The sequence below is a fragment of the Phragmites australis genome, chromosome 13, assembly GCF_958298935.1.
Source record: "Phragmites australis chromosome 13, lpPhrAust1.1, whole genome shotgun sequence".
Taxonomy (NCBI): domain Eukaryota; kingdom Viridiplantae; phylum Streptophyta; class Magnoliopsida; order Poales; family Poaceae; genus Phragmites; species Phragmites australis.
In genome coordinates this window covers 25,568,347-25,639,556 of record NC_084933.1, presented here as the reverse complement: position 1 = coordinate 25,639,556, position 71,210 = coordinate 25,568,347, and the positions used below count along the sequence as shown (strand labels likewise).

The 71,210-nt window shown below is 43.5% G+C and overlaps 4 protein-coding genes and 1 pseudogene across 4 annotated transcripts; 2 read left to right on the top strand and 3 right to left on the bottom strand.

The window, feature by feature from the left end:
• Positions 1-7,853: 7,853 nt before the first annotated feature.
• LOC133889566 (kinesin-like protein KIN-13B) lies at positions 7,854-10,527 on the bottom strand (annotated as a pseudogene).
• Positions 10,528-16,262: 5,735 nt separating this feature from the next.
• Positions 16,263-18,104, bottom strand: LOC133888942 (RHOMBOID-like protein 2). The gene is made up of 5 exons (XM_062329344.1): positions 17,628-18,104; positions 17,371-17,534; positions 17,106-17,269; positions 16,775-17,016; positions 16,263-16,669 (listed from the first exon to the last, which is right to left on the bottom strand). Exons 1-5 carry the CDS (start codon positions 17,954-17,956, stop codon positions 16,558-16,560), a joined length of 1,011 nt encoding a protein of 336 aa, XP_062185328.1. The 5' UTR covers positions 17,957-18,104; the 3' UTR covers positions 16,263-16,557.
• Positions 18,105-33,825: 15,721 nt separating this feature from the next.
• LOC133888757 (homeobox-leucine zipper protein ROC4-like) lies at positions 33,826-41,257 on the top strand. The gene is made up of 9 exons (XM_062329103.1): positions 33,826-33,974; positions 34,084-34,322; positions 34,396-34,513; positions 34,625-35,311; positions 35,394-35,495; positions 35,599-35,811; positions 38,706-38,883; positions 38,977-39,350; positions 40,476-41,257. Exons 1-9 carry the CDS (start codon positions 33,876-33,878, stop codon positions 40,827-40,829), a joined length of 2,364 nt encoding a protein of 787 aa, XP_062185087.1. The 5' UTR covers positions 33,826-33,875; the 3' UTR covers positions 40,830-41,257.
• A 7,409-nt stretch (positions 41,258-48,666) lies between these two features.
• On the bottom strand, positions 48,667-52,240 carry LOC133887724 (replication factor C subunit 4). The gene is made up of 7 exons (XM_062327691.1): positions 52,011-52,240; positions 51,819-51,925; positions 51,616-51,717; positions 51,061-51,256; positions 49,382-49,510; positions 49,105-49,299; positions 48,667-48,957 (listed from the first exon to the last, which is right to left on the bottom strand). Exons 1-7 carry the CDS (start codon positions 52,170-52,172, stop codon positions 48,847-48,849), a joined length of 1,002 nt encoding a protein of 333 aa, XP_062183675.1. The 5' UTR covers positions 52,173-52,240; the 3' UTR covers positions 48,667-48,846.
• Positions 52,241-61,929: 9,689 nt separating this feature from the next.
• Positions 61,930-66,928, top strand: LOC133888704 (E3 ubiquitin-protein ligase At1g12760-like). The gene is made up of 5 exons (XM_062329045.1): positions 61,930-62,555; positions 65,396-65,515; positions 65,610-65,742; positions 65,837-66,001; positions 66,562-66,928. The coding sequence occupies exons 1-5, from the start codon at positions 62,014-62,016 to the stop codon at positions 66,736-66,738; spliced, it is 1,137 nt and encodes a 378-aa protein (XP_062185029.1). The 5' UTR covers positions 61,930-62,013; the 3' UTR covers positions 66,739-66,928.
• Positions 66,929-71,210: the final 4,282 nt, after the last annotated feature.

The following is a 71,210-nucleotide window of genomic DNA, read 5'->3' as shown; positions in this document are numbered from 1 at the left end:
ACGACCATGCACAGTCATCTACTCTTTTTTAGTCTCAATACTGTAGTACAGCTAGTATATAAACATATATCTAAATACACACCACGTATGCTAAGACACACGGTAAACCTACAATCTATATACATATGATTACTAAAAAGATTTATGAAGCCTTTGCTTCCGTAAACAAAGGATCTGCATCCTCTAACTTTACTTCGGCAAAATCAGATGTACTATAGTAATTCGTGAGCGCATAAACAGTATAATGCGGTTGGTTATGGTAGCAAAACTGTTGCAAAGTTACTATGATAGTATTGTATCGTTGAAATCCTAACCATCTATTCGTGGTCTGACGAAGAAGAGAGAGCAAACTGTCGGTTACAGTAACACCTCTGTCTTTGCCGAAGCAAACCGTAAACGACATGTATGTCACGTTCTCATTATGATCCATAGAGATTGTTCAGAAGAATTCAATTTACGAGGAAGTCCCGGTAAGAGGCCGGGAGCTCCGGTCGTTTCGCCTGTTGGCGAACGACCCTAGCGCGTTCGTGCAGTCCTCTGCTCTTGGGAGAGAGAGGGATAGAGGTTTCTGTTAGCAACCGCAGGGGACCAGGGAAAGCCTGGCATCCATCGAATTTGTAATGCACTAATGCATGATGAAACCGCAACGAAGCTACGTGGCTCCAACCATGTCTCTCAATTGACGTTTTAGTTTAGGCCTTGCGAATGAAGGCAAATACTGTTTAGTCCTCGATGATGACCCGATCCTTTCTGTCCACCTTTCAATTCTGGTCCAATTGTTTTTGTGATTTTGTCCCAATAATCTTGTTACTCTACAAAATCGCAATGATGTGTGATCAGTGATCACCTTTGCCGATCATAGTGTTGGCGCGATCCAATGATCTATTCTCCAGTGCCGTTTACTTGCTGGGAGCGGCCAAATTTATAGGGACAATGTGTCCCAGCATATAATGCTTTGGTCGAAGCTACAATACGTTCTCCATGCTCATGGAATCATGGGCAAGTTTCCGCGCTGCCCGGCGATGACACTGGCGAGCTTCCGGTTCCGGAAGAAGCGTCAGGACACGATCGGCAGCAGGAACTGCATCGCCTCGTGTCACACGCGCCACATTTATTAACCTACCGCCGACCGACTCGCCTTTGCCAACACTGCGGAACACGTAGACCCAGGAACAGCAGCGTCAGACACGAGCACGGGTCTCCAGCGACGGCACGAGCGTGCCGCCGCACCCGTGCTCGCGACCAAGATCGTGGCACCGTGAGCACATGGCCTTGTCCGCGCCCGAGACCTGCCTCCACTAGACCACTACAGCTGAACCGATCGGGGCAACTCGGTGTGTACGCACGCAGGAGTGCCGGAAGCGCGAGCAGGCCGACGATTCTACCCGATCAACATTGCCCAGCAAGCGTACGCAACACCGCGGCCGCGGCCGCGCCATGCTTGACGTCCTTGCGCGCTGCCGTCGTATCCTTCTGCGCGCCGCCGTCAACCAACCTGTTGCTTCGACAAGCCTTACGCTGTGTCGTGGAAGGCCAGGCGGCCCAGGCCGGCAAGTGGCTGCAGAGGGGTAAAAGAAGCCACAAAATGCTCTGTTTGGCAAGGTGGTGCTTGTCCGAGGCCAGAGGCCAAGGACTGGCCGCCTCTCTCTGCTCTCTGCCTAAAGCGCCATGCATCTCGTTCCATGTGTCTGTCAGCGTCAGCCTGCGCGTATGTGCAGCGCACTGGGGTGGGGCGTTTTGGTTCTGTGGGGGCTCGGCTTTGAGCGCCGGTCTTGAGAAGGGGTGCCGGTAACTTGTGGTTGTCTGTTGCTCGTTTATTCATTCGTTAAGCTGGTTTAATTAGCGTCGGCACGGGTGGGTCATCCACACGGCACACGCGCTGGTTCCTCAACTTTGTCAGTCTCCTCTTGTCTTGTTTCTGCAATCGTGCAGCGGGTGCTGGTTCTGTGGTACGTACGTAAGTTGACGCTGATGTCCTCATACTAGTCGAAAATAATGCTCGCGCAAAGGTTTGTTGTGTTAGTTCGCACCCTAGCTCGATGAAGCTTGCTTCTGCCAGTGTTCACAAATTCACCGAAAACCATTTGAAAATTATTGTTTTCGACAAATTCCATCCACATGGCATTTTGAATGTGACTGTATTTTGATCCGATTAAAATTAATTTTTTTTTTAAAAAAAATCGAAAATCGAAATTTTGATATTATTCATCTGATTTCTACCGAACTTTACCCAATCCATACTGATATTATGAATTTCGAAGAATTCACCGACTACCGTATTACAGTGGCTTAACAAATTCGTGAACGCTTCTGCACGACCAATACAGCCGGCCGCAACTACCAGAGCCATTAATGCTGCACGAGCCCAAAACAACGGAGCCCGTGAGATCGCTGGCCCGTACGCGACGTCGTGAACCACAGTTAACACCGAAAATCACCAAGTGGAAAACGTACGAGCCGTAGACCCTGCCACGCACGGCGGCACGAGGCGATGGCCGTGCAACACCTGCAGCCGGAGAGGCGGAACAGGCCACGAAACGGACGAAGCCGCTCATCCGCGCGCGGCACGTAGACGCGACGTGCGAGGGGGAGGCCGCGCCAGCCGCCAGGTTGGTAGATATGAGATGTGACGAGGGGCCTTTTGGCTGGAGTAGGATGCGACGGCACACTTAAAGCCTATCCATCTACCTCCTGGCGCGGCAAGGCAAGAGCCGCAAGACAAGACAGGCGAGGTGGAATAGAGTAGATACGGACTAGTTGTCCAGTAACACACGTAAATAGACAAGGGTTGTTTTGAAAATCGACATGTTCATTAAGATACTTACTAGTAACTTTTGTTAATATTTTATAAAATATAATAAAAATATATTCTTATGAAAGTATTTTTAAATAATCTACTCATATTATTTTTAAATATTCAAACTTAATACATAAAAAATAATCTATAATCAAGATTTAAAACGATTGGCTGCACACAACTAAGATCTATACTTATTTGTAATTAGAAAATGAAAGAAATAAAGAAGATATAGTTAGGAATAGTCTAAAACGTATCAGGAAGCACCTCCGCCCCTTCCGTGTGCAATCAACGATCCATGGGGTACAGTGATACTCATCCAGACCTCTCCTTCCTCGATTGCAGACTGACGAGCCGTAGCCGCCGCCGCCGCCGTTGTGTCCGGACCGTCGGGAGCCGCTGCAGGAGCACCACCGAGCAAATCCGTAAAAATCTCACCACCTGTGGAACTCATCTACCTTCCTTTTTTCTGTTTTGGTGGTCTCCAACACCCCTCTAGCCGAACCTCGGCACCGGCAAGCTCCATGGATGGATGCGCATGCTGTTGTGTTGAGCCGTTGAGGAGCCCGTCCAGTGAAAACGTATTTGGTACCTTTTACGTTTTCTGTCTCACAAAGCCTCATTCTGATCCGTACGTTTTTCTCATGCATGTCCCAAACCAAACAACAAAACTGAAACGTGCCTTTCCGTTTCAGTTTTAATCTAAGATGCCTTTCCGGCATCATTTTTCCTAAGGCTTGGATGTCACTTGTCAGGGTGTGGCAACCAGCCAGCCCCATGGTAAACTCCTTATCTCACTCACCGGCTCGGACTCATGCTCCGTACGGCGTCGTATATAAATCCCAGGTTGTACTGTGCAGGAATCTTGATGGGACAGGCCTGACGGATCGACAGGCCACAACGGCCCGGCGTGAGAAGATGATAAAAAGATTCTGCAGCTGTTTCAGATCTTGGCAACAACGGCCTGATGAGGGTTAAAAGTGAAAACAAAATGCCGTCAGATTCTGATCTAGGCCATTTTTTGTCTTCGGAAAATTGCATTCATGGACAGGGGGATATACAGCAATGATTCATCACGATTCACGAAGAGTCCAGCCGAGGCGGCTGTGTGTTCGTCCGTCACGTTAACAGTGAACTCTGATGATCTTGCGCCATCACTATGCAGTAGACACTGCTGTGCATTCGACACATCCAAGCTTTCTCGTTTTCTGGCATAGGGAACAGAGGGTTGATTTGGCAATGGAGGACTTTTCCTACAGGAGCAGGGGACGACAGACAGCGGAGTAGGTGATTCTTTCTCCTCGTAGTTAAAACGGCCACTGCTTCAACGATTTCACATCAGTTCACGTGGTGCCCGTAGCCCAACTGAGCGCAGCGGAGAGCAAGGTCCACGGATTCACATTTTGTCCTTGGACTTGGTGGCAACGGTGGGGGAGGAAGGTGCAGTGCTGCTGCACAGTGCACAAAAGCATTTGCTGTTCTTTTAACAACGACGATAATCAGTGCAGGACCGCACGTTTCACGGCTTGTGTTCTGCAGAGAAAACATTTTCACGGAACAGATGTGCTGCGTTATCCAGGACAGTGGACAGAAAATGGTACTTCATGCTTTCATCAAGTAGCCTGATCCCCGGAGTCACCTGATCAAGGACTGAAGTTTTTGCAACGGAAATTTGCATAGTGGCTTACATACGGTCAGAGAGCGTGGCTTAAGCAGTCAACACAGGTGTGAAGGACTGGTAGTTGTCAGATGGCGAGTGACACTAGTCAGCTCAAAAGATTCTCTTGCCCTAGGATATTTCGTGGCAAATCCGGCTTAGTTGACCTTGCTTTGCTTGGTCAACCGGATGTACTTTCGCTTAAAAACTTCTTTATTTATCTTCTTTATTTTATTTTTTAGATAGTGGAAAGTTCATCCCAGCCTCCGTATTTTGAAAATGTACGCAACCTAGCCTTTGTTACAATTTTCTACAACAAGTTGTGTTAGAAGGTAAATGAATCGTTACACCAATGAGGAAATTAAACATGGCAAAGTCTATTATTGAATTTCCATCCATATTATAAGAAAAACTCCACAGCAATGATCTCCAATGACGAGCATGCCACGTGGGTCTCTCTCTTTGCCTCCTCGTGCTGCTACAGCGTCTAGGAGCGTGGCCAGTATGCTTATCTAAAAACAGACGACCCATATTGCCCAAAATAAAGCTGTTGCCCCCACTAAAACTCTTTTCCTTTGGTTTTTCTCTATACCTAACTGCCAATCCTAATCATATGAGAGATGTATCAAGGTTGAGGTAACTGGGTGAAAATTTAGACTACTCGTTAAATTGATCGAGCAAAATGATAGAAAATTAAGAGATGATGAATGGTTTCATCATTGTTGCAAAAACAACACTTCTGGCTACCGGTCTATTTTCTTTTTGCTAGTTTATCTTTAGTCAGGATGACACCAATTTTTTTATATCTTAAGTGGTAGCTGAAGCTTCCAAATAATCTTTATTTGTGAGGAACTTCTTTATTTGCCATTTTATCTTGGAGGCCGTCCGGCGACATCTGTACAAAAATGCTCGCTCGAATGCTCACTGCCTGTTCTTTGCCACCATTGCCATGTCGACGAATCTGAAATGAGTGTGTAGAAGAAGGCAAAGTTTAGATGGGCTTAAAGGCCCATAATAAATACGATACGCCAGCCCACAACCACGTTGAATGATCTTGAGCGCTGTAAAGGCCTTCAAGACGATAGCTTTATTGGGCTGGGCCGGAACGAAATGACAGCCTGCGTTGTCCCTCTCTGAGCAGCTCTTCGTCGAACAGCAAGCAGATCATGCGAATAGAATAGCGCGGCGCGAGGCCGAGGCGCAGCCGCGAGCCGGGGTCGAGGGGAGCGGGGCCTTGGTGCAGGGAGGGCTGGAGACAAGCCATGGCCTCGACCTCGCATCCCAGCCGGCCCAAGTGCGCCGCCGCGTCGCCGTCCAAATCTGTAAGACTGATGCCCACGCCGTCGTCCAAATCCAGCTGCAGACCCTCGACCGGGGGGGGGGGGGGGGCGTTCTAGGTCGCTGCGCTCGTCGGACTGTCGTTTTTTTTTTCTTTGCTTTTGGTTGCCCGAATCGTGAGTTGGCTGTGAGATTGTGGATGTTGAGGGTGCAATGCACAACGGTGAGGTTGCAGAAGCCGATATCGCCGAGAACGATGGCGGACGGGGAAGCTGCCATGCGCGGGGAACGGCGGTGAGGTCGTTTTCTTTTCCACCAATCGTCCCAATTTGTGACTAGTTTTATTGAACTTGAGCTAAAATCATGGTCTGCAGATGGTGTCTCGATTCGTGATTAAAGACTGTCAATTTGTGATTAAATTTTTTATTTGTGCTGTCAATTATGCTGTCAAAATTTACTATTCATGCTGTCAAAATGGATTACTCGTTCTGCCAAAATACGTCCAGATATGCAAATTCCATTCAATTATAGGGGCAATGGTGCAAGGGCATACAAATCTTTTGGGCGCTTACTCAACATCATTAAGTGCCCTAAGCAGAGTAGGGGCAAAGAGAATGTTCAGTTTGAAAAAAAAGGGCAAACGAGCAGTTAGAGATCAAAGTTGGGGCAAATATGCAATTGCCCTATCATGATTTGTGATCTCAAAAGAAAAGAAAAGAAAAAACAGATCATGATTTGTGCTCCAAAAAGGATAAGTAGACTATGATTTTGTCTTGAATGTTGATTTGTTTGGAGTTTGTTTTTGTTTGACCATAGTTTGACCCGAGACCGTGAAATTCATCTTCCCTTTAAAGAAACGTTTGCCATCAACAGTATAGGAAAAGGAGGGCAGCCGAACCTAGTGGTTCCTCAAGGCTGCTCTCAGGTGGGAGACCCGGGTTCGATCCCCGGCTCTCACTCCCGGAGACGCTGTGCAGCTCCTGTGCAGCTGCATAGTGTGGGTCTCCACTTTGAAAAAAAAAAAAGAAAAAAAAATCAACAGTATAGGAAAATTGCTAAAATTTGATGACAAGCTATGTTCCCAATCCGACAACACGGGAAACTGCCAGCCAAATTTGACGAGTGTGGCCTTCACGGTTTTGTTTTCCCTGCAGAAGTTACTTGAGAGTTCCTGAAAATTCCAATCGATTTTGCTCACCTTTTAAATTGCCATGGAGGTTTGTGGTTTGGAGAGGCTCTTCCTTGCTAATGCCACCGTATGCAACCACCTATGCGGGTTAAGGTTTAGGTTCAACCGATTCCCAAATATTAAAAGGACCATGAGGGAGGCACTCTGTGACGACAAGTTGTCAGAGATGGACGAAAGATGGTAAGGAAGTGTTTTTTTTAATCTAGACTAGCATTTTGCCCGTGCGTTGTAACGGGAGGCAAAAATTTGTAGAACTCCTGAACCATGTATCTGATATAGAGCTTTCTCAAAGAACAAATTTAGTTGCCGATACGAACACTGTTATGCAAAAGAGAGGACTGACCAAGCCATATCCGTAACTGAATGTTTTAACATAATACTTCATCTCTAGAGGAGCAACTACTATTATATATGATGTTTTGTGAATGTTGGTTAACAAATTAAGATAGAGGTACATATTTAGGGAATTGTTACCTCGACGGCTTTGTGATGAAGAAGGAAAGTCATAGCGATGATGACGCTACGTGTATTGATCAATCAAGGTTATATTTTAGCTCCTGTAACACATGAGAATAAGTTTTAGGATCAAGAGAAGTGTTAAAACAACAATCTCCACACTAAAATTCTAGTGCGAGGAAAACTACAGAATCTTTATATTAAATACCATTACCTTCTAAACAATGGTTTATGATTAAAGGTTGAACATTATCACTGTGAGTACCAAAATTTGTTTTTGAAACAAAGCAATGTGCTGTCGGATGAATCAAAATTGACCACTGATTCCTTTTACCACCTTTGGATGCAATAAACCTATACGAATTATGTGATCAAGAATATTATGCTAACATAGAAAACAGTACTGCCTAAAAATAAAATTTCAAAAAAATAACTATTCGCAAGCACGAGGTTAAAAAACTCTGGACCGTGTAATTTCAAGACCAAATTGGAAAAAATGAAAACAGGATGGTCTCTACTAAATTCACAAGTATCTGGTTAAAGGACTTGGATACTTTCAAAGGTAAAAGCAGTTCAGTTGGAGAGTTCCATTCAGAGAACGAAAATTGCGAAAGTGACCTTGTTTGCTTATTGTTGTCGGTTGTATCAGCACCATGCTCGCTGCCAGCAAGGTCAATAAATGATAACTTGCTGACCGGTTTAGGTGGTTTGGAGTCATTGCCATCAACACGTCTTTTAATAACAAGCTGAAGAATGGCATGAGAGCTTGAGGATTCTTCATTTGCACCAATTGTACCAGTACTTATGGTGGCACTGCCTTTTTTCAATCAACTCCTTGATAGTTTCAACATCAGACACTCTATACTCTAGTAAACCAACAATGCAAACCTTTTGTTTTCCATCCTCTCTCATGCAATGTTTACTGCATGAAGCAATGCACATTCAGAATGTGAGAAATAGTAGCCTCACTGATATACACTAATCCTGAAAATCACATATTTTAGGGTAACTCACCTCTTATCATTGAGATGGTCAAATAATTTACCACCATATATCTCAAAGAAGCTAACAAATAACTGAAATCCTTGGTTGCAGTATGTATGATGCATTAATCTCAGGATATCTTGGGAGGCCTTAAGAGGAAAGAGCCGCATGGTGTACGTCTTTCCACTACCTGAGTGAGAATATTAGTTGAAATGATATCAAGTATGCTGCAGATATACGATGTATCTAGAGAAGATCGGATGTATACCAGTTTATCCATAAACAAAACAAGCTGCCGTTGTTCGATTAAAAATTGCAGGAACCACAGGTTCTACTATTTCACGATAAACCTATAAATTGGATGAAGACAGGTGACTGAGAATGAATTTACAATACTTAAAAAACATTAATGAAAAGGGTATGGAATTTATACCTACCTCATCATTTGGAACATCTTCGTCTAACACAGTATCAAATACAAACTCGTGCTTTTCAACATATTCAGTAAGGTCGACCTGCGGAATGATGTGCTAGACATTGAGCATTGAGTGAAAACTGTCAGAAGCTTAGTATTCTCAGGAACATTGGCCATAAATACTACAAATAGAAGAAGACAAACAAACCTTAAGTTTAGTCTCATGGACAGTCAGAGAGTTTGATCTTTGTTCAATGTCTATGATATCTTCTTCTTTCTTTGATATTTCTTTTTTGTTAAGTGGTCTTTTGCACACCTGCATTTGACATATCCAATGGAAACTATTAGACTGGAAAGGTTATGGTAGTTTCCGCTAAGCCAATAAGGAATATTTATCATCAATTGTGGAGCAAAAATAAAGGAACATACCACCACTTTGATTTTAGCAACAAGCGCTGCCTTCACTTTCTCAGGGAAGGCCTTCAGGTAGTTTACTTTCAGCGAAAACGGTGGACTTGCTCATCTGGATATTTGCCGCAAAGCTCAGATCTGAATCATCAAAACCTCCTCCATAGCTAAACTTTTGGGCACCATCATACATCCCTAGTACTTGAAACTGTATAGATAAAATATGAACTTTAGCTCAAGTTATTATAGAACTGTCAATGTGGAAATGAGTAGATATCCTTTTTGGCAATACCAGGGCAGAGGTTAGGATTAAAATCAGATCGTTACATGACTAAATACATAGCATCATCTCCTCACAAAAAAAATGCATAGCATCATCTGAACTAATGAACCAAATTAACTTTTAACAATTCAACAGCTACAATCAACATACTGATGTGGTACCGCATCTCAACATCCAATCATGATTCTACCAAAAAAAATATTTGTTTAACATTCTAGCATCTGCACATGAAAAATGGTATGCCTAAAAGAGGACCAGAACACTATATTCGCTTTCCAAATCGCTGATCAATTCAAAAACTAAATAAAAGCGATAGTTCCACGATCCCATGACCCTCCATTCACATTCAGAATGTTAGATCCACCACATTGACAACTTTCTCAAACAGTATGATTAAACCCCAGCCACACGAGAACACCAAAACAGAAATAGCAACTAAAAAAAATAAAAGATACAGCTAATTAGTCTCACATCGGGGATTAGCTCGGTGTTGAATGCGTGGAGGTCGAGCAGCCTGGGGCTAAGCTGCTGCCTCTGCCCCGGCGAGTCCCTCGCCCTCACCGCCACCACCACGACATCCCCTCCCCGTAGCCGCCCCGGCGTCACCGGCTCCAGTGACACGAAGATCTCCCCGTCCCTGCACCACACCCCGCCGCGATGCACTCACAAAAACACTCGTGATGAGCTCAGCCAAAGAACTTGCACCTCCACGCAGATCTCTATGAGCCGTCGGGCCATACCTGTTGCGCCCATAGGCCGCGCTTGTTCCGGCATTCCACTGTAGCCCCTGGGCTCTGAACTCCCTCATGTGCCCGGCTGCTAGGGATGAAGGATTGGAGGCGAATGGATGACGGAACACGCGGTAGTCCATCGTCTCGGGCTGGCCCTGCTCCTTGGGACGGAGCTCGACGTCCCTGAGGAGCGCGGTGGTGGTGAGCGCCCAGCGCTGGAACTGCACAGCGGTGGGGAGGCAGTCGCAGCTTTGGAGGCCCAGGTCCGCGCCCGCCAGGAGAGTGAAGGGGGTCGCTGCCGTCACGGATGTTGTGGCAGCCGTCGTCATCCGTGCGGGCTGTGAGGGTCGTCGGGGTTGGTGGTGGTGGAAGAGGAGGCAGCGGCGGCGTCCACTGGACCGCCCCCGACCTCGGGGAAGCCGGATCTAGTGAGGGAGGGCAGAGGAGAAGATGGCGAGCGGAGCTGACGACTGCGGTTGGGGCGCTGTGCTGTGCGGTTGTTTCGGCGGTGGTGGCGGCGGGGAAATATCCATAGGCCCAAGACGGTTTGCCCGGGGAGGGGGTGGGGGCGCGGAAATAGGGAACGAACAACGCGAGCATGGCGGGGAATCAGGCATCGAGGGCACGGCCGTCCAGAACAACGACCGGAGGCGACGCTCGGCTGAGGAATCGCGATGGGAGGCAGAGGAATATTCGATGGTGGACGGATCACGCCTTATTCCTTTTTTAAGTAGGAGAGAAATGGAGGAAACAAACGGTATGGTGCAGGAAGGCGACAGTGGCCGCGTCAGGGACTGATAAGGGTCTTGGCAGCGGAGATGGCATGGGGAAAGGGTTGGGTGGAGCATAGGTTTTTTTTTTTTTTAAGGATGGTGGCGCATAGGATTGATGTACCTGGTGGTAGGCTTTCAAAGTAGCTGAGGTTATATGTGCGAATGTTTTTTTTTATCTCATATGTGTGAAGGGTCGGATAATCGACACTGAAAGGCATGTAGATCAAACGGTTACAAGATATTAGTGCTAAGAAGTTTTCAACGTAATTGCTACTTGTACGGTGTGTTCAGTTTGATTAATGAGGTGATGATGGATTATCCGATGTAACTCTGAACCTAATCCATATGTTTGCTCGAGTAAAGGGATGGGTTGGTAACGTTGGTTCATCATTCTCTCATGTCTTGCAAGCACATGGTTAATCTAATCACAAGGGATGATGTCATCCTACCAAAAGTCATGACATCCTGTCGAGGGTAAATCTCTCACAATGATTCTGGGTATGCTGCATAATAGGTGCGTGATCGTGTTCCGAGTGTGTCTGTGAAATGTGTGTGTTTATTGCTAAAAAATAATAGAGTTATTCAGGTTCAGACCCCCTATGAGATAATAACCCTACATCCTATGTATTCTTCTATATCCTACTTCTTTATAGAAGATATCCCCTTTATATTTCAAGGGTAGAAGTCTTACAGGTGGGTCCAACAAAAAGTTACATGCCTGCCTAGAGAAACGATATAAATAATCATTACAAGTATACATGCATTGTGCTTGCCCAGGATCCCTGCGACACCCGTCCAGACCATCGGTCGTACCCCCGTTTATCGCGCCCGGCCTGCCTTGCCCTGTCACAGGGTTCCCGCATGAGCCTGCTACGCCCTCTGTCACGTTTGCGAGCCCGTCTCGCAACAATTAATGTTTGCGGGACGAGATATGGGAACTCTGCGCCGACCATACTGTCTCAGCCAGAGTGAACTGCTTGGGGAAGAAAAACGGCATGAGTAGCGGCATTAAATGAGGTTTGACTAGCCTAGACGAATACCTGTCCCATGACCAGTAAGGACTGGTCGCGGGGAATCCTGTGAAGACCTTGGCCGTGTTCGCGCTGATGTCGACTGGTTGCGCGGGGGTCATGGGCCAAAGAACGAAAGTGGATACTGCCCAAAACTGACCGTTGCGGATCATCCCGGTGGGGGCTCCTATATTCTTTATATCGACAGTAGCCTCTAATCTCCCTCACGGATGTAATGATCTGAGCTGTTTTTTATAATGTTGCGATCAATCCTAGTTGTACCACTTAGACGCTGGGTGAACAAGAGCTTTGCCCCTAGAGTGATCGGCGACATGATCCACCACCGTGCTTTAATTGTTTTCAATGGTAAATGCAGTGTTCCAACTTCAGAATCTACAGAAGCTTGAGTTTGGGTTGCCAACCTACATCACATTTGAGTTTTTTTAATCTAGTTGCAGTTGACTTAACTGAACAATTAAAGCACAGAGAACTGAAGTACTTAGGTGGTTGCTCCTGTACTAATGTGTTGACATTCAACAACTCATAGTATTTATATATTATTCATAATACAATTAACGTCGGTCTTGTTAGATTCAATCATATATATGGTGCAAGAGTTTTACCATAACTTTACCTTTTTGAATTATGCGCCAGATACTAGATTAATCATTCAAAGAGCTCCGTATGACTTTCTTTTTCAGATGTGAGCCGTTATACGGGGGGCCCAGATGTGATAGACAAGGCAGCACAGGTGGCTCAGTCGAATCGGTGGAACTAGAAAACTGCCGCGCCTGTTGGCGCGCTTTGGGAGTAGCTGATAGAGATGACCAGCCTTACACACAAATTCTTATAGAGCATCAGTAAAGTACAGAAGATTATATAGTATTCTTAGTTTGGCAAATGTATTTCAAATAGTATTGCATTGATCAACCTTGCCTTATATCGCATTGAGTTTATGATTTTGGTTGTGCAGAATATTTATGTATCAGTGATTTTTTTTACCAAGTGAATGTCCCAAATTTGACGGCATATTATTTGCTCAGTTGCTTTAAACCAACAGTTTACATGACAATTGGTAAACATGACTGCTAGATTCGTAAACGCTGCAGCCCAGCTATAAGGTAATACAGATGAAGTACCATGAAGATAGTAAAATAATATAACTACTTGACATAAGAAAATTGCTAATATGTATGAAAGAAATATGCTGAGCAAGACATTGCAAAAGCATAACATAATAACCTAGGTTGTATACAAATGAACCAAAAGGTTGGCGAGTCAATCCTCTCTGTGTGAGCAGCCCAGCCGCTGCAGTATCCTCAATATCAGCCTCTGGCTTGACACATCAAGCTTATTGAGTAACAGGGATATCAACTGAAAGATAGATAAAGCAGTTGGTCGCGTCTGGTTAGTAGTTCAGCACACAAGCATATATAGTTGTACGTAATTTGCATATACAAGTGGGTACTTAAGTGCACACAAATAACAACAATGTCTTGCAGAATATATATGTGATTGTTAGCTATGTTAGATTTAGTTACAACCCTATGTTCATTGATATTCAAAGGCATTTTCATCCAACATCATCATATATTGTACGTGTTTTAATATCATTGGAGTGCCAATAAATAAGCATAAAATGCGATGTCCTGAGTTATTACAATGTGAATCAATAAAAAAACATATGCAAATTCCTATGATTGAGCCAAGATAAGAACAGTAAGCTGAACTCTTTGATGATACCTTGATTATTAGCACACCACTAATTGTCTCTTTTATGTATTAGAGTTCAAAATCAGCAATGCTCTTCTTTTTAAGACCTGCCATTACCTATTACTTTAAACTGACCATTGCAAAGTCAATTGCTGCGATCTCAACACTGCATGTAGCTCTACTTTTGTCTGGCAAGTTATTGTAGCATATGAAAAAACTTAGGAATGGAAAGCTAATAATAACCACTCAGGATGTACAAATGGACAACCATTCTTGAAGCAATTTCAGAGTCCATACACCATATATGTTGTTATATCTTTGTTGGAACCGATGTCCCAAACAAGAAAAACCTTCGCTTATAGGAACCGATGTCCCGAGCAAGAATACTGCGGATTACAACAGATCAATACGCATATGCGGCAAAGGGGGAAAGCATGGCCATAGCTCGACGGTCATCAGGCCAACACAAAGCGCACGGCACTTACAGAATACGCGCAGTTGGCGGCCAGCACCACAGCGACGACAGCCTGGAGCGCCAGCACGGCGGCTCAACGCACATCGGCGGCGACTTGATGGCGACGGCAACCGAAGACAACTCAACGCCAGCGGGTTCAACAGCAACACAAGTGCATCCGCACGATGGCGACACCAACCAAAGACAACTCAACGACGGCGCAGCCACTCAAAGCCAAGCACCCACGGCGGAGATCACCATAGATATCTAGCAACCCGACTAACACGACTCAACGCCGGCGCAGCCCACCACGGCCAAGCACCCACGGCGGAGTAACTCAACGGCGACGGCATAAAACTGGCCGGAGACACAAGTACGACGCCTCAGCGCTGGCGCGTCCAATCGACCATGCAACGGCGGAGAAGAATAACACCCGCCGGCGCGGAGATACACACGCGCACGGCAGCGACCAGCACACCTCGCCAGTGGACAAGCCACAGCACTACGGCGGCGCATAGCTCGACGGCACGACGGCCGGAGACACGCATAACACAGCTCAACGCCGGCGCGGCCAACAGACCATGCACCCACGGCGGAGGAAGAAATAGATCGACACGGCAGTACGAACCAGCGCAGGCTCAGGGGGCTGCGGCACGGCAACATACCTCGATTAGCGCAGCGGAACGGCGGATCACTGGCGCAGCCTTGAACAGCCGCATACCGATCAGAGCAGCGGCAAGCTCACCGGCTTGGGCGGCAGCAAGGGGCAGCGGTCTTCCTCATCATCGGCTGGTGGCGAGCGACAGTACAGCGGCCAGCACGGGCTTGGCACGGCCCTTTTCCTCTGTGCACGGTGGCCAGCAGCAGGGCTCCGCCCCTCTCCCATCTGCGCGCGCCATCAACGGCGGCGGCAGGGCCTCCGGCCGCCTCTGCTCCCATCTGCACCGCCATGGGCGGCGGCGGCGGGCAGCTAGGCTCCGCTGTGTTTTGGGAGGTAGAGGCTTGGGTGGTGCTGGTCGACGGTGCGGTGGCAGAGGTGACGGCTGGACTTGGTGAAGAAAGGGATGGCACGCCCAAATCCGGCTGGGAAACGGCTATATCCGCTCGGGGATCGGTCGGAGTGGCGGCTGGGCCTGGGCACGTCGGATTTTGGCCGGCGGCGCTCCGTGGTTCTGGACGAATCGCGAAGACGGCTCGCGCATCGGGTCTAGGCCAAGCGCTCGGCATCTGGCGGCAGTGTGGACGATAGGGCGGAGGCGGGGCATGGTCCGGCGGCTCGCTGTAGGGATCGAGACGGGGCATGCTCCGGTGGCTCGCGGTAGGGAAATCGAGCGCGGCGACGGTTCCAGGAGCACGGGGCAGTCGCGAAGACGAAAGGATGAGGGCCGCCGTGCTCTTTACGACCCGCGAACACACGTGACGATCCGACGGTGATGCTTCACTCCTGGCTTGATCCGATGGTTGATGTTTATCTGCTGACGTGGCTCAATGTCAGCACAGATATCTGTCGCGAATTAGATCGTAGAAATGTCAAGGTGCATGACAGTGAGCCAGAATCAGGTAGTACTGAGAAAATACTTGTGGCTACGAAAACATTTTGGAAGGTACCACTAACGTCACGATAGGGTAACTGTTCATGTTTTTAACCTATTAATTTCTTAAACTCCCCTGATTTTGTGTTCTTGGGGATGAGCTGGAGGGATATATACCAGGCTAACGCTGATTGCTGAAAGTTTAAGCAACGTGGTCATTCTTTTCTTCATTTTTTTTATTGTTCTATAGTGAAAAGGTGTAATTCTCTTTGTGGCTCCATCCCCTTTCCCACTTGACAGCATAATTCTGATTCATGCTGCAATAGCATATTAACATTTTTCTAGTGATTTGGTTTATCCCGTGGGTGGTTACGGTACCCAATGACCAGAAGACCAAACAATCTAGCTGTATCAGAGATTGCTTCAATCCTGATACAATTTGCCCACTAACTGTATCTGTTTCATGCGCTTACAAAAAGGCTGGTGCCATATTGAACGCACTGATCCATTCAACAACGTGAAAGAGATGATTCAGTTCTCAGGTGTAATCTTTCAGAGTTCGAACATTGCAGATACAGGAGATAAGAAAAATAAGGAATAAACGTATCAAACAGAACACAGGCAGAGCGATTTACAGAGTTTTTAACAAATACAAGAACTACTGACCAAATCGTCTTGGGCAAAGAATTCGAAAGGGACAAGATTGGAATTCTATACGATGTACCATTTAAAAGCCAAACTTGAAAGCAATATATTAACAGTGTCATCGAAGGTTGAGGAGCATGCATCTTGACATTGTCTTCGATGGTGGGGACGCACGTTCTCTCCTCTTCTGTGAGACGCGAGCACGCTAATGCGTCATCGGTCACTGTTCAATTCAATTGTCACACTTCCAGCTTGACGTCGGCACGCAGCTGAGATAGTGGCACCAGCTGCAGTGATCGTTGCCATTCTCTCCTCGGAACACCATGATCAATCCAACAGCAAACCTGTGGACAAGCATGACCTCAGATTAGGCTGCCCCTGTTCCCCGATCAGATTATATACACTTCTCTTTGATAATTTTGAGCTGTAGGACCAAGAATTATGCTTACCCAGCAATCAACAAGAGCAGAGCGACAACCAGGAGGATGATCTGATATGCGTTGTACTTGGACTTGGACTTGCTACCGAGGGGCTGCTCCAACCACCGGAACTGGGGCTGGATCAGCAGCACGAACCCGAGGAAGAAGCCGGTGGCGAACCCGCCGATGTGAGCGAAGTTGTCGACGTGGGGGAGTATCCCCAGAGCCAGGTTGACGGCGGTGATGATGATCAGATTCATCATAGCTGCAAACTGCAGCGAATTTGACGGATTGATGGTCAGCACGACGGCGAGGATGTTGCTTCAATAGCTGAAGGAAATGCACGAGAGGAGAGGCGTACTCTGTTGGTGTAGATGGTCCAGTTGGTGATGAGCTCCGACAGCATCGCTCCGAGGAGGCCCATGAGCGCGCCGGAGGCGCCGACGGAGACTCCCTTCCCGATGAAGAGCACCGAGAGCACGCTCCCGCCGAAGCCCGACACGAGGTACACCAGCCCGACCTTCCCTGCAGGAGGACGATGGCGATGAATGCCGGTCAAGAAACCGTGTTCATGTCGCAGGGGAACCTGTCCTTCTTGACGAGTCGTCAAGGGTTTGGGGGCTTACAGAATCCAAACTGCTGCTCGAGGCGGACGCCGATGAAGATGAGGCTGATCATGTTGGCGAGCAGGTGGATGAGGCCGGCGTGCAACCAGGTGCAGCTTTCGAGCCGCCACGCCTGGTTCCCGTGCACGACCTTCTGCCAGTCAAGGGCTCCATATTTGTTCAGCCTGCGGTGCGAGGATTTTGGATATTAGAAACAGAACGATCGTCGTGAACGGAACAGAAGGATCAAGATTGTTTACGCGGGAGATGCTTCTTACGTGGTGGCGGAGGGCCCGAGGAGCGGGTTCTCCCTGAGTGGCTGGAAGGAGAAGCGCCGGAGGAACCCGCGGCCGACGCAGTTGCCTCCGCTGCGCGGGCAGTCGTTGTAGAACATGACCACCAGGAACATGGCCACGTTGGCGAGCACCACCAGCGGCACCAGCCACGACCGGTGGTGCCGCTCGTGCGCGGCCGCGTGGTCGTAGTAGAACGGCGGCACGTACGGCCCGTTGCCGTTGCCGCTCGCGTTATGCGGTCCCGGCGGCGGCTTGATCCCCGTCGCCACCGCCCTCGCCGGGCCGCCCGCCTCCACGTCGGCGTTCGGCATTGCCTGGTCACTAGCTGAAGCGCTGCTTCTCGGCTGGCTGGTCTCCTCTCGGTGCAATGGTATTGTTCGGTTCTTGGGGTGGAGATGAGGAGGGGGGTGGACGCGGAGACGACGACCGGAGACTCGGTGTTCGAGGAGTTTTAATCGGTGGGCTTTTTACGCGTCTCTTGTTTGACCTGCTCTCTTAACAGATACTAAGAATTAATAGTATTGCTAGCTTCGTTATAGTATTTATAGTAGTTTTTGATTAATTATATTTTATATGAAGTTTTTATTTAAATATTTGATTTTTATAATAATTTGATTTTTAAGATTATATTTGATATGAATTTTTTATTCTAATTATTTTTAATTATTATTTATTGTATTTTATTTGGACTTTTTATTCAGATATTTTACCTTCCAAACCGTATGAAAATATAGCTACTAATTTTCAATAATATTTAATTCGAATTTAGCTACTTATTAATCATATTTTATATGGACTCTTTGATTTAATCTAGCTCGTTAGATTTTCAGAACAACGAGTGATCTAGATTTTTTTTATTAATATGGTAATTTTGTGACCTTAAGAGCGAATATAGTAGCTCCTTTTAATATTTAAATAATACTATAATATATTTTTTTGCAAGGTTTTGAAGGAATAGTTGATGCTTATGGTTGTTGGAGACATTAGGAGTTGGCAGGACATTTTCTATGGAGCTTCGTGGGTTCGAGGAGTCGCGTTGATGATGTAATTAGAAGTTGACCCCGCGGCTCTCGTTGATGGTACGGTATAGCTGTATTTTTTTACCTGTCTAATCATCAGCTTAAACCAAGGGCACAGTACTGTTACATCCAGGTCAACTATAACTTGAAGCTTTGCCTATTGCACAAGCGGTAACAATTTCTTTTTTCTTACGGTGCCCCAGATTATGCGATCATGTTCTATAATCTGAAACGAAGTTAACTATCCCTTATAAAGTGAGCTGCAGGCCTCTCATAAAATTTTTGAGACAGTATATGCTTTTATTTTATGCACCTTGGGTTTTAAACACGTTTCCTAGAATCACCAAACGTCTCATCTTTTGTACTCTTGAGTTTAGGTGAATTTTAGAAGGCGCTTCTCGGCTTATCGGAACTTTTTGGTGGCAACTAGCACGATGTTGATCCCAGCTTCGTGTAGAAACTTTTGCGGTTCAGCTAATTCAGCTTACTTAGTTTTCATCCACCTCATACTTGTTCTTTATTGCTATGTTTTTGCTTGGATCCTTCCTGGCATATATATAGAGAGAGAGACGGTTGAAAGCTCTTTTCGATGGCCAAGTGTGATTAGAGGGGCGCCAGTTCAACACTGCCATTCCAATGAATCATCCCACGCGTTTCTGCCAAGTAACTCATTTTCCTCCTTCCTGAAACGTATTCCCTTTTTTCTCTTTGTTTAGGGCGCATCTAAGCTTCCATAAATTGTCAACTTGCATCTATTATCGGTAGAAGGTTGAATCCGATGTTGATACATTCCCCCTTTGCGTCTTGGCTACTGGACGCAGTGCAAGAAACAGCCTGTACCTTATCATTTTTCTCTCTTTTCTGAAAGATGGTTATCATTCTCCTCTCAAAGGCTCCTTCCGTTTCTCCTTTTTTGGTTCTGCCGTCCTGTCATTTCTTTTCCCGTTTCGCCAGATGTGTTGTTTTTCTAAAAAACCAGGGTACCAGTCCGACTTAAAGCCAGTGTCTTAGACATCTCTAATCATATTCTCTTTATTTCGTTCCCTTCTCGATTTTCTTCTCTGTTCATATTCCCTTTATTTTCTCTTATCTCTAACAGCTTTCTTTCGAGAGGAATCACGAAGGGAAAAGAGAGATAATCTCGTTCTAAAGGGAATGATCTGAAAATCTCGTCATGAAAAGAACCGTTAAGGAAAACCATTAGAGCGTTGAAAGGAAAAAAAAATACTTTCACGACGAAAATATCACTGAAAGAAAACTGTTAAGGCTAGTCTTACCGAAAGAGTGAGAAGGGAGCGGCCGAAGATAACGACAACAACATTACAAGACCAGCACACCACCAGGGGTCAACGCCCCCCTAACAACAACCAGAAAAGACTAAAAACACCCACTCCTCGCAACCGCTGCTAAACTAAAGCAACAACCTGCTGGGAACACCAACATCAGCAGAGAGATACCCCCATCACATGTACGAGGAGAGCTGAAAGCAGCACCGGAAAGCAAAAGACCAAAAACACTCTCACACCGTTCTTCCCAGCAACAGACGACATAGTTGGTAGAGGGGGCCAGGCTCAGCCCTCTACACTTGCCTGAGACGCCGGGCCACCATGAGCCTCCCAATACCAAGCTCCGCCTTAAAACCTTCCTGAGCATCAAACAAGATCTTCCACTGTTGTTCAGTTGCATGCTCGCATCATGCTATTGCTGGATAGTACTACAGTTGGCTCTCTCCATAAGAATCCCCTCGGCTTCTAAACGAAAGGCAAATGCAACGATGTGTTGTCCTCTGTACCCAGTTTGTCACAAAATGCAAACAGGGGATCTGAAATGATAATCCGCCTAACTCTGAACTGGAAGCATTTCTCTCAATGAATATTGAAAGCGTGGGCTGGACCACAAATATTTTCTTGATTGAGTATTCATTTGTGTCCGTGTCATCAAATGCCGAATATAGGCTACAGTATTATATTCGGCTCCTACTATGATAGCTCAAGATGACGATGAGAATGATAATTTCATACCACAACGACCCCTCCTTCCGAGATTTCTATCTCCGGAGGACACTGATGATCGTGAAGATGATGATGAATTTGCTTATACACATCCTCACAACTTTCAATCATCACCTCGTAGATGACAACCATCTTACCTGATAGTCTTGACTGACACAACTGGTATTCTTCCACTAATTTACGTGATCACTTTCCACTGTCATCTTAAGATGATCAATGATACAAAAGAGAATATTGTCACTACTACATTTAAATTATGCATGTTCAAACATAACTAAGTGTTAAGGTTACCCACTACCTTAGAAACTATATGTATGGTGAATTAGAAATTTTGAAATGTACATTTAAAATAGCAAATAATTACAAATTTTGTTGAAAGTTGACAATTACATAAAATCACAACACGCCGGCATCATATTCGGCACACCATGTGCCGAATATGCATTCTGTGTGCCGAATACGCTTGATGTGTGCCGAATATGAGCTACAGTGTTATATTCGGCACACTGTGTGCTGAATATGACCGGATCCGTGTATTTTTTGGTATGGTGTACCGAAAATCATTTTCCGGTAAAGATATGTCGCATATGGATTCTAAAATTATAAATACGCAGACATATTATCTATTGTAACAATTACATTCATACATGTTGTCTATTTTTTTATTTTTCCCCATTTCTCTGCCAGTGTTCGTATATAATCCATCCTCCAACCGCTAATCGTTGTTGTTGATGCCCGTAAACGATTATTAGATCACGCAAGACTCAAGATCATGTATTTGATATTCTGCTGCGGTTTGATATACGGCCATACAGCCGCTCAAACCGACCCAGTCATGCTAACTGCAATAGAGAATAATACTGTATATACAATGCCAGAGTCAGCACTGTCGATCACATTATTCTGTGTGCAAGCTGATAATCGTAGCAAGGTAAATTGTCGCCGTCTGCCAACGAACCTGCAGGCAGAATGTCCCCTGCATGCGGACGTACGGGAGGGTGCGGTGTGTGTTAGAAATTGTATGCGTTTGTGTACAGGTGTTAGCCATGTGCGTGGGCATGTAGTGGTGACTGCATCATCACGCGCGTGGTGACTGCGTCTAGTTGGTTAGGCTGTTGCCGGTCATACAGATGCGATCCTACTATTTCAGATCATAGATCCGTTGTATTGATGTGTCACCGAGAATATGTGTGATTGGCAAAATCTTCTCCTCTCCACAAACCTTTTCATGATATCCAGAGCCGCGATTCATCTCTAAGATCTCGCTATGGTTGCCACTCCCTGATCCAGCGTTACAGCCAACTCACCTTCCTCCTCTTCTCTTCACGGTGATCATTAAGTTGTATTCATCACTTACACATTATAAGAGAAGCAAATATGTATCTCCAACACCATTTAACTTTATCCCCAATTAGTCAAAATCAAAATTCACTGTTGAAAGACATATCATGTAGAAATCATAAACACCGGATGATCTGATGTCACCCTCAGTACAAGCAGCGAATCATCCGATATGTATATCTCTTCTCAGTAAACCTTCTAGAAAATGCTTCATTAAAGCGTCTATTGCTCATCCTACTCATCACCGGAATATCCGGTGAGTACAATCTCATTAGAAACTGTTTTGCAACCTCTGTGAAACAAATGCTCCGGTGAAACATCTGTTGCTCACAAATCTAATTACTGGACCATTCGGTGTGTACATTCTTACCATACACATTTTGCAACATCTTTGAAAAAATTAGCTCAGCGTGTCTAGCTTTCTATTGCCGGGTCATCCTGTGTACACTATAAATCTTGCTTTTATACTGAAATACTCTGGTGTAAAACCTTCTGAGCATTAGATCATTCAACGAGTTCACTTTTCTAAATATCGGATCATTCGATGAGCCAATTTTTTTTAATTTAGAGATAAAACTATCAACTCCGTTTTCTCCACAACTTTAATTGATTATAATCATAATTACAATATATAAACATGCTCATATAATTTTAAAATCGTTAAACTAAATTATCAATTTTATCCATCATTTATTATATTAATTTAAACACATTTTAGCTTGATTTTTCAGCTCCTTTTGGCGCAGCCGCCCGCGCCGATAGGATCTGCGTGACCGAGAGGGGGCTGCGAGACCGCACGGCTGCGAACCGGCGGAAACGGCCAGGAATCTGTGAGGGGAACGGCAGCTTCGCGCGGGATCAGGAGTTCCTCGCGCAATTTGCCGTGCGAGTCGGAATACGGGCAAGTGGCTGTCACGACGCGGGGTCGGCTGGGAAACTTTCGAGGGGCGACCTGCTCGCACGTCAGGGCCGCAGAAGAGTATACGAGGACTTCGAGCCGGCCGCCCGGGACGCGTTACACCCGTTTCGACTTGTTGCCCGGTCTTCACTCACCAGAGTGATCAAGAGATCGTAGGTCGTGTGAACTGAATATTGGTTTTCAGTAAACTCTAAAAATCTTGGTGTTCAGGAATCAGGACCGGTAGCTATTTCAGTTTTTCCCTAGCACAACCTTGTGCAGAGTAAACACTGAAACACCTCTTCCCTGTGCGCTAACAAGGCATCAGCCATTATAGATCACGGTAAATCTGCACGACCATTCCATTCTTTCGTGACCATTTGACATTTTAGCCCCTTACTTTTTAAATGCATTTTAGCCCGTTTATAGTGGGTCAAAGATCTTAAGATTTCGAAAGAGCTTTTTTTTTCCTAGAGGTCGAAAGAGCTTAACAAATACAGTTTTTCTTTTAAAAAAATACATGGGTTACGATCATCCGGTCCTGCTGGTTAAGAAATTTGGGCCCGGCCTCATAATAAACTTCCAGTTAGTCTTGGGCCTTTTCATTCTAAGGAGAAGGTTGTGCTCAGGCCTTTTTAGCCTAGATAACCGGTAGGCCGTATCAAGCGAAGCTTATCTTATCGGGCCTACAAAATTTACTCTCTCTCGGGACCAAAAAAAAAACGAAATTCACTTAGCATATTTTTGTTTCATTTTCAGCACGAAAATTTACAAGCGTACCTGGCCGTCCACCGTTCCACAGACGCTACAGTGCTCCATCCGCCCAATCCTGACAGTCGGCCCACCGTGACACCGTTCGTTCTCCGACTCGTCCACCCTGCTCCCGCATCTCTCCGAATCAACGAGCTTGCCAAACTCCCGGCGTGCACAGCACACACATGCGCATCCGACCCGATCCCGTGCCGTGCTGCGAGCATCACGACGGGCGCAACACGCGTGCCGGCGATGACGAGTCGCCGACTGTCGGGACTCGGGATGGGAATGGTCTCGCTGAACGCCCAGGCGTCGAGCTGGTCGTGCAAGCTACTGGCGCCACAGCCCCGCGCGCGGGGTGGGAACTGGGAAGATATTCATGGGTGACCACGGCAGCCTGCCAGGTAGATCGCTCACGCGTCACTTCCGCCGCTGCCCGCCGGACCCTTCACGTACTGTAGCTAGCTAGCCTACCCGGCGCGGTTGCTCACGACTGGATCCTGATGCCGAATTGCCAACAGCCTGCGGCCGGCACTCCAACGTTCTCGCGTCGTCGTCCCTACTCCCGCGCGCATGGCCTGCCGCCTGCGTGCCGGCCGACCGGCCGGGGCAGTACACCTTGACTTGGAATATATATATAATGTTTTAAGATTATATGTCTATTTAAAAAATAATGAGGTATATCCTATCATCATCCATTCAACAGACAAGAAACAGCTGTCAGCAAATATAATAACCAAAGAGAGTAAGTTCTCGCGTATTCAGCGGACGAGAATTTGATTTCATCTGTTGAACGGGCGATATATTTGTATCGGTTACCTCCCGGACGGCATATTCGATTTAATTCAACTATATATATATATATATATATATATATATATATATATATATATATATATATATATAATTAGTTTTGTAATATAGATTTGGTATTCGATATATTAAAAGATATTGCATATTCATTCGGCGAAAAATAATAGTTATGTTTACAGTTATCCAAACGATTTATTCTTTCCTTAATTTTAGTTGGATGTCATTTTATCGATATTTCTTTATTAGTTAGTGTAAAAGTGTGTGGAATTTTTTTTAAGTGACCTTGTGAGAATACAAAATAATTTGTTGAATAATATTAGTTATGAAGCACAAATATCATATAACCCGGCACAGAGTTTACATACGCTGATAAACAGTACATGGGACATGAGATTTTTCATCGCTGCGCGAATAGACCTTAACCATAAAGACATGATAACAAAAATTGACATGTACAGTACACCTAAAAAATAACCTAACGACATGCCGTTGCTAAACCTAACATGTTTTTTAGGAATAAAAATAGATCGGATGTAATAGATGCTCTCTACTAAGTGCACCTAGGATATTTGCCCTTTCTCAGAGCATCGGGGTCCTCCACCTTAGCACGACGAGCTCTCTTCCATATAATGTTTATCAACGTATGTAAACTCCGTGCCAGATTATATGATATTTGTGCTTCATAACTACTATTGTTCGACAAATTAGATTTTGTATTCTCACAAAATCACTTCATAAAAAAATCTACACACTTTTGCACCAACTAAATAAAAAAATATCGATAAAATAACATCCAACTAAAATTAAGTATAGAATGAACCGTTTTGATAATTGTATACATAACTATCATTTTTTGCCGAATGAATATGCAATATTTTTCAATTTACCGAATACAAAATCTATATTTTAAAAACTAATTCTACATATATTTTCGTAATTGAATTAAATCGAATATGTTGTCCAAGAGTTGGACGATATAAATATGTCATTCGTTGTACGGATAAAATAAAGGTATCACCCCTTTAACGGGCTAGATCAAGTTTTCACTCGCTTAACGGACAAGAACTTTCTATCTCTGTTTTATTAAATTTGCTGGTATTCGAGGTTCATAAAGTCTCACCCGTTAAACATACGAGATATTGTTCTCGCTCGTTGAACTAACGGTAATAGGATAGATCGTATTATTTTTCAAAGGGATATATAATTTGAAATATTTGAATATATATATAAAAGAATTCCCTTGAATTGTGTGCTTCTTCTTCTGGAATCCCGGCAGCACAACCCAGTCTGTGACTTGCGCGCACAAACGACACCAGAAACAGTTGTCCCGACTTTTAGGAATGACATCTCACTATCTCAGTCCAAAGGAAGCGTTTCACTATCCATGTGTGGCTTCGACTCTCATCCCCTGCTTATAGAATCTCTACTCCCACACTTTCCCTTGATTTGACAAATTTGTCAATGTTTGGAACTACGCACACCTAAACCATTGCTCGACGAAGCATTGGTCCTAAGCGGTCACTTCGCACAATTGGACTCGCTGAGCACATCACACGCCGTGTACACATTGGGTCCATGATTGGACAGTCGCACATAGACTTCTTGTTGCTTTATGACATTTTTTTACCCAATTATGTTTACAAGTAAAATAATCTTTATAATAATTGACAGTCACATATATTAAAGATATAGAGGTTGGAATATGAATGAGAACACCCTTGATCTAAAAAAAGACTTTCTTGTTGCTTACAAAATCAACACTGTTTGAACGCTTCCGCGTAGCCCATCTAGATGACACTCTTTCTAGTATGCCAGTGCCGATCGAACCAGATCTGCGTCCGTAACAGGCGTGTGGCGGGCCCGGTTTCACGTTGACAGACCGGCCGAAAGGTCGCCGTCGTCGAGCGGTTGTGACTTCTGAGCACAAGGGCCGAGTAGAAACTGACGTCTGTGAAAAGGGCAAAAGGGCGCAGTTCTTGTCAAGCCCGGTCTCGCAGCCTGCGCAGTTGGGCGCGTTCAGAAACTGACAAGTGACAAGACAGGCTGCTATGCTGGTTCTACGTGGACGCATATACATTACCGGGCAATAGCATGTTTCCATTTCTCTGCAGGCTCGACCGGGGAAATTAAACTGAACCAACGATGACGATTATCTCGCGTGGTTAACCAGAACAAGGGAAACAGGCTGCCAAATTAAGGCCAAATCAAACAAGTAAACAGTTAGTCCCATCCCCATGATGAGTATATTTGTAGAAGCACCAACGATGAGTATATTTGTAGAAGCACCAGCGCTGGTACGGTTGCACTGCTAGTTCGTGCCTATTGGTGCTCTCTCCTTTATGGGAAATCTAGGATTTGGCGAGGAAATGCACAAATTCACGTGTTGAGTTACATTTCCTGTTATTGAGACTCGTGGTGAACTGTTGCGGTAGCTAACTTTATACTTGGAGTGTATGATACCAAAAATGTAACGTACACCTACCATTCATAGGATTCACTTCTTCCAAAGTAATATAACAAAGTCTATGTCCCTACAGATCGTGGCTGGGATATTTTTATATTTCATTATAAAAAAAGTCCCTATAAATTACTTTACATTCTTACATTTCAAATATCACATTAGAAAATTTTGACCAACCTAGTGTAGTGCTGGGTTATAGTTATGTTTCACGTGAAAGGCAGCCCGGCTCGATGGTTGGCATGGGAAAGGTGGTCCTTCAGACGCCTATCTCGATGGCGACATTGACGATGAAAGGCAGCTCAGGAGCCTTGCAATTGCGGCGTTGGCACGTGACGACAACATAGTTAGTCTCATCCCTATGACCTTGCGGCGGTTGTGGGATGTTGTGGCTTCCCTGGCACGAGGCGTTGTATTGCCCCTCCCCCCAATGATCAGGCTCCTCCCCTTGTTGGTTCTGCTTCCCCTCGGAGCTGGTCCGTGAGGAGCCTGATCGGCCTGTGGGGGTTTGTCGAGGTGGTGCGCACTCACGACATCAGAGGCCATGACGGATGCGGCGAGATTTCAGTTGACCGATCGTCACGGTGGGTGGGTGGGGGAGCACAGGGCGAAAGCCTAGCCTGATTGGTCAGTGATGACGATGGCGATGCCCTTGGGCGTCGTTCCCTTCCATTGAGGTGTTGTTGTTGTGGCTCCCCTTCTAACCGGAGGGGCTCTTCGGGGTGAAAACCCAATCTAGCTATGGACCGGCGATGGTGGTGTCTTTGGTGTCATGTCCTCCTTGGAGGCATCATATTGGAGGTTTCCTCACCGTGATGCAATGGTTGTCGACCAAGGTGCGATTCACTCCCGGGCTCGGTAGGGGCATGCTATGACAGATTCCCTGTTTCTTTGGAGCTTGTGTCTTCGGCTCATGGCGGTCAGCTGTCACACGAGTGTTGAAGCTGAGGTGGAGTTGGAGTTGCTGCGTTGTGTTGTATGACGAGTTTAGCAACGATGACACGAAGCATTGCTCTCTCTCTCTCTCTCTCACACACACACACACACACACATTTTCAGTGGGGGTCATGGGCGAAGTCGCGACCTCGAGGCAGGGGTTGGGGCCCTCACAAGAAGTCGGAGCTACTACGACGTTAGTGTGGTGAGCTTGGCAATGATGATTCACGTCAGTCTCCGTTGTCCATGTTGGGTTGGTGTGTTGTGACGAGCCGTTTTTCTAGCTTTTGTCAGTCGTGGTGTCCCTGTAGTTGGGATTTTTGCCGATTCCCCTTAATTAATGGTGAGATTATATAGTTTTTAGGTTCGGTTTCTCTCGTAAACTAAATCAATTCTCCTCCCCTGTGAAAAAAAATAGCAAAGATCGTATCGTCCGTTCGAAAAAATAGTTATGTCTTAGTCATACTAATTTTTTAGGTAGCTAGTCCCCCACGCGTCATAGACACATGGGTTTTATGCAAAAAAAAATATAAAAGGTGTTGAGATACTTCACATGAAAAAAATTGAGGAAATTATTGAGGTAGATATTCATGAGCAAGAGAGATAAATGAGGCAGAAAAAAGGAGATGCATTTGGAAAACTCAAAGTAATTGAAAATGATTTTAGACCTCGTGCTAGAGTTATTTCATTATATGGTGGATCATGTGATATGGCAACACTTGGACCGTAACTTCCTCCACCGCCATGACATTTCTTCGACATCCACCTGCCCCTTCTGTCTCTCAGTCGTGGAAACCATTGATCACTTGTTCGTCCAATGCCCACCAGTTCAAGAAATGTGGTTGCGATTTGTGCCTAGCATTGTCACGCCTTGCAACATTTGCTCACTGGAAGCTCTAAAACCAAAACACCGCCCTGCTGCTTGTTTGGATTACCTGGAAACAGCGTATCCGCAAGGTCTTTGACAACTTGGATATGCTGCTGGTCGGGACAACATGGATGATACACGATCATCTGCACCTTTGGACAGTCCGTGCCAAAGTGTTCTACCCTCAACGGATGATATCATGAACTGATGCTCGCAAGTAATTGACGAAGTTAGTTAAAAAAAACTCATTTCTATCTCTATGTTGTTATATCCAGTCCCACCTTGAGGTGTGAACATTTGTAAAATTTTATCAAATTAATGAGAAATTTAGGTGCTTCACCCCACCGTAGGTGTAAACAAAAGTTCCTTATCAAGGATCCGACAACCGTACACCATGCATTCTGTGCATTAGATCTTATCCATCCAAATTTAAAAGAGGTAAATGGTGGCTAAACTTATGTTTATATATTTTGTTTTTTTCTTCTAGCTTATTTTCCTTATCTAGGATTGCATATGCTTAGTTCATTTTATTGCAATGCTTAGTGTAGGTTTTTATATGGTATGTTGTTTGTATTTATCTCTAACCTATGAGCAACCTATATGATTTATTACGTGTAGGTTCATTTTATGGCACTATTTTTTATAATTGATATCTTTCATGTGCCATAACTTAATCTATAGGATAAATTCCTATTGTTATCTATAACAAGTGCATATATATCTCACATGTATTCAACATTTATATGCACATATTTAGTGGGAGCATATCCTATAGGTTATAATTTTGAGACTAACATGTGTTTCTAGTGATATATTTTGTAGTCTCATGAAGCAATCAACATATCCCCGAGATATACTATGCTTAGATATTTCAATTGGTATTATTATCAAATCTTTTATTTATTTATCATCGATTTTCTTCTGTGGTGATCCTTGTAGGCTTCGCGAGTCTCAGAACATCTCATACATCTAAGGTTTATGCTTCTTCATGTGTGCCAACTACCAGTACGACAAGCCTCAATATGGACCGTACAAGTACCCACCGGTATAGCGATATATATCACTCATGTGACACTTTTCGTACGATTTCATACACTGTCTTACTAATCTTCCATCTTGTTTAATTCATCCAGTCTTCTCCACCTATCTGTGACTTCATAGAATCGTTGGATATGAAGCAAAATGAGCACAAAAAATAGTGTGTCGATATGAGCATGTGGTGGAGGAGAAAAGCGTACGAACGCCGTGAGAATGAGCAACCGCAGGAGGAACTATGGCTCAAGCGTCAAGATAAGGAGCGAATAGGGAAGACAAAGAAGGAGCGCGTTGCGGCTGAAGCACACGAAGCAAAGAGGGAAAGAAAGCGGGAGATGATCCGTCGCGTTAAAGCGGAGGGCCCCGATGCACTACGAAAGGGCAAATATCCTAGTGCACTTAGTAGAAAGCATCTATTGTAATTCGGTTTATTTTAATTCCCTAAAGCATGTTTAGTTTAGCAGCAACACGCTATTACATTTGTCTCTAGACGTATCTTATATGCCAATGTTTGTTATCGTCATCTCTTTATGCTTAGTTTCCATTCGCACAATGACGAAAAATTTTATATCCCATATAATGTTTATCAGTGTATGTAACATTTATGTCGGATTATATGATAATTGTACTTCACAACTATTATTGTTCGACAAATTAGAATTTGTATCATCCTAATGTTACTTCATTAAAAAGTTATCTACATAAATACATTAAATTAATATTAAAATATTTACAAAATTATGTTGAAATAAATTTACACACTTACTCATCCAGTTTCTTTCTTTCTTTATTCGCTCGCGCTATGATAAAACAAATTTATGCTACTACACTCTATTAAGCCCTATTATCACTAGTAGGTACTTCACTCTATGCAGAGAGATGACACGAAATGACACACTCACTCATCAAGTTTCTTTCTTATTTATTCGCTCAAAGTTATGCTACTATACTTTATTCAGCCTAATTATCACCCATAGGTACTGCACTTTATGCAGAGAGATGACACAAAATAACACACAATAAGACGCGACGTGAGCGACAAAAGTAGTGTGGCCGGGCCGATCTATTTTCAAAACCTGAGGTGGCAAATACAATGTGTTTTTGACATCTGAGGTATCAAATACGGTATATATTGCCGTATTTGTCACCTAGGTTCCGAAAACAGGCCAACTTTACGGTGTCTCACATTTCGAAATCGGGTTTTAAATGTTTGAGATGTCGAATACAAATACTAAATTTACAAATATGCTAATATATTATCTACTTATTATGATGTTTGAAGTATTTTAATAAATACAATAATATTTGTTGCTTATTTTTTTTATTTTTACCCAGTAGCTTGGTTCACATAGAAGAAAAAAGAGAGACAGTGGCAGCCAAGAAGGGACACTCCCATCCCATGCCATCGCGGCCTGTCCTGCCAGGACGTTTTGACGTTCCATTTGGCTTGGAGATGCGTGCGAGGGCGTACGTTTCGCACACCTCACCGATGGACGTCACCGGCCCAGTCCCGTCACCCAGCTCCCTCTCACCTGCCGTCTGCCACCCACGCACGCCTCGGCTACTTGCAGACCCGCTCCCCTCCTACCTGCCGTCTACACGCACTGAAACTCCGACCAACTTTTAACTGACAAATGGGTTCCACTGAGTTTCAGGACCCGGCTGCAGTCTGGCAAACCATTTGTTCCGCCGGTGCTCATCCGTTTCCCCGAGCAAAATCCTTCAATTCCCCCAACGACATTAGCATCCGTCGGATCCTGATCACACGGCTAACGCCGCTCCTAGGGCCTGTTCGATAAGGTTCGCTAAGTGTACTTGCTAAAAAAAATTTAGTTACAAATATAGTAAAATTAGTAAAAAAATTAATATATAACGTGTGAATAAAAAATTAATAAAATATAATTTATCATAATTATAATAGCTAACTAAATATTTATCTAAAAATCTATAACATACCTAACTAATTTTAGATGTGGCAAAACTAGCTACGAATAAACGGCCACTTATTCCCCACTGGTGCGTGACCCCACACACGGGTGGTCATGCTCGCTCTAACCGTTAGTCTGTCACTGAGGCACGGCACAGCAGGGCCCAGAGCCCCAGACCAACCTGCACCACCGCTACCTTTTCGTGATTGACTCCACCATGTCCCCTTCAAGCGGAAACAAACTACTCCTTCCGTTTCGTAATATTTATCTATGATTTTGGTGTATCTGTCTCAAATTGTTTGTCCATTACGATAACTAATGGTGCTTTATGGTCCATTTTTCTGTTATGCCTTTGAGTGTATGCATGTATTTACTCCAACGCTGGTGAGTTATTTGCTCTCATATTTGCATTGATTAGGGGTAGCATGGTCATCTCTATACATTTTTTCACTCGATTTCAGTATTCTTTGATTTGTACGTAATGATGGGCGTGGATAAACATTGCGAAACGGAGGGAGTAGGACGTTGAGCTCTAACTTTAAGATCATATTAGATCTAGTTTATAAGATAAAATAAAATAATCTAAAATATTTATTTTTAATTTAAAATAAAAATAAGATGATTAAATCAAATATTTTTAATCTTCTTACAGCTTTAATTTTAAAATGGTTAGAGCTACAGACAAACGTACCTAGAACCGAACCGCGCCGCGCGGGGAGCGAGCGAGAGAACGGCAGAAGGGCAGGCGGCAGGGGCGGACGGCCGGAATACGCAACAAGCGGCCGAGGGCAGGCGGCAGGGGGCGGACGGCCAGAATACGCAACAAAAGCACGAAGCCGCGGGACGGGACGGGATCGCGTCCGCCGCGCGGGGGCCAGCAGACGTGCCAAAAACGCGAGAGCGAAACCCCGCAAAGCGAGCAAACCGTGCCCCGTCCGTGCGTCCACGCCGCTCCACATTCTTCTCCTGGATTGGACTTGTTTGCTTTGACTCCCTTGCCGCCCGGCACAACGCCTGGCAGCTTAGATGGTGCTTAACTTAAGCTGCAGATCCGTCACATCGTCCCTTGACTATGTTTTTCTACACGGTGGTACTACGCACTTAGGGTTTTGATCAGTGTAGTCCTACCAGAGAGAGAGACTGGAAGTCGGTTTTGCTGGGCCACCAGTGCCGTGACTTTGATGTGTACAGGAAGACTTGAGAGGATCCAGGCATGATAGCCCTTTTCGGGATTAGACCATGCCCAAGGGAATCCCTTCACGGGCAGATTCCCGTTGTGAAGGGATTCCCGTTCCCTTCAGCGCTCCCAACGGATTCCTTTCACGGTTCCCTTCACGACGGGATTCTCAGAGTCATTCCCTTCAGGACGGGATTCTCTCTCCGTTCCCTTCGTGATTCCCCTCGAAGGGAAGCTGTTGGAGATGAGAGAAAATAAAGGGAATGAGAACGAGGAAGGGAATCGGGAAGGGAACGAAATGAAAAAAATATGGTTGAGAATAGTCTTAGAAAAGGAGCTATCGAGGTTAGTTATGATCTGTTTGGTTAGACGGAGATTTTTGTCCATTGATTTTTTTAGCTTTTTGGTTTTTAGTTTTTGATATTTTGTTATTATTTGTTTAATAAATTTAGCTTTTCAGCACATAAAAATTAGAAAAAATTCATTTTAATTAGTTGTTCAGTTTTTAGTTTATTTTTAAAAAACTATTTTTTTTAACTTTCTAAAAAACTAACTCGCAAATAAAAGGTTGAATTTAGCTTCTGACTTTTGAGAAAAATAAAATCAAATCAAACAGACCTTAGAGCGACACAGCCAAGAGAGGAGTGCTGCCACTGTTATGGTTACAAATATCGTCAGTAACCGTTTGTTTATCATGATTACCGGACGATTCGATCTGCACCGTTTTTATAAACCGAACGGTTACATACCAAACTTAAATTTAAAATTAAAAAAATAAAAATTTAATAAAATTCGATTGGTTTCTACTAAATTCCACCAAATTACTGTAATTACTACAGTAACTGTAGTTACCATCGGGACCCGTTTACAAAACTGTAACTAAAATCCTGGCCACTGCTGCTACATGCCCGCTTGGTTGGCTGGCTCTTCCTACCTCTCCCAACGCAAAGTTAAGAGGAGAAAGGGCGAGGAGCTAGGAGTAGGAGGAGGGCATGAGCTTCGGGGATCTCTTCGACGGCGGCGGGGCCGCTGCTGGCATGCAGTACCCGTACGGCGCCTTCGCGTCATCGCCGGCTCTCTCCCTCGCGATGGTACGTACGCGCCCGCGGCGTCCGCTTGTTGCCAATGTGTTGTGCGGTGGGGCTCTTTGGTGCGGTCGAGTGATTCGGAAACGTGTGCATTTTTTACTCTCGATTACAGTCGGACGCCGGACGCCACGGAGATCGCAGCGGTGGGCGGATGGGTTCGGTGTCCCATGGCGGCGGCGGGAACGCGATGGATGCGTCGGAGCTGGCGAACAAGAGCCTGTCGGTGAGCGAGCACATCGGTGTCGTCTCTGGCGGCGGCGAGGACGACGAGGACGCCGAGGCTGGGAACCCGCGCAAGCGCAAGAAGCGGCACCACCGCCACACGCCGCAGCAGATCCAACAGCTCGAAGCGTAAGCACCCCGCATCGATTCGTCGCATTCTCTCGCGCCTGCGTGCCCTGCTCATGCATGGATGGTTGTGCAGGGTGTTCAAGGAATTCCCGCACCCAGACGAGAAGCAGCGCGCAGAGCTGAGCAAGCAGCTGGGCCTGGAGCCGCGGCAGATCAAGTTCTGGTTCCAGAACCGGCGGACGCAGATGAAGGTAAGCAAGCGGACACACCCAGCTATGTACGGTATGTGCTTAGTTCGCGCCATTGGTGCAGCTCTTGACACGGGCACACGGCTCTCTTTGCATGGTGATGAACTTGAATAGAATCAACTGGAGCGGCACGAGAACGCGGTGCTGAAGCAGGAGAACGACAAGCTGCGCGCCGAGAACTTGTCCATCCGGGAGGTAATGAGGGACCCGGTGTGCGTCGGCTGTGGCGGCCCAGCGACGCTTGGGGAGCTGTCCCTGAATGAGCACCATCTGCGCGTTGAGAACGCGAGGCTCAGGGACGAGCTCACCCGAGTCTGCGCCCTCACAGCCAAGATCATCGGCAAGCCCATTTTTCTCATGGCGCCGCTGCACATGCATCAGACGCGTCCTATGCCAGGCTCGTCACTGGAGCTTGTAGTCGCTGGTGCTGGATCAATGCCATCGAGCACAATGCCCGTCTCAACGATCTCTGAGTTTGCTGGCAGTGTGTCAAGCCCAATAGGCACGGTGATCGCGCCCATGTCGATGGTTGGCATTGATAAGTCCATATTCTTGGAGCTTGCAACGAGTGCAATGGATGAGCTTGTCAAGATGGCGCGGATGAATGAGCCGTTGTGGATTCCAAGTGTTTCCTCACCTGGCTCGTCCGCCAAGGAGACACTAAACTTCAAAGAGTACTTGAGGACCTTCTCACCATGCATTGGGGTGAAACCCGCTGGGTTTGTGTCTGAGGCTTCTAGGGAGTCTGGCATTGTCATCATTGACAGTAGCGCTGCTCTTGTCGAGGCCTTCATGGATGAGGTTTTACTTGTGCACTATGTCCCTTCATTTTGCCATTGCCTGTATGCTTGAACTTACACAGTTATTTGAACTATTGCCACAGGGACGGTGGTCCGACATGTTCTCGTGCATGGTTGCCAAGGCATCAACCGTTGAGGAGATCTCAACTGGCGTTGCAGGGAGCAGAAATGGTGCATTGCTGCTTGTGAGTGTTACATGGTCTCTAGTGTTCAATCGTTCATAACATGTATATCATGTTTCTGTGGTTAAGCATGGCATCTGCATGTTTTCTGTGATATTTGCAACAGATGCAAGCGGAGCTACAGGTGCTTTCGCCTCTTCTCCCTAAAAGGGAGGTGACTTTTCTTAGGTTCTGCAAACAGCTGGCCGAGGGTGCATGGGCTGTAGTGGATGTTTCCATTGATGAATTCTTGAAGAAGCAATACCAAGCTGCAAACGTGAATTGCCGGAGGCTGCCTTCAGGTTGCGTGGTGCAAGACACCCCCAATGGTTGGTGCAAGGTACATCAATAGCAATTCTCTTTACATCTTGTTCTCGAAAGATTTCAGGTAGGTTTTATGTTTAATTGTTTGCCAAATCATAGCAATATTACCATGTTATCATTGGTTCTGAAATTGAAAGTCTACAACTTCCACTGTTACGGTCCAGTATATCAATATGAATTTACGCTTGAGATGGCTCTGGTGGCCACGTTCCGACCCCTCCAAGCAAGGGCTGCCCTCCCCTGCCCAATGAGCGCGAAGTTGTTGCCCTCTTCGATGCTTCAGTCAGGTTCGAAGTCGGAGATGGAAATTCCACTCTTTTCTGGACGGACGCTTGGATTGATGGCCGCACCATCTGTTTCGTGGCACGGGACCTCATATATTGCATTGCCCCTTTGTGTTTGAACACTAGATCTGTCAAGGAGGCCCTGCTTAATCACTGTTGGGTTTGTGACATCTTCGACCCTCTCTCCGCCACTGCTATCTCCCAGTATCTACACCTTTGGTCGGTACTCGAACACACCCATTCGAATGGCGGACAAGACCGCACGGTTTGGCTATGGAGCTTCTCTGGTCTCTACTCGGCTAGGTCCGCATACTTGATGTTGTTCCAAGGATCCATCCGCTTTGCCGGTGCCGCTATGCTTTGGAAAGCTTGGGCACCTCCCAAAGTTAAATCTTTCGCCTAGCTTGGGCTTCACGACCGTTTGTGGACTGCCGACTGGAGGAGGAGATATGGTCTCCAAGAGGACGGCTCTTAGCAACCGGAGACCATTGCTCATCTTCTTGTGCACTGCATCCTAGCTCGCAAGATATGGTGCCAAGCGCTGGGCACCGATGTTCATTCGGAGGAGCTCTCCTTCCTCGATTGGTGGACACACCTTCACGAGCGTGTGACAAGAGATCTTCGCAAAGGATTGGACTCTCTAATCCTCCTCACCTCTTGGCGGATTTGGTTGTCACATAACAATATCATCTTCAATGGATGCCAAACCTCGACCGACAACCTGGTGGCTCTTATCAGGGAGGAGTCCACTCGTTGGTGCGACGCGGGGGCTAAGAACCTATCTACTCTCCAGGACTGGTTGCGTTCGCATGGCTCGGTTTTCTAATTAGCGTCTCTACTTTGCTTTCTCGGTTGCAAACTTCATGTAATAGTTCATTCTTTAGCCCTCGCGTTCAACCGTTTCACGGTTGTTGCTAAATTTTCTTCCACTTAATATAAAGATACGCAGCTCTCCTGTGTATTCGAGAAAAAAAAAGTATATCAATATGACTTCACCACTCTTTAAAAAACAATCATGTTAGTATCTGAGATTTTCTACCCCATTCTCACAGTAATCATAAGGTGCTTCATTAGTTCCAGTTCTCCATTACCAGCATGAAACTATTGAACAGAATACTTGGTATTGTTTCGTAGTGTTTCAAGTGGTTTGGTTAGTTTATTTTGTTGTCTGCCGATAGTCATGAATATAGTGTTCGCAAGTCGTTGGGGTAGGCTCATGTCCTCAATAAATTATTTGTTGTTACGAGCGCACCAAACAAAATTAATGGATTGGTCAGCGGGGAGGGGTTTAAACAATTGATTTCAGAATAATAAAATGATTTTCTAGATCCAACACTTCTCCCCAAGCATGCTCCCTAGCTCTTGTTTAATCAGGGGCTCCAGTTCTCCAAGGGAATCAGATAGTTCTCTACTCCTGGGGCTGGGGTTGAGCCCCTTGGGTAACTTCTTGTCCACAGTAAAACCGATGTGTCTCCTCGTAGAAATCCTGGCCAGTTCTTCTATTGTTTAGCCCAATGAAGAAAAGTCATTTTCTCCTTGGGTTTTGCACCTGAGTTTTGTCTAATTATGATCTGAAATGCTTATTGGGTTCATAGATGAGTGGTTCTTTGTCAATTTTCTGAACTTGAAAAATGGTAAGGGAGAACTGAATCTAGTCCACTCCTGACAGAAATGCCAGTTTCGACAAGTTCTTGATTTCGACAAGTTCTTGATTCGACAAGTTAATTTATTTTAATCCTTCATAACAGGTAGTAGTTCCTTATTTTAAGGGTTTCATGAGGAATATGCTTTTGCACTAATTTTATGCCATTCTTTCAGCATATCATTAGGCAATGTGTTAATAATTAAGATACCATAATCAGAATGATGTCAGAACTTGTGGCCAGACCATGTGCAGAAAGATCACCTGTTCCTAGATCAAATTAGAGATGCTGTCACCTCAAAAAAGATACTCCATCAAGTTTCCTTATGTCGACTTATTCATTTATGTTGTTTGGGTTCTGCTCCTGTTACTTATTACAATGTGAGCATTCAGTACTGTACTAGTTACGCTGGGGGCACGATGATAGGTTAGCATTTCAAGGTAGCCTTTATAGTCAAACACATCCCTTGTCTCCTTTTTAGGCCGTGTTTGTTTGAGCTTCTGCTTTTGAGCTTCTCTGAAAAGCAGTACTTTTGGCTTTTCTGAAAAGCTGCTTTTGAAAATAGGTTGTTGGCTTCTACAATAAATTTTTGATTTCTCAGCACATAGCTTCTCAGAGAAGCACATCTCAGCGAGCTTCTCAGCTTTAGTTCATTTTCCTCAGAAACAGGCTTCTGACTTCTCCAGAAGCCACTTCTCCAGAACCTCGTTTGTTCTGGCTTCTGGCTTCTGACTTCTGCCAGTAGCAGAAACAGTTTCAGAAGCAGCAAACAAACACAGCCTTAGTATCCCAAACACTGGCTAGAGCATTGTACCGAGCCATAAAAACCTGGTTTATTTGGCACTGTTTACCTAGTACCTACAGTGTTGTGCTCTGTTGTAGAATTGCAGTGCAAACCTCATCTTTTAGTGTATTGCATCTCAAGACATTTGCATGTGAGCATGCTTGATGTGCTAACGGATGTTGTTGCATGGACACTATAGGTCACATGGGTTGAGCATGCAGAATATGATGAGGCATCCGTGCACCAGCTCTACCGGCCTCTTCTCCGGTCCGGCCTCGCCCTTGGTGCAGAGCGGTGGCTCGCAACACTACAACGCCAGTGCGAGTGCTTTGCCATTCTCATGTCATCAGTTGCAGTGCTCGAGCATGACTCGGCAGGTACAGAAATTTGATAAGTGCAAGATCTGTGTAGCATGCCCTACATGGGATGCATCCTTAAAATAAAATGATAATGTGCCACATTTGCTACAGGTGTTTCACCGGAAGGGAAACGGAGCTTGTTGAAGTTGGCACAGAGGATGACGGAGAACTTCTGCGCAGGGGTGAGCGCATCATCTGCTCGTGAATGGAGCGAACTGAATGGCTTGAAGGGCAGCATTGGGGAAGATGTGCGTGTCATGGTACGGAAGAGTGTCAATGAACCTGGTGTGCCGCCAGGTGTGGTGCTCAGTGCAGCGACATCAGTGTGGATGCCTGTGACACCTGAACGGCTCTTCAACTTCCTGCGCAATGAAGGGCTGCGTGCTGAATGGGACATCCTCAGCAACGGTGGCCCTATGCAGGAGATGACACGCATTGCCAAGGGGCAACTGGATGGAAACTCCGTTACTCTGCTGAGAGCCGACGTGAGTATGAGCTGTCACTGTAACTTCCTAATTGCTCTTTGTATTTGGGTGAGAATGTGCTAGTAGCACGGTGGTAAGTCACTTAGTAGTTGGTGCTACTAACCAGGGCTTGAACCTAGTTCTAAAAACAAAGCGTCTCGCTGTGCATCATTTTCAGCGTGGTCCTAGGGGCCATATAGGTTTTCATTGATCCTGGCCGGCCTTCAATGCCTTTTCTCGAACTTTAAATGCGATGTCATGGTAGGTTGTCTTTCTCCATAGATAGGGTTTTTTTTTCTCTTTGTCTTTGGGTGTCTATTTTTTCTTATTGCAAAGCTACCTAGTTCCTCCTAAGTTGATCTAGTTTTTTAAATTGCTCCTTGTATGCTTGTCATGATTGTTCACAAACTAATTCAATAGGACAGAACTAGAACTGTAGATATGGGCAAGTGTAGAAATGCCAAATGCCGAGTATGATGAAACTTAGGGACTTCATGCATTTAACTAAAATTACTGGAGAGATTGACACAAAAATGTTTTTACGTTTTCAAATAGAACAGTGCCTCTTCTGAATCCTTTCTAAAAGTTACATTCTGAGCTGTTGACACTAGAGGAGAGCACAAAGATTCCGTCAGAGGGAGGGAGGGAGAACAAGTAAACCCCATCAAATTCAAATGTTCACTGAAGTCAAGGGAAGATGAAAAGATGATAATGCATGGCTGAATAATTCAAGGAAAGACTAGACTGGTTACTAGAACCAAACATTACATTATATCTGTGAAAAGGTAAGGTAGTGCCAAGCAAAGAAGTACAGATCTGCTCAAAGCCGTAATAGTAGTAGGCTAGTAGCTAACAACTTTGCCACAACCCTTAAAAATTGATAGCATCCAGACAGACCCATCACACACAGTAAAGGTCTAAAATCTTTGTTGAACTTTCTCTAGTCTTAGTCAAATTGACTGTGATTTGTGCATTTGCCGACCTTCCTTAATCATCAGCAGAAGCAATAGAAGAAAATCTCAAATCATTTTCTGTTATTCTGAGCTGTGGATATCCTCTTAAGTATGATATAACGTTATATGTTCTTCTGGTTCCCCTTATGTTTTCTCCTCATTCAACCTTAACTTCTTGTATTTACATTTACAGCCTACAAACACCAACCAGGACAGCATGCTGATTCTTCAAGAGACGTGCATCGACAAATCCGGTGCAATGGTTGTGTACGCCCCAGTGGACATCCCAGCAATGGAGCTTGTCATGGGTGGAGGGGACTCGACGTATGTGGCACTCTTGCCATCCGGTTTTGCCATTCTGCCTGGCGGGCCTAGCATCAGCGGCGGTGGGCACAAGACAAGCGGATCACTGCTCACAGTTGCGTTCCAGATACTTGTCAACAGCCAGCCCACTGCAAAGCTCACCGTGGAGTCAGTAGACACCGTCAACAACCTTATCTCCTGCACCATCAAGAAGATCAAGGTGGCGCTGCATTGCAACGTCTAGACATGGAAATGGAAGATTTTTGGCCTAGTGTGGGCAACCGGTGATTAGTCTGAGTCAAGAACGAACCGTGAAATAGAATTAGACCTTTGCTAGGTGGTACGGATCGATGGAGCAGGTCCGTAGCACAGAGCAATGGTGGTGGTTCGGGCATTGACTCGGCACCAATGGTGACTGGTGAAGTAATCTGCATTTTGGACACCACTGTAGTTGGTCATCCATATATATGCTTTTGTGGGGTTCTAGGGACTAGGGGGTCTGGAGTCGTCATTTTTTTGTTGGCTGGCTGTGGCTCAGGTTTTGGTATCTCTGTTTCTTTTAGTTACAGCAAATGTAATGCTTTCTGTAGGAGCTCCGATTTGTCGTTATGATTGGTGTAACTCTGATACTCTACCTGTCAATGTCTGGCAAAAGCAGCATTGTATGGTGAAACTCGGATCAATCTGAAGCTACTCTCTTTTTTTGCGAGTAATCTGAAGTTACTTTTAGAATAGTATCGGAGTTTAAGAGAAGCGTCAGGTTATAATGGACGCCGCTGTATAAAGAACAGAGCTTCCGGCGTTTGCTAGCTTAGGTGAGGGAGGAGATGGTGCGGATCTCACCCTACCTCTCGCCGGCAAACGGGCCTCCGGCGACCTCTCCCCGGGATAGCCCCAGTGCGGCGGTGTCTCTCGGCCGTCTGCGACACGACTCTGATCTGAAGCGGGACCCGGAGGTCAGCCCTTGGCCGCCACCGATAGCGGGTCCAGGCGGACGGAAAACGCCTCAGGTTGTATCCCAGATCTCAGGGCTGCCTCCAGAGGCTCTACATCTTTCCTTCCCAACCCCTACCTCCTCTTTCTCTCCGCACATCCCATCCATTTCGCCTCCTCCTCTCCCCTCGCCTCCTCCCCCCCCCAGCACCTAGATCGGACTGGGACCTAAAACTTCAACACCTCTGGCGGCGTAGCGCGCAGGTTGGCGTGTGCGAGAAAGTGTTTGCCCATAGATCGGGAGCCCTCTCCCCTTCGGCAGGACCCCTTCGTGGTTCCGGGCAGAGATCTGGGTGGTCCACATTGGGGGGAGACTGCAGATCCTTCGCGCAAGTGGTTAGGGAGGCTCCGCACGCGAGATCCATGTCAGGCCGTGAGCGGTTTGCCCCCCGCCGTGGGGGCTTCGGCCCTTCGCGCTTTGCCCGTGGTTGGGGCCGTTCTGGTGCCCGAGCTGGTTTCGGAAGAGGCAGAAACGGGAGTCACCTAGGTCGCCCTCTGCACGACCAAGAGCAATGGGGACAGTGGAACACAGAGGAAAGACAACAAGAATCCATCGAACACCTCGGGGAGCCCCAGACCCATCAAGGTGAAAGCTCCAAGGGGAAGGAGGTTAGACAGGAACAGCAAGAAGCCATGGGAGGAACTGTTAATGAAGGGGGCGAGGACTTAATCAGCCAAGGGGGGCTTGATAATACTGGAGCCACTATGGCAACTCGGGATTTCCCTCTGCGCAATCCTTGGGATTTGGTTACCCCTTATTGTGGATCGGCTGCCCCTGACATGGGCTTCTACTTGATCCCTGCTGGATCAAATGTTAAGAAAGCCAGGGACATGGCCAGCTGTGCCCTAATCACAGTTAAGGAGGGGACTGTCTCTGCTAGACAAATAGAGGCTGAATTCAGAACCCTAGCTGGAACCAATTCCACTTGGAGGTGGTATGCCAAAAAACTGAATGACAACCAGTTCCAGCTAAGGTTTCCCACTGAAAAGAAAGTTGAGGAATTATCTCACTTTTTAGAGATGAGAATGAGGACAGTTCCTACTGCTATCATCAAAGTCAGTCAGTGGTCCTCCTCTGTGGGATCAAAAGGGGCGCTGGAGGTCGCCTGGTTTAGAGTCAAAGGCATCCCTTTTGCCATCAGAGATGAAATTACAGCCAGTTATGTTGCCTCCCTAGTTGGGTTAGCTGTGGAGGTCGACAAAGAAAACCTGGGAAAGTTTGACTATGTGAGAATCAAAATCGCTTGCAGATCTGTAATCAAAGTGCCAGCTATTGTTGAGGGGGTGCTAGACCTCCATTTTTATGATTTCACCTTCCAGAGAGAAGTTTCCCAGGAGGGAGCTACAAATGCAGCTGGAAATAAATGGGTCAGGGTGGACAAGGATCCTGAACACCCTTCACCTAAAAAACCCAAGTCTGCCGGTCAATGGGAGGACAAGTGCAAAAATGATACTTCTGCCCAGTTGGGGGGGAAAGGCAGTGCACCAGCTAAGAAACTAATGGCTGATGCTCAAAAAGTATATAGCTCAATGTGTCCCTCACCCACTCTTGGGGCTGTTGTTGATAAAGGTAAAGCTCCGGAGAACATCCCTAGTGAGGATGAAGAAGCTGATGAGGGGCTCATACTGGGTGATATCATTGCCCCAGGAGGGCAATCTTTGGTGTTTGCTCATCAGAACCCCCAAAATGTCTGTGAAGAAAATAGGAGACTTTGGGTTGTCCAAATCCCAGTCATAGGGAGTACTGTCATTAATGAATACGGTTCTAATTGGACTAGGTCCTCGTTTGATCCCCTAGCAGCCATAGAAGCAAAATTTGCTATCACAAGTGGAGTAAAGGAGGTCCAGGGAATCCTACCCATACAAGACCCTGTTGCTGAAACCAAAGAAATGGTGGAACCAGCCATACCCAGGGTCAGTGAGCTTGAAACAAATAAAGAAACAACCTTCTCCTTGAGTTTCGGTGATGAGCAGGAAAGACCCCCTCTAGAGCTGAGCCAGGAAGAAGTGGAACCTCAGGAAAAGGCCTCTTACCAACCCAAAATATAAATAATGATAAGCATCATTTGGAACTGTAGGGGGGTCTCTAAAAAAGGTATGGGGACTTTCTTGAGGGAGTTAATCCTTGATCACCAGGCTGACTTCATTGGTTTACAGGAAACCATGAGGAAGTCCTTTAGCAACCAGTTTTTTAGGAAGATAGATGCTAGGAATTCCTATGCTTGGCACTGGCTGCCCTCTTCCGGCAGATCAGGAGGAATCCTGTGTGGAGTAAACCTGGATAGGTATGATGTGGACTCCTTCTCTTCGGGGAGATACCACATCCTGGCCAATGTGATCGAAAAAAAAACATGAAATGGGCTATGGCCACTGTTTATGGCCCCGCACATGAGGAAGAGAAAGATCAGTTCCTCCTTGATCTATCTAACCTGTGCTATGCTAATAAACGCCCCATGCTCATTGGGGGTGACTTCAACATACTCAGATTTAGCACTGAAAAGAATAAACATTTTCACGGAAATAGAATCACTGATATGTTCAATGCTATCATAAACTCTTTTGAGCTTAGAGAACTGGCCATATCTGGTGGTAAATATACCTGGAGTAACAATAGAACTAATCCAACCTTGAAAAAATTGGACAAGATTCTTATGACTAAAGATTGGGAGCAATTGTTTCCCCTATCCACACTAAAAAAAATCCCAAGGTATACCTCTGACCACAATCCCCTTGTTCTGAACACGGGGGATGAGACTGCCAGACCTCCAAAACCTTTTTGTTTTGAGTTGTCCTGGCTCTCTCGACCGGAATTCAGACAAAACATCTCTAAGATATGGGGTAAACCTGTGTCAGCTAAATCTAACTTAGAAGGTTGGTTAATAAAAGGAAAGAGGGTGAAAAAATGGTTAAAAGGATGGGGCAACAATGTTAAAGGTCAGAATAGGAAAAAGAAGAAAGACCTGAGCGAAGAATTACTTGCTCTTGAGAATTTGGAGGAAGTAGATATGCTAAATGATACGCAACTGCGAAGGAAGAATGAAATCCAGCTTGAGCTGCTTCATATGCTGGAAGAAGAAGAGATCTACTGGAATAAAAGATCCAATGCTAAATGGTTGCTTAAGGGAGACAATAACACTGAATTCGTCCACAGAGTTGCTAATGGCAGAAAAAGAAAAAACACCATATTCTGCCTTCAGCAAGATGATAGAGTGATTGAAGGGGATGACAACCTCCTACTTCATGCAACATATTTTTATAAGCAGCTCTTTGGCCCTGATGAAAGTCCTTTGTTCCATATGGCTGAAAGTTGCTGGAGCAATGAGGAAAAAATTAATAACCATGAGAATATTGCCCTAACTCGGCCTTTCACAACAGAAGAAGTGAAAAGTGCTGTCTTTTCTATGGAAACTAATACTGCTCCAGGTCCTGATCACTTACCCATTGAATTCTATCAGAAATGCTGGGATATTATAGGGTGCGATCTCATGCAGTTGTTTCAGGATTTCCATGATCTTAAACTTCACATATGGAGACTGAACTATGGGGTTATTATCCTGCTTCCTAAGCTGAAAGAGGCAAATAAAATCCAACAATATAGGCCTATCTGCCTCTTAAATGTTAGTTACAAGATTTTTACGAAGGTGCTGACTCTAAGGCTGGAAAAATGCATACATAGACTTATAGACAAATGCCAGAATGCGTTTATAAAAGATAGAAATATCATAGAAGGAGTGATGTGTCTTCATGAAGTCTTACATGACACCAGAATAAAAAAAAGAAGAAAGGTGTAGTGCTTAAACTTGACTTTGAAAAAGCTTATGACAAGGTCAATTGGGAGTTTCTCTTCAATTGCCTTCACCAAAGGGGGTTCAATAACAAGTGGTGTGATTGGATGAAAGCTGTGGTCACCCAGGGTACCCTAAATGTCAAGATGAATGGAAAATTGGGCCCCTATTTTCAAAGCAAAAAGGGGGTCAGGCAAGGAGATCCTTTGTCTCCCTTTCTCTTCAACATAGCTGCTGATACCCTGGCTAAAATGATTAATATGGCCAAGCAGAACCAACTCGTTAAAGGTTTAGTACCGGAATATATTGATAATGGAGTTACCATTCTGCAGTATGCTGATGACACAATTGTTTTGCTGGATGACAATGAGGAAATGGCTATCAACTTAAAACTGTTGTTATATAACTATGAAGCTATGTCTGGACTTAAAATAAACTTTCAAAAAAGTGAAGTCCTCATGATTGATCAAGAGGGAGACAAGAAACACAGATATGCCGAGATGTTCAACTGTGCTACTGGAGATTGGCCTACCAAGTATCTTGGTGTTCCTGTTTCAAGTACCAGGTTGCTTGCGACGCATTGGTTACATCTGGACGAGAAGCTAGTTAAGAGACTAGATGGGTGGCAAGGTAGCTCTCTTTCCCTTGGTGGAAGGACTACTTTAGTTAACTCCAGTCTGAGTAGTGTTCCCATATATCATATATCCATGTATCTGTTACCCAAAACTATTCATGCCAAATTGGACAAAACCAGGAAAAGGTTCTTTTGGCAGGGGGGCAGAAAAAAAAAAGATATCACCTTGTCAAATGGACTAAAGTATGCAGTCCCAAGAGTAAAGGTGGGCTGGGAATCCAGGACCTTAGGAAATTAAACATAAGCCTGTTGTGCAAATGGTGGTGGAAATTGGAAAATGAGATTGGCTTATGGCAGCAGATTGTTGTCAAAAAATATATCAAGTTGAAAAGCATTGCCCAACTTAAAAGTAACCCTAATCAATCCCCTGTGTGGAATGACCTTTTGAAGGTGAAAGACCTTTACCTGGCTGGCAGAAAAATGAGAATTGGCAATGGAAAAAAAAAAACAGATTTTTGGAGAGACGCTTGGTGTGGTGAAGTTTCTTTCATGGACAAATTTAAAGAACTCTTTGAGGTTTGCAAGGATCAGAATATGACTGTTGACATAGCCGCTTCTAAACATTGGTGTTTCTCGTACAGAAGGTGGCTCAACGAGAATATGCAAAATCAGCTAAGAAGACTGAAAGATATCCTTTTGACATGTGCTCTGTCCAATGAAAAAGATAAGCCTATCTGGCGTTGGGAAAATTCGGGGAAGTTTATTGTAAAATCAATGTATAAACATCTGTGCAGAGATCACAATGGTTTGACCTATAATGAGGTCTGGAAAGCCAGGATTCCCCTAAAAATTAAAATCTTCTTGTGGTTGCTGCTACAAAACGCGATTCTTACTAAAGATAATCTTATTAGAAGAAATTGGACGGGTGACCCCAGATGTGTCTTCTGCTCTGACCACGAATCCATTTCGCATCTGTTCTTTGATTGCCCCATGGCCAAATACGGCTGGAGCCTAATCGGGTGGGTTATTGGTGCTAAGTGCCGGCCATCAAACATTGAGCAGTATAGTATTTGGGTCAGGCACCATCTTCCAGGTGGTGGAAAATTTCATATGATGGGATTAGCTGTAGTTGTTTGGGCAATATGGACATTGAGAAATAGGGTGATCTTTGATAAAAAGTTTGTGCGCTCTCCAACTGAGTTTATCTGCCTTGCTTGTTCCTTTATGCGCTATTGGGCAGGTCTCCAAACTGATCAGTGCCAGGATATGCTGCGGAAGGGCATACACATCCTTCAAGAGACGGCCCTCCAGCTCCATTCCAAGAAACACAAGAACGATGCTGAGATGATCGCGAAGATTCAAGATGAAGCTGGTGAATCCGATGCAGCCATTGTCAAACTCTCCTAGGAAAGAATTCAAGGCTGTGCTGCTTCTTGCAAACCGGCCTTCTGATCCGTCTCTGTGCTGTATGTCGTGCCGTTGGCTTTTGCTTTCTTTTGCTCCTAGCACCGTGGTTGATGCTGGTAGTTCACGCTGTCTCCTCTCTGTACATATCTGGGCAGCTGTGTGGGCGTTTGTTTGAGACTGCCCTCGGTGCTGCGTTGGTGGTTTCTACAGCTGTGTATTCCTTTTAGCTTTCAGTCTTTGTTTTGCTCCGTCGGAGAAAACTATGTGTAATTTCGTTGCTTCCTGGTAATGAAATTCGGGGAGGCCCCGTTCTGGAAAAAAGATCACAGCTTCCCTAATTTGTGACTAAATTCTGAGTTCTGCAGAAAGAAATCGATCTGTTTGGGACAAAGGTGTATGATCCCAACTGTTCCAGAACGCGCGGTGCGCGACTTCCTTTCGGCGGCTCGGCGCTGGGCAATCACCATTCATAGCGAAGCACAGTCGCCAGTTGCAGAACAGATAACCGGAAGGACGACCACATTTGTAACGTACCCTGAATGTAAGGGTCCAATTTGTTCGCACTATACTGATTGTTCAGCACAGATGCAACTTGTGATGGCGATGTAGAGCACTGGATGATGTACACATTGTCATCGAGGAAACGTTTAGGTATTGCATCGGACTGTTCACGGTGCTCGTCCACCATTCCTCTGTTTTCTATTCCTTGTTCCAAAGTTTTGTGGTCTTGTCAAAACAAACCGGCTCCTGTCAACTTGTCTTGCTCATAAGTTGGACCACAAACAAGATCCTCCTATAATGTATTAATGTACGTCCAAAGGACAAGGATATTATGCTACTCTGTGCAGGTAATTCTGCAGACACAGTTGGCTTCCAAAAATCAGTGGCGGACCAACCTAGTCGAGTTTGGCAGGTAATGCGATCTAACCATATCTAGCACAATGCACATACATTGACAAGTTTGCACAGAAGTCTTTTCCATGGCCTACCTCCTAAAGAAGTACTGCTGCTACTCTGCTAGGATAACACAGCAGAGGCCACGGCCCACGAGATCATAAAAAACAACCAAAAGGTTCTAAGATAGGGCACTGCACACATCACTGGTTTTTGGGGAAACAGTAAACGGCATGTAAGACCAATTAGGACGGCTATCTAACTGTGCAGCTACATCTGCCATACTGTATTAACAGTTAACAATAAGGACGGCTCTTCATAGCTTCTTTCTCAGATACGTTGTGTTTTTGTTTTGTTTTTGGCTCTATGCATCTTTAATATGTAGAGGTCGGGATAACTCTTATCTAGTTGTATTAGTTTGATGTAACGATAAGAATTAATAAAACTTTTTTTAAAAAACAGTTAACAGCATAGTTTTACTTATCTTACAGACAGATGCGATGACAGAGCTGTAATCAGAAAGCCATGTATGGCAACACTGTTAACTGAATGACCAGGCCACCGTGTCAGCGCAGCTGGACATAAAGCTATTACCATCTACAACGAGCTCATGGAGCTTTTGCTGTTTCTCTCACCAGCGCATACTTAGCAAGTAGGCCCGAAAGCTGAAGGAATGAACCCACACCATCACAGATTCTCATGTGCGCAAATCCTGTTTCCTGTACAGATAAACAGAATATGTTTATTCAACAGATGAGAGATTCAAGACAATCTACTGCGCCTGTGTAAGTTACAAGGGTGTAACACAGCTGGATCCATTCCTACTCTTTTCCTTAAAGAAAAAGGTTACAAGGCTGTGAAGTTACCTTCAACATTTCCAGCTTCAGATATTCAGCCATGTCATAGTTCTTGACAACACGGAAGAGAGTAGTGATTATATCAGTAGGAGAGTATCCCAAATCATAAAGCTGCTTCAGAGCAGAGCAGGCCTCGTCAAACTTCCCATCGAGCACATTTTTCACCATATTCTTGACGTGCAAGGGATGCGGCTGATCGCAAACCTGGACCAGTACAGCGTCAGAGTGTTAGTATCAACTGAACAAATATTGCACATGATGAAGCAGGGATAAGTTGTGCATGAACCTTGAACACATTTTCTTGATTAATAAAGCGGAACCCACTAAATGTAGCTTGCAGATTATTCAAAGCTTGTCTCATATCACCATCAGCAGTAAAGATGATAGCTTCAAGCCCCTCTGGCACATAAGGAACCTAGGTTGAACAAAAGTCGAAACACAAGATGCAATTAAACTTGGAGCCTGACTGGGAATAATTAACAAAAAAACTGAAACGAGCAGTACGGTCAAAACCCGGTTTCACGGTTAGACCAGTATAACATTCAGGCACTTAGAACAAATCAAATAAACTAAGCCTGGTGTCTACATGATCAATGGGTTTAAACAGACAGAAGCCAAAATTATTTAACTTAAACACTGTTGGGAGTTGCTTGATTGCAGCCTTGCAAGTCTACAAGGCCTTGTTTGGGAGCCCATATCCCAGCCCAATCCCTCAAAGCTTTCAACAAAACAGGAATCCCTTAAATAAGCATTGAAATGTATGGGTATTTAAATTATAGAATCTGAAAGCTGTGCTTATTTGGATATATCTGACGTCACAACACACAATGGGTAATATTTGGTAAAAGTTCTTTTTACTCTTGCAAGGAAAGCATGCTAGTTTATCTGGCAAGAGGTTTACACTCAAGTAGCATACAACATTTCTCCTAACTAATTAGTTTGAAATGGTTACGATTCAGCAGCATTTGCAGATCGACTATCATATCAGCAGCAAAGCTTTCAACAAGACTAACAAAGATTGTAATTGTAGGTATTATGGTGGAGCAGTAGCCAAACAACCGATTTAGGATCGCAGAAGAACAAAAAGGAAGTGGCCAGCAAGATGCAATACCCATCCGGTGCACAGATGACATATGCATTGTTTCATGGTGATACTGGAATTCAAATCGTCAAATTATAGCTCTTTACTATCTGTTCTGCAAATTGACAATCCAACTGGTGAAATGATTTCTTTATACAACCATAAGCTCTTTTATCAAGACAAACTGTAACTAGTACACTTTTCCTCTTCTCTACTCCTATAAGGCTTCTCTTTTTCTATTTCCTACAATATCGTTGGGAGCTAGCTCATACATATGGTTTATTAACATACAAGGATCGAACATAGATAGCTTGGTAGAAATGAGGCAGATAATTTTAGAAATAACACTTTAACAGTGTGAGAAATTATAAATAAATGATAAGGCATTAACATGCTTTCAAGGTTATGCGAAGGAAACATGACAAATGCAAGAGAATTCAAGTGTCAAAATGGGCTCTCTTAAACCTTCGCAGGTGAAAAAGCTACATAAAAGTTCACATGGTATTACGTCCAGGAGTGGGAAAATGGTTCCAACAACTATGTAAAGCGGTTAAGTATCAATCTGTTGTTCTAGGTGTCTAGTTAAAGCAACCAAGGCAATAACATGGTAGGTAAGTCCTTACAATTATAAGAGCATTGTGTTTAAGACATGAAAAAGTCTCAATTACACAAGTATGACAACTGTGTTTTCTAATTGTATGACATCAAAAATTACTAAAAATGTAATTTATACAGAACTACATTTCACGATACATCCACTAATATCATCTCCATGTGACAAACCAAAATACTTTTTGTATATTAGTGGTCAAATTTTCAAAAGGTTGATTGCACGAACCCTAGAACAAAATCTATTCTGGAGTGGAGTAAGCACCAAACACTACCTTCTCAGCTCCCACCACAACCATAAGGCGGCCAAGGATCTCCTGATCTGAGAGCCTAGAGAACCTGACAATAGCACAGCGACTTTGAATGGGTTCGATTATCTTAGATGAGGTGTTGCAGGCCAGCGCAAATCTTGTGGTGTTCGAATATATCTCCATGGTTCTTCGCAGTGCTTGCTGTGCTCCTGATGTCATGCTGCACGTAGCAAGTGTGAGGTTCAAATACAGCCTTAATTACTCAAACAAAGCTACCTAAATCCCCATAATTGAGCAACTGTATGCTTAAACATCATAGTAAACATTGAACAAAACTCCCAAACTTCAATTCAAACTCTACCAAATAATGTCGCATAACTCTTACAGATGGAGTCGCCACTGGGTTTATCCATCGTACTTTGTCACTACGCAGAAAGCCATGTACAAGTAACAACCTTGCCTTAGTGCAAACAATCAATGGTGAACTAAGAACAGCGTTCATAACACATCGTCACATCCTTCTCTTGTTGCAGTAATTACCCTCATCATACTTTGATAACGCTCTTGGAATAGCATTACCTGTCAGCCTCATCCAAGATGACGATCTTGTGCCGCCCCGGCTGCAATGTGACCTTCTTCTGCGCAAACATCTTGATCTTGTTCCGCACCACATCCAGCCCCCTGCAAAAGCACGAATCAACCATCACGCACCCAGTCCACACCACACACCACCCATGCGGGCCCCATTCACCGATACAAAATCACGTTACGGTCGCAGCAACCTGTCGTCAGAGGCGTTGAGCTCGAGCACGGCCTCGCGGTAGCTGGGCCCGAGCATCTCGTGGGCCAGCGCCAGGATGCTTGTCGTCTTCCCAGTCCCCGGAGGCCCCTGGGGAAGGAAACAGCAGGAGGTAGGGTGAGCCACGCAGTGCCGTGGAGCGCGCGCGTCAGGTGTTCGAGGAAATGGCGCTTACGGAGAGGATGAGGTTAGGCATGTTGCCGTCGCGGGCGATGACCTCGAGGCGGGCGACGGCGTCGGAGTTGCCGACGACGTCTGCGACGCGGGTGGGACGGTACTTCTCCACCCACGGGATGTCGTAGGTGTCGGTGGGGGCGGCGGCGGAGGAGCCAGCCATAGCGCTCGGGTGGGTTACGCTTGCGCCGCGGGAGGAGAAAACCGCGCGGTAGTGGAGGGAAAGGGGGAATTGACGGAGCTATCTTATTGAAAAATTATAAAAATAGTAGTAAAATTAGTAAAATTACAATAATAGATACTTATTAATATGTGGAGCGTTGATTATGAGTCTATCAATACTTTGCGTAACGACTTTCTATGTATAAGTGGGTTTAAAGACCTATCGGAATGTGGGTCTAACAAAACAGGGTGCCACAAAGGCTTTAGGCGCACCGAGAAGACCAGTCGACATACTATGTGTCAACATGTGCTACTTCATGGTTTGTCAGCACTCTGCATGCCAATAGGTGCTAGCTGGCCACCTGAGCGATTCAGCTTCTTTCCCGAACGCTTATCTTTTGACGGCCGAGAGCAACGGCGTGCGCAGAGGAGAGAGGGTGGCGGCGCGTGGAGCAGAGCGAGCGGCAAGGCGCAGAGGAAGAACCCACAATGTCATACAATCGCCGGTAACTTTTTTTTTTCTATTTAGATCAGAATAGGAATAATAGCAGGTAGTATAGAAAAAATCTAGGTAGATTTTTAGATAAATCCAGTAGAGTAAAATTAGGTTAGAGATCTAGTTTTATACAATAATAGATAGAAAATTTAGAGTATAATTTGTGTGGTATATATAGAATTAGATATTTACAGTGTTTAGAGATTTTATTGAAGGATTTCTGTGGTATATTTTGATTAGTAAAGTCAAGAGTGTTTACAATTGTTAGACTAGGATTTTCGAGTATAAATAGAAAATTTAGAGTAGGAAATAGTTTAGGTCTATTATTTAGAAATTTTGGTATATGTCAAATATGATTTTTTTATTATATTTGAGCATATTTAGAGTAGAAATATTCGATACATTCAGGTTTATTTATTTAAAATTGTTGGTAGAAATTTCGTAGTGTTTGATAAAATATTTTTGAGGCATATTATTGATTAGGTGTGGTTTATTATTCATGTATATTTTTGGTTAGATTTGGTAATTTTAGTTTTGGTTACATTAGATAATGTATACAAAATTTAGGATTAGATAAATTTACATAGAAACATAGGAGTAGAGGAAGAAATATAGAAAAATGAGGGATATAGAAATTAGAGTAGAAATGTAGTCGGTACCAGTAAGATTTTTTTTAAGTTAAGATTAGTTAGAAATTTAGGAGTAGTTAGAAAATAGGAATACTTAGAATATTAGAAATTAGGAAAAATAGTATGATATGAAATAGTTAGAAAAATACTATATGATTTAGAAAATTGGTAGAAAATAGTTATAAATTAGGAATAGAGAAATAGTTAGAAAAATTAGAAATACTCAGAAAAATAGTAGGAAAATAGTTAGTGAATATTAGAGTTATCGAGTAGACTAGATAATTTAGAAAAATAAGGAAATAAAATTTAGAATAGAGTATGTATGGTTCGGAAAGCTATAGGTAGAAGATATAGTATAGTTAGTTATGAAATGTAATATATTCTAGATTTGAAAATTTGATATTATTATACGTACATATTTTTTGTCAATATAGGAATTGTTTATTTGAATTGTTGAGGATTTTCGCAGTATTGTATTTAGGTACGTGTATAATAGATAATTTAGCATAGAGCATACATAGTTCAGAATTTTTCAATAGTTAGAAAATCTAGACTAGTTTGAAATCGAATTGTTATGAATATGCAGTAAAAAATATTTTATAGCCGCAGGATATTTAGAATGGAAATGGAATAATTTTTTAGTAGCAATCATTTAGAATGATATAGTATGAACATAAATGGTATGTTAGTTGTGATATTTGACAAGTGTTGAGGTTGAATAGATTTTGTGGTCTTAGCTGTTGTATGTTGATTATAATTATTTAATCTGATGGAGTATAGTATGGTTGTTAAATTAGGAATATCAATTGTAGTAGAGTTTAGGGTTTTTTATGGCACTGGATATGTCATGCATTGTAACAGTGGGGTGGATTTAAGTAACTTTCAGTAGGTGGGTACATAACTGTATAGTCCGGGATAGTTATGGCAGGCCCAAGTGTTAGGTTGACTATATAATCTGTTGCAACATAGTCCGTCACATCAACGGTTGATGGTGAAGGTTTTGATTCCTAGATGTCGAGAAATCGGCTGGTAGTGGGAGCTCTGGGAGGTTACATGTTCGAAGCAATAGAAACAATTTGTGTCACTAGGGTTGAGATGGTTTTTTTTCCACTGCATGCTTGCAGAAACGAGCAATCTTTCTTTGACAGAAGACGAGTCTAGCACCGTAGAAGCTGTAGGTGAAAAATGTTTTCTATGAGGAGGTGCAGGAGAGTGTGGTTCCGGAGGTAATCCTGTGAACTAGTGCACCTGTTAAGATACAGACAGCAAGAAAAGAACGTAACAACGGGGAAGATAATCATATCACGATGCGTGCTGATCAAGGAGAGCAGGACAAGGTACTTGTGGGCCAGATGGAGACAGATGACGACGAGTTCTGCACATTTGTAGACTTAGGTGCAGTAATTCCGAAGGAATGGTTGAATTTTGTATTGGAGAACTTGACAATGAATGATGTATCCATCGTGCTGACCAAAGGCTATATGTTTCATAACAATGTCCATTTGCAGTATGCAGTAAAGAGATGGTGTTTCTCGGAGTAGAGGGAGTTCAATGTGGTAATTTCCAATAGTCACGCATACGACGTGAATTGTTTAAGTGAAGGTTGCATGTGGTGATTATGGATTCTTGCCGATGTGTGACACTATATGGGTAGTGTCTATTGTTGAACCACATACTTGCAACTTGAGTCGACCTCTACGCGCATACAGGAACATGACCGTTGATTATGTTGCAAAGAAGATGTACCCAAAGATTGTGAAGACAACTAGTATGTCCCCATTAGGAGTTATGGATGCTATCGATAACAGATTTGGGTACGAGATTTCGTATGACATAACATGGAGAGCAAAATAGAAAGTGTTAGAGAAGAGGTTTGGCACAGATAAGGACTCATACTACAACCTATCTTCATTACTAGAGGTTATTCAAGGAAGGAACCCGGGCACCTGTATTGCTACTCACGATTTCATCAATCAGGATGCAGATCGAGTCTTTCAGTGGGTGTTCTGGTCATTCGGCTGTTTGATCGAGGCATTCTGACATTATCGACCGATGATGTGCGTGATGGGACATTCCTCACAGGCAAATACAAGGGCAAATACTCACAACTATCAGGGTAGATAGTGCAAACTAGGTTATGCCTTTGGCTTTTGTATTCGTCGAGTGAGAGTCTATTGATAGTTGTTTGTGGTTCTTGTAGTGGGTTAAGAGAGGTGTTGTTGGTAACAGGCATAACATGTGTGTCCTCCACGATCGTCATGCAAGCTTGTTGAACGCTATCAACACATTACAGAGTGGTGTAGGTGGTGTATTATCGTGGCTAGATTTGCATAGCCGTTGGTGCATGCAACATCTCAGAGCAAACTTCTATAAACAATTCAGGAGCAAGAGGTTGATGAATCTTTTTAAAAAATTGTGCAAATAGAACCAAAGGAGGAAATTTGATGCTATATGGGAGGTACTTTTGTTGTTCGAACATAGATGTGCTTTCCAAAAAGAGAGAATCTTCTCAAGTAATCACTTTGAGAAAACATAATTTTCAATTCACTTCATGTACTAACACTTATTGTTTGCATGCAACAAATCATGTCCAGCCACCAACCGGGGTGTGTGCATTTCACCAGTGGATCGATGACTTCATATCCCCTAAGGACTAGGAATGGATGGGTCAAAGGAAGAAGTGGCACGAGGACGAGCTGAATTGGAGATATGAGAAAGAAGCTCATGCACAAGCGCGTAAGAAAGAAGCATCAAGCGACGAGGATTGACTCTGGTGCGATGCAGGCTGGCTATTTACTTTCCCTAAGGTGTGTCTACATGTTATGCTTACGTTTTGTATCAACCATGATACCTAACACCACAAAAATTATAAATTTCCTATATGTGTGCCGTATGGCAATGTAACTGTGTTATGTAACCGTACTTAAATGAACTATCATCGGTCGTTATTCTACAAATCTTTTTACTTCATAAAATTAGCGACGATACACGAGCCCGTGACCTTATCCCTGTTGCTAGAGCATCGCATGGTGTAGCAATATTCCCCCTTTAATTATTGATCTCTAAAACATGTCGCTACCACCTCGTCTATATAAGGGTGCCCTTCTATCATTGATCATTAGTTGAGACTGTTCCTGCACGATGTAAAAGGAATCACTCCATGTTTTCAGAGAAGATGCTCAAGCGTGTGATGCATTACATCCATAGCAGTTGAAACTACAACCGGCCTACACCTATAGCTTGGATATTTGCACGTGACCTTCTCCCTTCTTTTATAGTATCGCGCCTCTTGCTCTCTCTGTTGGCAGACGCTTTCGATAAACGAGCGATAGGATTCCCTAAGATCCACCCTGATATCGCAATAACTCTTTCTCGAACATAGTGAACAATTTATGGTAGTATTCCCCCTTGTGTATATAATTGTAACCCATATGTGGATACTTCATCTCCAACACAGTACAACAGACTCAAGCGTGAGGACGGAGAGAAAAATAGAAATAAAGACCTGGAGCATAAGAAGAGGGAGATTGAGCTGCAGATAGAAGTGCATGAGGCACGCATGCCATGATGCGACTATGGTAACATACCACGCCTGAAACTGTTTCCGCTTGCCACGGTTGCTTGGTACTGTGTGGGATAAGTGTGCATGATATCCTACCATGCTATAAATTTCATCTAATTCACCCGCTTCCTCCCAATAGTATGACAAGTCTAGGTGCAAATACGAATGGTACACGAATGAAGAAGAGTACGTGAACATCAACGACTGAGACAATGAGGCGCGTAGATGTTGAACGGTCAAAGATGAGGCTACAAGAGCTCAATGAAGAGTTGTAGGATAAGTATCTCACTACATGCGGTAACATGCAGGTTCATCCACAATATGTGTGCGGCCTACCTGTAGCGAAAATAACCCTATTAGACTATGATTGTGATTTTGGTGATTAATGATAACATAGTTATTGAGACTAATATGTTTACCAAGAGTATATATTAGTAGGCTCGTGGATAAAATATATCAAGTAGTCACCACAGTCGGGACAAAGTTTGATTGAATTAGAGAAGTCCCGAGAGAATTGACCTCACCGGAAGGTCCGGTGCAGAGGAGTTTAAACTTACCAGAACATTATGTACAGAGACTGATAGCCTCACCGGATAGTCCAGTACTCTGTGTGTTGAATTCACCGGAGTATTTTTGACAAAGGAGGAGAAGACTGAGGACCTCACTGGATAGTCCGGTGATCTGCATAGGGTAAGACTGGAGCATTTCTTGTAGATGATGAAGACGAAAATGATGAAACAAGAGTAAGAATCAAGCTCAAATGAAGATGATGAAGATGAAGATGAACAGAGCAATGAAGATGATGAGCAAAATACATCAAGTGATGAAGAAATAGATCTCGAAGTTGCCAAGCTCATCTCTCAAGTGGAGAAGAACATCAAGAAGATCAGTATCAAGATTGATCATCAAATCTTCATGAAAGACTTGGTCAAAATAATTGATCACATCAAGAAGGAGAAGAAGACCAAGAGAAAGGGAGAGGCAAGGGGAAGAGCCAAAGCATTTACAAGTATGGGAAGATGGGGTGAGTGAAAAATGAAGATTCAAGCTCAAATGATAAGAGCTTCTCCACCCACTCCTCTAAGAGAATCTCCTCCTCAAGGTCGTCATCACGCAAGTCATTATCACATAAATGCCTTGTGACAAAAGGTATGGATAGCGATATAAGTGATTATGAATTCGATAAAGATTCTCCTTCCTATGATGAACTCCTTCATTTGATCAATGAGCAACAAAGGGCACTTAAGAAATAATCAAAAGAGTTTAAGAATTTCAATGCATTTAATAATATTCATGCTACCTTTGTTTCTAATTATGAGCAATTATTGAGCAAATTCAATTTGCTAAATAAGGAACATGATGAGTTTAAGGCAAAATTTGACTGCATTAGATTTCAATCTAAGGCTTCTTTGGAGCAGTCTAACTCTCTATTTAATTTTAATGTTAAGGTAAATGTTTGCACATTTTTTATGATTTAATTGATATATCATGCTCACCCATTTGCAATGAGATATGTGTTGAGAATATTCTTGTAGAACCATTAATTAACTCATTATACAAGAAAATGGTGTGCTCAAGCAAGAAGTGAAAAAGCTCGTAAAGAACTTGGCGATATTAAAGGCAAGGACTATGTCCAACCTCTTCAAAATAACCATGCTACCATGGTAAAACAACTTGTAAAGAGGTCCACCGTGACATGCTTTAAATGTCATCAAGAATGTTATAAATCTTTACAATGCAAGTAAGTCAATAAGAAGACTAAGGAGAACAAAAAATTAATGAATCTCTCCAACAAGACCTCCAACATCTACACTAAATCCAACTACAAGATGAAAACTAAGAGCAACAACTAAAAGCTTAAGAAGAAGAACAATGACAAAATAATTGCACATATGGTTGAGAAAAAGAATTAGAGGTGGAACCAACCCATTTAGGTACCTAAGGAAGTCATCACCAATATGAAAGGACCCTAATCAATTTGGGTTAAAAAAAACTTGAAACCTGATACAACTATGATGATTTAGAGTCTTGGCTCACAAGATAAAGTGAAGGTTCAATTGAAGAGGCCAAGTATATAAGATTAGACACTTTGATGAAGATCATGATCATCATTATATATCCAAATCCCTCTACAACGGTAATGAGGTAATGGTAGCTAGACTTTTATTCATGTTTTTTGAACCATTGTACTGTCTAGGATTGCATGTGCATATTTCAATTTATGGTAATACCTAGTTTTCATATGGTAGGTTGCATGTGCTTGTCTCTAATCCATGAGCAATCTACATGCTTTATTAGTTATAGGTTCTTTTCATAGTATTAGTTTCACAATTGGTATCTTTTATGTGTTATGAACCAATCTATAGAGTACCATTCCTACTATTATTAATAACAAATACATATATCTCGCAAGTATTCAAAACTTATACACATACATTTAGGGGGAGTATACTATGTATTGTGATTTTGAGACTACCATGTGTTGCTAGATGTCTTTTGTAGTCTCATGGAGAAATCAACATATTTTCGAAGGTATGCAATGCTTAGATACTTCAATTGGTATAATTGTCAATTCATTTCTACATCTAAACTATATCCATGCATGATATGACTTACACTTTCTGCATCTATTTATTATCTAGATGCACATATATTACTACATTCCTACAAATGTTATTCACAAGTTGATCTCATTATATGTATGCGCATATAAAGGGAGATTTTAGATTATATCATGTGAGTTTCATGAATTATGATCATTGTTTATCTTTTTCAATTGATATGAATGTCTCATATCTTTTTCAATTAGTATATCCTTTCAATTGGTATCATTTCATTGGATCATGATTTATGAAGCTCTCTCACATGTGCTCTAACGCTTTTCCTCGAGTTCACCATATGTTTGTAGCCCTTTTTGAGATTGTTGACAAATGATGAGAGGAATGATGTCTAGAAATGCTAAAGTTGATAAATGAGGAGAAGAAGAAGATATAAGAAGCAACAAGAAGCACCTAGGTTGACAAAGAGGGAGAAGCTCTTGCATGGGTTGATCAAGGGAGATAGTGGTATGGAGAAAGGAGGAGCCACAACAAAGAAAGACTCAATGGTAAGAATATGTATACAAATAACATGGTAAGACTTTGTGCTCTTTACGATTGATATCATTTATTTTTTGCCATTTACTTTAGTTGTCATCAATAAGCAAAAAGAGGGAGATTATAACGAAAACGATCCTATTAGGGTATGATTGTGATTTTGGTGATTAATGACAATATAGTCATTAGGACTAACATGTTTGTAAAGAAGATATATTTGTAGGTCTCATGAATATAATATGTCAAGAAGTCACCATAGCCGAGACAAAGTTTGATTTAATTGGAGAAGTTCCGGGAGAATTAACCTCATCAGAAGGTCTGGTGCAGAGAAGTTTGAACTCACCAGAGCATTGTGCACAGAGGCTGATAGCTTCACTGGATAATCCAGTGCTCTGTGTGTTGAACTCAATGGAGTATTTCTAACAAAGTGGGACAATGCTGAGGACCTTACCGGATAGTCCAGTGATCTGCACATGATAGCACCGGAGCATTTCTTGCAGAGAAGAATGCAAGTGTTCTCTGCAAGTGCAAAAGACTAAAAATCAACCCACCAGATGGTCTGGTGCTTGATTTGTGCACACCGGGGTAACATTGGATCATTTCTTGCAGAGACGACAGGGAGAAGAAGAGAAGGTTCAACTCATCGAATGGTTCAGTGTAAATGGAATGAACACTGGATGAATACACCGGAGCATTTTACACACAAAGGCTACAAAGTCTCAGATGGCTCAAGATAACTCACGGAGGGTCCGGTTATAGATTTGAAGGCACACCAGAGTGTTTGGTATTCACAGAGGCTTTGAGTGGAAGTCCAACATCTAGGTCCTGAGGTTGTACTCATCGGATGATCCGGTGTTCACATAAGCTTTGAGTGGAAGTCCAAAAATTAGATTTTGTATCCTCTTAACATTACTTCACTAAAAAAAATTTACTCACACAATTTTACATCAACTAAATAAAGAAATATGAACAAAATTATAAAGAATCATATTTAAGAAAAAAAATGAACCACTTTGTGATGCCGTTTGGACAACTATTTGTACAACAAACATTTTCTGCTGTTCAACATTCGCGTGCCTCATCGCCTCTGCTTCCGTGTAGCTGTAGTTGATATTTTCTAAAGAGTTTGAATTCTTCTATAGGATGTTGTGTGGATATACACTAAGTTCTAGCTGTGCCTCATTAAATACACGATTCTTCCCAAATTATTAATAAAAAACAAAAAAGATATGTTACTTGTCGATAGCCTGTCGGCACTCCAGTTGCCGATAGACTTGTCGGCAATCTATTTACCGACAGGCCTATCGGTATTCCAAGTACCGACAAGCATGTCGACTATCAGGTAGCGTGACACCTATATTGGTATCTACCTAGGGTACTATCGTCATTCAGAGTGCTGATAGGCCTTTTTGGCACAACATGCGTGCCCATGAGCCCCGGGTTCACTGCCATGTAGGTTGTCGGTATGCGGAGTACCGACAGGTCAATGTACTCCGCGTGCTGACATTTACCTATTTATGCAATTTTATAAATTTAATTATTATTTTTGTAATTTCAAAAAATAATATTATTTAAAAAATTCCACCATTCAGTGGCGTGAGGTTTTTATGTTTGGAGGTGGACGGCTCGGAAGAGCAAATAAAAACGGTAATCCCATGGTCATAAATATTTACGATTTTGATTAAGAACTGATCAAAATTTTAAAACTTTGATAGTCAATAGCTTTCAAAATATTTAGTTTAGAAATATAAAAATTATATATGTAAGATAAAAATGTGAAAAATAAATGAATGATTATGATTAAATTTTATATACTTATTTTCTTTTTCCACCTTTCATATCCCAAAATCCAAGCCAGCCTAAGGACATCACCAATTGCAGCTGGTCCAAGTCCAAGTCCAACCCATCACGGAATAGGGGAGAAACTGAAAAAAAAAAGGAAAACGAAAAGAAAATAGCGAAAAAACACACCAGTGTCAAGTACCCAAACCCAACCCAATCCCTTTCCCCAAGAAGAAGAGATCATTTCCTTCCTCCCAATCTCCGACGGGATCCCCTCGATGGCGACGCCCCACTCTCCGAGCACCCGCGCCGACGCGCCCCTCGACTCCGCGCCGCTGCTCGGCGGAGCCGGCGGCGGGGGCCGGCGCCGCGGGGGCGCGCTCCGCCGGCCCTCCCTCCGCGGCGCGGCGCGGCTGCTGCGCCGCGGAGGGCGGCGGGCGATGCGGGAGCCGTCGGTGCTGGTGAGGGAGGCCGCGGCGGAGCACCTCGAGGAGCGGCAGGCGGACTGGGCCTACTCCCGCCCCGTAGTGGCGCTCGACCTGCTCTGGAACCTTGCCTTCATCACCGTCGCCGCGGTCGTGCTCGTGCTCAGCCGCGACGAGGACTCGCCCATGCCGCTCCGGACCTGGGTCGCCGGCTACGCCCTGCAGTGCGTCGTCCACATGGTCTGCGTAGCCATTGAGTACCGGACGCGCCACGGCCGGCGCGGTGGGGACCCGGCAGCCGCCGACGAGGAGAGGGGCAGTGACGGATCGTCCTCGTCCAGTGATGAGGATGTCAGGGAGCATGATCGCCGTGGTCGCCGTACCGATTACGTGAGGTAATTCGATGGATCTGATAAATAGAGATTTCTAATGCTGTTTATGCACAATACATATACAGTAATTTCCCTTTAACATGTTATTATTGTCCCAACTCCCAAGCTATATAGTAAGTGGAGCAACACAGGCTTGCGGTAGTGTAGTTTCTAGGGGAAAGGTTCCTAATGTCAACCCTTAGTTGTAGTGTTGCTGAAGGTAGTAATTTGAAGCATTGCATTTGCAAGGCTGTCCACCAGGCTGTGAAGAACAGGCAAGTACAGAAACTGGATCGGCATTACAAACTCCTCCGATGATAGGCAGTATGGGTGGTTGGCTGGTCGATGTCCCATGATGTTTGATGAACTTTTATTTTGCCATTGTTTGTGATTGGTCTGGATATAGCAATCTCACTGATGTAAGGTCAGACAAAGCATTTCTGGTACAAAGCGATGACTAAATTCTGATACGAAGTTCACTTCACTTCAGTCTTTTATGTCTAGATTTTCTTAGCCTGGTCTTCTCTTCTAGTTGAGTTTATATAGCGCTTTATGGAGTCTACTGTTTCTTGTTTGGATGATGTGTGCCACTATGCTAAGATTAGAAAACCTTTATAGTTTATAGTGGTATGCTATGCTCTAGATGGCATCATGTTTAAATCTATCCAGTAGAGCATTTTGAAACGGTCACATGAGTAGCTCAAGGGTACTGGGTCGGTGGATCCTAAAGAGAACCTATAAAATGGATCTGTAATTTTTTTTCGAAATAAAGGGTGTGCCCCGTTCCATTTAAGAAACGATCAAGCATCCAAGGTTCAAAGCATCATTTGCTCAACCACACGCCCTAACCGACCATTACAGCACACCACCACTGATTTTTACAGATTCGATACACTAGATCAGAAGCACCCAAAATGAACAAAAGCATGAAACTCATCCCAGGCTTCATCCCCATCCTGTCTGCATGATCATCAGCCCAGGGTTCAGTCTTGTCAGGTATGGCGGCAACAGCTTTGGTCCATCGTCAGCAGCATCGGGTCTGAACTCTCCTCCAATCTTGATATGAACATATCCAAGCTCATCATCCTCTCCTCCGGGCATAAGCTCCGCCAGTTTCTTTTATGAGTCACGATTCGGCGCCAAATAACCTACAAATATATCCACAATTCAGCCTCGAAACACATCTTATTCCTTGTCTTCCATATACTACACGACACAGCAGCCGTCACTATGTTAGTATGTTTAACACTTTATTTCTGTTATCACTAATACAAAAGCGAGCTACTGATTCAAAACCACCACCAAAATCTTTACAAAAGAACACAGCAATTCTGTTCCAGATTTCTCTGGCAACCACACACTCAAAAAAGATATGATGATCTGTCTCAGCCTCACAACAGAACAAGCAAGAAAGATCCTTCACCTTTTGCCTCTTACCCAAATTATCTCTTGTAAGCAATTTGTTATTAGCAAGCAACAACAGAAAAACGTGGATTCTAGATGGAACAGAAAGATTCCAGATAGCAGGGGGGAAATAGGCTGAACACCACAAATGGATCTGTAAATTTCTCTTCTTCTAAGTAAATTGTAAAAAGATAGGAAGACCTCACTACCATTATTTTCTTGTTGTGTACCTATGTTGTGTTGCAGTGTTTAGAATTTGAGGTATGTTCATTGTGGTAATGGATTTTAAGTTCAATCTTATTATTAATTTGTATTGGATGATATAATGAACTGCATAATCTGTTTATATTTCTATTTCTTTTTTCTTTTTTGGAAAAATGTAGAATGTAGAATTTGTATGGAGTGAAGCTATACATTGTATCATCTAATGATGTCTGTTCTGAGAGGTCAAGTAAAAGACAACATCCCCCTCAAAAGAAAGTAAAAGACAACATTGACCCCAAGTGCTTGAAATTTAAGCCATATTTTCACTCATGTTGAATTGATTGCTCTATTTTCTATTTTATGGCGTGTAACCAATTGCCATATCTATCTTTGCTTTGCTTCACTTCTTTAACCCAGGCCAACAAAATCATAGAAGTTTTCCTAGTTATAATCTGTGAGTATATTCAAGAAAAGATGCGTCTCATGCTTGTGGATATTAACATAAGTTTTTCTTTATGCCAATTGCATAGCAAGTTGATAAAAGACCTTAGTTGTGAGAGGCAAAGCAATATATGAACATGGTGTGGTAATGCCTGGCACATATACCAGCCGCAGGTGTCAGTGTGTCACTATGTTGTAATTTTTCTTGTTTTTTCGTATACATAAATGGACATGGGGATTGTTCCTTATTCTAAGAAAAACAATGCGTTATGCTGGAGCTGGTCAGCTCTGCATCACTGTTAATGTTGTAGCCAGTTGGATGGCTTGCTATTTTCTCATTCATCCCCAAAGAACTATCCATGGATAGAAGCGTGTGGAAGTTAGCAATCCACGTGGCAGAACCATATTTTATGCATCAGTCTCCTTGTATCGTTATTACTTATTTTTTACTATTACTAGTACCTTTATTATCATTATTGTTTTATCATCATCTTTTTAGTTGGATCTTGTGGGTTTCATCTCTAGCCTACCCCAACTTGCTTGGGACAAAGGCTGTTGTTATTGTTGTTGTTGTTGTTGTGCTGTAGTTTGCCTTCTTCTTTTACACTTTATTCCAGTATCTGATTGTACGCCTCAGGATTGATGCATGTCCTTGTTTCTTTAGCTTAGTTGAGCATGATAGCTTCTGCTGTTGTCATGTTGTCTGGTAATTCACTTTTGGTCTATTTAATTATTTAGATCATGTGATCTGGTTGTGCATGCAACACTTCCAGTATTTCTTCATCTTCGTAATATTTTATGGTTTACTCTGGCAGTATCGCAAAACACCTGGAGTCTGCTAATACAATGTTCTCCTTCATATGGTGGATAATTGGATTTTATTGGATATCTGCTGGAGGTGAAGAGGTTATCCAGGATGCCCCTCAACTTTACTGGTACTTTTTTTTTAATTAAGAGCCACTTTTTTGTAGTGTCCTCATTTCATTTGTTTGATATTATAATCATATTTCTATATGACTTGCTTTGCAGGCTTTGCATAGTCTTTCTGGCATTCGATGTGTTCTTTGTTGTATTCTGCGTTGCTCTGGCCTGTATCATTGGCATTGCTGTTTGTTGTTGCCTCCCTTGCATTATAGCAATTCTATATGCAGTGTCTGATCAGGTGTGGCTATGTAAAATGTTAGCATATAATTTATGTTAAAGTTGACGTGGCATTCTTGCATGGATTAACACATGTATCATGTGATTGAAATCAGGAAGGAGCATCTGAAGATGACATTCGCCAAATTCCAAAATACAAATTTCGGCGGACTGATGAGCCTGAAAAGCAAGCTGTTGATCCCATGGGGCCTTGTGGTGGAATAATGACAGAATGTGGCACCAACCTACCTATTGAGAAAGTGCTTGCAGCTGAAGATGCAGTAAGTTCTCATGTACATATTACATAACTTTGGCCTTAATGATGCATAAGGTGCTACCATTGAGAATCTTTCGAACTATAGTCTTTACAAGCTCACATAGTATTGTTCATTCATAATGACTGATATGTCTTGTCTAATGAGCGGGATGGCATGTAAACATCATTGTTTGCTTGCTTTTAGTCAGTTCACATGTCTCCTTGGAGTACTTCTTTCTTTGGTGCACGGACATATTGGTTCTGGCAAATATATCGGCCATGAGTAACCTTATCTGGGCCCGCCTACATCACAAGGATTCAAAGTGTTATACCATTTGCTTGTGATACTTATCATGATAGAAATTAACGATACATGTTCATGTGAAAGGCCATGTTAACGTATAAGATCAGTTTCCCCATCATTTTTCTGCTATCCCATTAAACTTGGTTTTGTTTTGAATCTAACAGCTGCTAACCTATGTGGGTGCCAAAGTATGCATTAGTTAATCATTTGGTTTGTTATATATCATGTGTATAATTGATGTCATTTGAATTTTGAGACCTTTGTTCACTTTGTCCCCGCAGGAGTGTTGTATTTGCCTTTCGGTATATGACGATGGTGCAGAGTTGCGCGAACTCCCTTGTGGGCACCATTTCCACTGTGCCTGCATTGATAAGTGGCTGCACATCAATGCAACGTGTCCCCTGTGCAAGTATAACATTCGGAAAAGCAGCAGTAGCAGCGGAAGTGAAGAAGTGTGAATGTCATCCGCTTGAGAATGCCGATCCATTTCTACTCCAAACCTGTGCCTTCGCTAATGTAACTCCACGTCATGACCGGTGTAAATTTTTGTATCCAAAATGTGCTGATAGAGTCAATTATGTATTAAAGTAACTCAAACTTCTGTTCATATGTCACATAAGTTAATAAATAGTTGAGTGTTTCTTTGTATTTACAGTCGGGGAATATATGATTAGCTGCACCATATATGTTTGCGATTGAGGCTTTTCCCTGCTCGCTTGTGTCAGCCTATCAGGTAACTCTGGCAATATTTTGTTGCATGGTTTGTGGTGACAAAATTCCTGTTTTGCCCATTAACTTCTCGATGGTTTTCCTCCTGCAGGCTGCAGCATGTTGCTTTGTACTACATGTCTACTTGAGAACTGAAGCCTTTCACCGAGCTCGCAGTTGGTGCGTATCGTGGAAGGGAAAGCTGCTGCATTTCACTTGCAGTGAAGATTCTTTCATCTTCCCGAGGACTCGCAGTTGTACTGCAAGTCTACTTGAGAACTGAAGCCTTTCACCGAAGTCGCGGTTGGTGCATATCGTGGAAGGGAAAGCTGCTGCATTTTCACTTGCAGTGAAGATTCTTTTATCTTCCCGAGGACAGGCAGTGGTTTGGTTTGATTGGTCGGTTGTTGAATATGGCAGTAAAATACTCGAAACTCGAGCCGGGATGTAGCCGTTTCGGAATCTGTCAAGGACCACGGTGGTCGGCGATCCAGCTTTCAATGCCCAAAATCGCCACAGACGATTCGAATCACCGGCTCCTCGCGTCACCACGCGAATGCTGTGCCTACTCCCTCCCCAAATCCGAATCCTGCTTCCTGCTCCGTCGGAGTGACCGGCACATTGACAGCAGAATTCGAGCGCCGCCGCAAGAGAATGAAATTTCGAAAGGAGGACGGCGTCTAGTCATTCTAGTGTCCAGTGCCTGCTTTGTTTGCTGCGCCGCGGCCCCCGTCGCGGCCGCGCGGCTTGACGTCTCTGCTCACGCGTGCGGCGTGTTCACCGCACTAAACCCCCCAGTCGTCCCTCGAGCTGCTTTCTGTGCCCCCGCACTCGCAGTCGCAGCGCGCAGCTAGTGACTGTTGAACTAAATTATGTCTTAATTAAGAGAATCATTAGTTTTAATATTAAACACCACTTAAGTGAAAGCATGTGGATATATCGACGTTTGGAGATATCATTTAGAGTTGCCATGAGGAGATGGTCGTGCGGATCGTCGGTGTAGTTGATGCTGGCATGGACGACGTGGAGACGGTCTTTGCTCTACTGTTGCGCAACTATTGATCGTTAAGATTTGATATGTATGTGGAAAGGTAAACTGATGGGAAAAATGTTTCTCGTGAGGTGATGACTACCTTTGTTTATATAGCGTAGCGTGAGACGGAACCGTAGTCAATTTATTGGTTGTGTTTCCAATCAAAGCGCATAGGACTCCCTCTTTTGTCGGTCGTTAGTTAAGATTTGTTAGGGAGAGGGGCTCGAGATCGCATCTAACATTCTCCTTCTTAATCGTAAGGTTAACGTTATAAGTCCACTCTTAATAAAATAGTACACCAAGACAAAACATTACAATGACTGATTAAATACTACTGGAACTCAAATACCTATCATATAACACTCTATCTCAAAATAGAAGTTCGTTATTTCTAATGGGAGTTGGTTTGCATTATGCTTATCTTACCCAGAATTATAGGCTTTCCAATAACTCTATGCCAACAACATGATCACGAAAGATATAAGGTGGTAAGCTTTTAGTGAGCGGATTTGCAAGCATTGACTTAGTACTTATATACTTGACACTTATTATTTGATCCTAGATTCTATCTTTTACAACATATTACTTAATATAGATGTGTTTGGTAGCACTATTTGACTTGTTATTACTTATATAGAAAATTACGGGTTGATTACCGCAGTATAACGTGAGTGGCTTTGTAATACTGTCGACCACTCTTAATCCCGAGATAAAATTCTTTAGCTATGCAACTTGCTCGATAGCCTCATAACATGGTACAAACCCAGCTTGCACCGTTGACGATACTGTGTCTGTTTGGAGCTTTTTTATGAGATAGCTCCTCCAACAAGAATGAAAATATAACATGACGTGGATTTCTTAGTATCCACACACACATCGAAAAGTCTGCATCTGAATAACCAACAACTTCGAGGTTATCTGATTTTCCAAATATGAGCATGTAGTTCTTAGTACCTTGTAAATGCGAAGGACTTTCTTAACAGCTTTCCAGTTGTCCGATCCTAGATTTGACTGATATCTACCAAGCATCTCGGTCACAAAAGCTAAGTTATGGCGTGTATATACTTGAGCATACATAATGCTTCCGACAGCTAAAGCATAAGGAACCGACTTTATCAGATCAGCTTCATATTGGTTCCTCAGATATTGAAATATCCCAAACTTATCGACCTTAACAATAGAAGTAGGCGTGGCAAAACACTTAGGCATATTGTATTTCTTCAGTACTCTATCAATGCATGCCTTTTGAGACAAACCTAATACTTCTTTGGACCGACCTTGGTGAATCTCAATAACAAGAATGTAAGTAGCTTCACTAAGATATCAAAATTAGATGATAGAAATTTCTTGGTCTCAAACATCATATCCTTATCAATGTTAGCTAATAAGATATCGTCCACATAAAGAATTAAGATGGTAAATTTTTCCCTTTAAACTTTACGTAAATGCAGTTATCAACTTTATTTTCTTTAAAGCCAAATTTTCTGATGACTTTATTAAACTTGAGATACCACTACCTAGAAGCTTACTTTAGACCATAAATCGATTTCTTAAGGTGACATCCCAAATGTTACTTACCTTCTATGACAAAATCTTCTGATTGAGCCATGTAAATATTTTCTTACAAGTCACCATTAAAGAATATCGTCTTTATGCCCATTTGTTGTAGCTCTAAATCATAATGAGCTACAAGTGCCATAATTATTCCGAAAGAATCTTTACTTGATATAGGAGAGAAAATTTCATTGTAGTCAATCCCTTCTCTTTGCGAGAAGCCTTTAGCTACGAGCCTCGCTTTGAACTTCCCAATGTTCCCTTTTAGAGTAATGCTTTGTTTTGTAAAGCCATTTACAACTTACTGTTTAGGTTTTCTTGGAGATTTCTATTAGATCCCATACATCATTATCACTCATATACTTTAATACATCCTTCATGTCATTAAGCCACTCAGACGAATAGTCACTCTTCATGGTCTCTTTATATGAGTTAGTATCTTCTGCCTTCCATATATCTTTAACATCCTCATTAATGTAGACAACGTAATCGTTTGAGATGGCAGGTCTTCTGTCACGCTTTGATATTCTAATCGTTTCGTTGGGTACTACAGGACCAAGACTGGGTACTGCAAAGGACTATTGAGGCTCGTCGTTAGGTTCAACGTTAGGAATTTCAGAGACCTCAACAGGGGGTGCGCTGACGTTAGTTTTTACTAAAGGTGCAATCACCTAGGGCACATAGATGTATGACTCTTGGATTAGCGGTGTAGGAATATAAACTCCCTTTTCCTCGAGATCAACTTCTCTAGGCTCTAGATCCCTGTTCTCAAGAAATACAATGTGTCTTGTTTCAACAAACTTAGTGACCCTATCTGGACAATAAAAATAATACCCATTCAATCTCTTGGGATACCCGAAAAAGTGACAACTAATTGTCTTATGATATAATTTTCAATATATGAATTAAAAACTTTAGCTTCAGCTGCACAACTCTACACACGTAAATACTTCAAATAGGGATTTCTCTCAGTCCATAATTCATAAGGTGGTTTTGAAACTGATTTACTGGGAACCTGATTAAGAATGTGTGCGACTGTCTTAAGTGTCTTCATCCACAGTTTAACCGGTAAACTAGTATAGCCGAGCATACTTCGCAGCATATATACTCGTAACAGGAGAAATCATCATTGAAGGTAATGAATGAATCAAAAGTATCCACCAAAGTCACAGGAAAATGACCGCATATGTCCATGTGAATTAATTTTAATTATCCTGTGCAATCTATGCAATGGTCAGAGTCAGAGAAGTCTAAGTGTTGGAGAATCTCTTCCTTAATGAGACGCTCCATCCCCCCCTGAAAATGTAGCATAAACGATAATGCCACAATTTTGAAGAAGTCTCATTAATTATACTTCTCTTTTTCTTATAGCTTACATCACATACATTCGTAGACACAGAGGATTCATTAGGAGGACACATATAAAATTTGTCTTGTCGGATGACAAGAACAATAACATCTGAATTAAACTTAAGAATGCATTTATTGTCTACAAAATTACAATGAAAAACATCATCATCTAACATAGAAACTGAAATGAGATTCCTCCTCGTGGTAGGAACATAAACTACATTATTAAATCTAAGAGTGAAGCCACTATCAAGTACTAAGAGAAGTGATCCAACAGCCTCAACT

What these genes read in the sequence shown, in the direction of transcription:
- LOC133888704 (XM_062329045.1), top strand. Translation starts at nt 62,014, where the DNA reads ATGGCGACGCCCCACTCTCCGAGCACCCGCGCCGACGCGCCCCTCGAC. An exon ending in CGCCGTACCGATTACGTGAG is followed by an intron (nt 62,556 to 65,395) that starts GTAATTCGATGG and finishes TTACTCTGGCAG; the next exon opens with TATCGCAAAACACCTGGAGT. An exon ending in TATATGCAGTGTCTGATCAG is followed by an intron (nt 65,743 to 65,836) that starts GTGTGGCTATGT and finishes GATTGAAATCAG; the next exon opens with GAAGGAGCATCTGAAGATGA.
- LOC133888942 (XM_062329344.1), bottom strand. Translation starts at nt 17,956, where the DNA reads ATGCCGAACGCCGACGTGGAGGCGGGCGGCCCGGCGAGGGCGGTGGCG. An exon ending in CTCGGGCCCTCCGCCACCAC is followed by an intron (nt 17,535 to 17,627) that starts GTAAGAAGCATC and finishes CTCGCACCGCAG; the next exon opens with GCTGAACAAATATGGAGCCC. An exon ending in CTGCTCTTGTTGATTGCTGG is followed by an intron (nt 16,670 to 16,774) that starts GTAAGCATAATT and finishes GCTTGTCCACAG; the next exon opens with GTTTGCTGTTGGATTGATCA.
- LOC133887724 (XM_062327691.1), bottom strand. Translation starts at nt 52,172, where the DNA reads ATGGCTGGCTCCTCCGCCGCCGCCCCCACCGACACCTACGACATCCCG. An exon ending in ATCTTGGATGAGGCTGACAG is followed by an intron (nt 51,257 to 51,615) that starts GTAATGCTATTC and finishes TGCTACGTGCAG; the next exon opens with CATGACATCAGGAGCACAGC. An exon ending in TGAAGCTGGAAATGTTGAAG is followed by an intron (nt 48,958 to 49,104) that starts GTAACTTCACAG and finishes TTATCTGTACAG; the next exon opens with GAAACAGGATTTGCGCACAT.
- LOC133888757 (XM_062329103.1), top strand. Translation starts at nt 33,876, where the DNA reads ATGAGCTTCGGGGATCTCTTCGACGGCGGCGGGGCCGCTGCTGGCATG. An exon ending in GAAATGGTGCATTGCTGCTT is followed by an intron (nt 35,496 to 35,598) that starts GTGAGTGTTACA and finishes TATTTGCAACAG; the next exon opens with ATGCAAGCGGAGCTACAGGT. An exon ending in TTACTCTGCTGAGAGCCGAC is followed by an intron (nt 39,351 to 40,475) that starts GTGAGTATGAGC and finishes TTACATTTACAG; the next exon opens with CCTACAAACACCAACCAGGA.